This window comes from Neolamprologus multifasciatus, chromosome 16 (genome assembly GCF_963576455.1).
Source record: "Neolamprologus multifasciatus chromosome 16, fNeoMul1.2, whole genome shotgun sequence".
In the NCBI taxonomy this organism is placed as follows: Eukaryota; Metazoa; Chordata; class Actinopteri; order Cichliformes; family Cichlidae; genus Neolamprologus; species Neolamprologus multifasciatus.
In genome coordinates, this window is record NC_140454.1 from 10,317,967 (window position 1) to 10,370,087 (window position 52,121).

At 39.8% G+C, this 52,121-nt stretch overlaps 8 protein-coding genes across 8 annotated transcripts; 5 read left to right on the forward strand and 3 right to left on the reverse strand.

Annotated features, from left to right (window-relative positions):
- Positions 1–14,698: 14,698 nt before the first annotated feature.
- On the reverse strand, positions 14,699–16,257 carry LOC146500288 (gamma-crystallin M2-like). Its single transcript, XM_085134561.1, has 3 exons — positions 16,120–16,257; positions 15,791–16,033; positions 14,699–15,042 (listed from the first exon to the last, which is right to left on the reverse strand). Exons 1-3 carry the CDS (start codon positions 16,135–16,137, stop codon positions 14,770–14,772), a joined length of 534 nt encoding a protein of 177 aa, XP_084990687.1. The 5' UTR covers positions 16,138–16,257; the 3' UTR covers positions 14,699–14,769.
- A 1,309-nt stretch (positions 16,258–17,566) lies between these two features.
- LOC146500289 (gamma-crystallin S-1-like) lies at positions 17,567–18,392 on the reverse strand. Its single transcript, XM_085135311.1, has 3 exons — positions 18,312–18,392; positions 17,953–18,195; positions 17,567–17,878 (listed from the first exon to the last, which is right to left on the reverse strand). Exons 1-3 carry the CDS (start codon positions 18,318–18,320, stop codon positions 17,606–17,608), a joined length of 525 nt encoding a protein of 174 aa, XP_084991437.1. The 5' UTR covers positions 18,321–18,392; the 3' UTR covers positions 17,567–17,605.
- Positions 18,393–20,354: 1,962 nt separating this feature from the next.
- LOC146500290 (gamma-crystallin M2-like) lies at positions 20,355–21,718 on the reverse strand. The gene is made up of 3 exons (XM_085135308.1): positions 21,698–21,718; positions 21,332–21,574; positions 20,355–20,950 (listed from the first exon to the last, which is right to left on the reverse strand). The coding sequence occupies exons 1-3, from the start codon at positions 21,704–21,706 to the stop codon at positions 20,675–20,677; spliced, it is 528 nt and encodes a 175-aa protein (XP_084991434.1). The 5' UTR covers positions 21,707–21,718; the 3' UTR covers positions 20,355–20,674.
- Positions 21,719–23,648: 1,930 nt separating this feature from the next.
- On the forward strand, positions 23,649–24,603 carry LOC146500291 (gamma-crystallin M3-like). Its single transcript, XM_085135309.1, has 3 exons — positions 23,649–23,702; positions 23,849–24,088; positions 24,280–24,603. Exons 1-3 carry the CDS (start codon positions 23,694–23,696, stop codon positions 24,553–24,555), a joined length of 525 nt encoding a protein of 174 aa, XP_084991435.1. The 5' UTR covers positions 23,649–23,693; the 3' UTR covers positions 24,556–24,603.
- Positions 24,604–27,438: 2,835 nt separating this feature from the next.
- On the forward strand, positions 27,439–28,367 carry LOC146500292 (gamma-crystallin M3-like). Its single transcript, XM_085135302.1, has 3 exons — positions 27,439–27,471; positions 27,557–27,805; positions 28,039–28,367. The coding sequence occupies exons 1-3, from the start codon at positions 27,463–27,465 to the stop codon at positions 28,318–28,320; spliced, it is 540 nt and encodes a 179-aa protein (XP_084991428.1). The 5' UTR covers positions 27,439–27,462; the 3' UTR covers positions 28,321–28,367.
- Positions 28,368–31,166: 2,799 nt separating this feature from the next.
- LOC146500293 (gamma-crystallin M3-like) lies at positions 31,167–31,979 on the forward strand. The gene is made up of 3 exons (XM_085135307.1): positions 31,167–31,245; positions 31,332–31,574; positions 31,664–31,979. The coding sequence occupies exons 1-3, from the start codon at positions 31,237–31,239 to the stop codon at positions 31,937–31,939; spliced, it is 528 nt and encodes a 175-aa protein (XP_084991433.1). The 5' UTR covers positions 31,167–31,236; the 3' UTR covers positions 31,940–31,979.
- A 2,922-nt stretch (positions 31,980–34,901) lies between these two features.
- On the forward strand, positions 34,902–35,747 carry LOC146500294 (gamma-crystallin M3-like). The gene is made up of 3 exons (XM_085135306.1): positions 34,902–34,989; positions 35,094–35,336; positions 35,432–35,747. Exons 1-3 carry the CDS (start codon positions 34,981–34,983, stop codon positions 35,705–35,707), a joined length of 528 nt encoding a protein of 175 aa, XP_084991432.1. The 5' UTR covers positions 34,902–34,980; the 3' UTR covers positions 35,708–35,747.
- Positions 35,748–39,685: 3,938 nt separating this feature from the next.
- On the forward strand, positions 39,686–40,543 carry LOC146500295 (gamma-crystallin M3-like). The gene is made up of 3 exons (XM_085135310.1): positions 39,686–39,776; positions 39,898–40,140; positions 40,229–40,543. The coding sequence occupies exons 1-3, from the start codon at positions 39,768–39,770 to the stop codon at positions 40,499–40,501; spliced, it is 525 nt and encodes a 174-aa protein (XP_084991436.1). The 5' UTR covers positions 39,686–39,767; the 3' UTR covers positions 40,502–40,543.
- Positions 40,544–52,121: the final 11,578 nt, after the last annotated feature.

Sequence of the window (52,121 nt, forward strand, 5' to 3'; positions counted from 1 at the left end):
ATTTGACATAGCCCAACAGGGTCCCAACTTTTTGTAAGTGCAGTCATAAATCTGTCCCCATGAGTTTAAGGACACAGGATGTCATGTGCTGTAAACCTTGTGAACCAAATTTGTAAGTTGCTATATTGGGCTATATAAATAAAACTGACAAATGTGGAATGCTTGAGTAAATTTCCTCAGCTACATTACACCAGTAAAAGAAATCATTGATCATTAACGCGACATGTTTTTAAGTCTGCTTTCCAGAGCAAGGAAGGTCAGTTATATTTAATTTAAATAGGCTGACTGTGTAGCTACAAATCTAAAAGCAGAGACACCTTAATGGCAAATAGGAAACTATAAAAAACACTATAATGTTCTATTAGTAAAAGACACATTTGCTGAGCCCACAGTCATCAAGAGAGACCGGAGCATGAAAAAGGAACCTTGAATTTCTCTGGGAAATCTTACGTTTCTATCAAAGACACAGTGCTAGTTTTCACTTTTGACTGCACACCCAGGGTCTGTCATTTATCAGCCTCTTGTAGTGCTTCATCAGCTCAAAATGCTCTCACTAGGATCTCAATTACTGTGACACAACTGTGCTCTATAAACAAACCATTGTGTGCTGCTTAGGAGCAAAATACATTTTATATTGCCACAAATAGATTCAGTAACTACCATGCAATCTGAATCTGATGATGTTTAAGAGAAGCGCAGAGCACTGCAGTTATGTAAAAACATGAGGCAAGCAGGGGTCTGAGATGAAAGGTTGAGGAAAGGAAAACATAGCGCTAGATCTGGGATGAACTAGTGTTCTAGTGTCCCATGAACTAGTGTCCCATATCTGGGATGAACTAGTGTTCATCCCAGATATGTCAGTTTTCCACTCGGAGTGAGCTATCAATAGACCTCACTTTGGAAACTCTGATTCCATTATAAGCTTGTTTTGCTGGTTTGTCTCCATGACAATTGGCCTTCAAAGAGAAAGCTGAAGAACACTAATTTCCAAAAAATATACACAGTAAGCCTCATTTCCTGAAGACTGTCCCTCATCTCAGTCTCAGGATCTTCCTTTTGTAAAGAACCATCACCAGGATTTCAGAAACACTGAACCTCCCCACTGATATCAAAAACCAAGCATTTTTACTCTAATTAGATTTCATATACTAAAGTAAGAATATAGTTTTACTTATTATATGAAGTTTACCACCAATTGTTCTGTTATTTATTGTCTAAATTAATCAGCTGCCACCTGTGTCTTAAAATAAAGTTATGACCTTAAACCAGAACAATGAAGCTGTGGCTCAATAGTGACCCAAGGCTCACTTTATTAACTGATTCATTTTACTGTGAAATCAAACACGTTTTTTATGTCTCCATATTATTCAAATGAGCTTGCAAAGAAAAGCGTCTGGACTTCTTTAAGTTGCTTGAAGACGTTTCACCTCTCATCCGAGAAGCTTCTTCTGAAGAACTGAAGAAGCTTCAGTAACTCTGTTGTTACTGCAGTTCACTCTGATGTACTGCTACTTTTGGATGCATGTACACTTCATATGGACACAGTGGACCAGTGTGTCTATTACACGTTTTGCCACCATGTTCGATTATTTGGAGGTCTGTCATAGAGGTCTTAGAGGTTCTGTAAATTAGCAGTAGTTGTACTTTCGGGGCTCTTCATTACTTCAGTAATTTTTTTATGTACAAAGCATCTGGAAAGTATTCACAACACTTGTGTTGTGAATACATGGTGTGTAACACTGTGTACTTAAGTATTCTCAGCTATTTTCAGATCTCTCCAGAGATGTTCAGTCAGGTTCAAGTATGGGTTCTGGCTGGGCCATTCAGGAACATTCACAGAGTGGTCCCAAAGCCACTCCTGTGTTCTCTTGCCTGTGTGTTTAGGGCAGAGGTTGTAAACCTGCAGCTCAATACCCGCATACATATAGTATATGCATTAATTCATGCTCCCCTAGTTACATCTATCATCTGCCCATCTGTCCCCCATTAACCCCTGCTGCTCTTTTTGGTTTGGTAGGAGGAGCTAAAATGGTTCTTTTGATAGTGAAGGCTGCCTGGCTTGGGTTCATTGTCCTGTTGGAAGATAAACCTTCACCCCAGTCAGAGGTCCAGAGCATTCTGGAGCAGGTTATCATGAAGGATGTCTCTGTACATTTTGGCATTCATATTTTTCTTGATGCTGAGTAGTCTCCAAGTTTCTATTGTTGAAAGGTCCCTACAGCATGAGCTGCCACCACCGTGCTTCACTGTAGGGATGGTATTGGCCAGGTGATGAGCAGTGCCTGAGTTTCCTCCAGACTTGACGTTTGGTATTCAGGCCAGAGACCTCAAACTGGCCACTCTACCATACAGGCCTCATTGGTTGAGTTCTGAAGAAATAGTTGTGCTCCTGGAAGGACAGAGCTCTGTCAGAGTGACCATCGGATTCTTGGTCATTTCCCTGACTAAGGCCCCCTTCTTCCATTTATGATGATAGAGGACAGTGTTCATTAGGAACTTCAATGTTATGTTTTTTGTTTGTTTTTTTTAACTTTGTCATTATGTGTTAATTATGTGTTAATTTAATCTATTTTGGCATATGACTGTAACATGTGAAGTCCTGTGAATGAATACTTTCCAGATGTACTATATTCAACATCTACTGATCAAGTACAGCCGCCAACCGCCGGGCCAGAGTTGAGGCCCGGGTGTGAAATTTATGGTTTTCAGGGTTTTTATAGGATTTTATTGTTATTTTTTTTAAATCATTTTTATCATTAACTCTGTTTCCCTGGGTATTTTCCCGTGTGTTATGAATAAATTTTCTCTTTTTTTTTTGGTATCGGTACTGTTTTTATTTTGTTGTATTTATCCGCGACACCTCAAAGGCCAGTCCGTGAAAATATTGTCGGACATAAACCGGTCCGTGCATAATGTTGATGTCCTTAACAGTATCTAGAATCTTAGAGTTGCAGAACTACTGCTCTATGTTACACAATGTTCCCACTGAGGTACCTCATTGTTACAGTGGCATTTTCAGTTATTTCATGTGTTTGTTTCATTTATATCATTGTAAATGGTGAGAGCAGGAGTATGTGAGGGCTGTCAGGCTTGTACAATATAAAAATTGAAGGGGTGAGTCTGTTGTGGCAGCCCAGGGAGGAAACAGTGGCCGGCTTCATGAGTTCAGAGCACAGCTGGTTAACATTCCCAACTAGCGTTACTACACTGCAGACTGAGGCTCCAAATGTGTGCTACAGCTTGGCACATTTAGCATGGCTGCTTTGCTAATAAATAATGCAAGCAAAATAATACTGGATAAATGTAAAAGGAGTGATAAATAAATGCTATCACAGTAAATCTATTAGTGATTATAGTGATTTATTAGGGATTCGAAATCGATGCTAGTTTGTCGTAGCCCTTTCTCTGCGTGTGTGAAGCAAAAACACTGTGTTATACTGCCATCCGCTCATCTCTTCATTAGAATGCAGCACCAGTCTGCAGCTGCACACAGCAGAGAGAGAAGAATGATGAAACAAGAGCTAAAAATAGCTGCCTCCCAGGATCCCCCTCTTATGGCACTGTAAACACTCAGAAAGCCAGCGACAGGCAGTGGCTGACAGCATGTGTGTGTGCGTGCATGTGTGTGTACATGCATGTGTGTGTACGTGTATACATGGATAAGGATCCTGTGTGTGTTGGACATACTGCAGTCCTCGCCCTCCCCTCCCCCGTCATAAACCAGTGTTTCGTTTGGCAAGCATTCATCATTGAGCCGCTGTACAATTAGAACCATCTGTGGGATTTTTACTTAAACAAGCTGAGGGAGCGTTAGTGCCTTACAGCTCTACAGAAGAAACAGTCACCTTGATAAAGCTTAGAGACACGTTCCCATTAAGAAAGGGCAAATTCCAATTGGGCAAAACCTGACACATTATCCAAGCAAAGTTGTGGCCTTAGTTTGTAGTACACATGTCAACTGCTGGTTTCTCTGAACTATTATAGCAGTGAATGAACAACCCAGCTTATTATAAAATGCTTATTGTTATTATGGAATGAAATTAAGGATTAAAAACCATTTAATTCACTGTTTTTTTAACCAGTAACATTGTTTAATCGTTCCCTAAATTAGTCAAAACAAGAAGTCAAAAGCTCACCACCTATGTGGATAAGAAACCAAGTCACAGCTTTGGAACCTTGCTAGAAATCTTATTCCTCATCCCAGGAATAATATGGAGTGAAAGCAGTTGAAAAATCAAATTGCATGAACCTGTTTTGAAACTAAAAATTGGCATGTAAAAAGATAATGAGGACCACTGCATTAACTGGAATCTGGGTCACTTTTCTTAAATCTCAAGACTCTGAAGATTCAGGGAACATCTTATGATTGATCTTTGAAGCGATCTGAGTATGAGTAGTTAACTGACTTTAACTATGGTTTCTAGAAATGAAAGCAGTGGTTTCTCTCCAGGACAGTCACACACTGCATCTGTTCATGGCAACAGACAGCATTTACTCTTTGTGAGGCAGTCAGCCTTATCACAGGAACTGTTATTACACTACAGGTTGTCCACTTTTTACACACTATATGCAAACAGTGTCAGATTCTGCACACACGCCACAGTAAGGTTAGCTTCCTGCTGATCTCCAAGTCAATTAGGCACCATCATAAAAATAAGATGCAAACCTCCTGCTTACTTCACACGTTTCACAAATTTACCAATGAATATGTTTTACTCTGTAAAACAATTGGTGTTACGCAGTAAATACATCTCTATATACTTCTGTTTCCCGCAGATTGAATTGAGAAGATTACATGAACAGTTCAGCCAATCTCACAGGCTCATTCAACAGCAAATCCGCATGTCTAAAGAGGACAACGTGTGCACCACAGGCTGGAAACAACACAGGAACAGCCCTGGAGATTTAAACAGTAGGTCTGAGCCAGATGAGGCTGTGACAACCTGATCCAAAAATAAAGAGTGCAGCTCCACCACATTCGACCCAAGAACCTGAAAAAATTCAGTTTTTTTCTGTTCCACAATTTAGAAGCCCTAAATCAAAACCTGACTTTGTGCTGTAACTCCTATGTAGATACCATATGATAACAAATATCAGATATTTAGTAAAACTAAGTACAATTTATTTAAAAAGTAAATTTAAACATGATTATCACCAGTGTTGGTCAAGTTACTTGAAAAAAGTAATCAGTAATTAATTACTGATTACTTCCCCAAAAAAGTAATCCCGTTACTTTACTGATTACTTATTTTCAAAAGTAATTAATTACTTAGTTACTTAGTTACTTAGTTACTTTTTAAAAACATGATTTACAACCTGAATAGATGATAAAGCGATAGATCTTTCAGCCCAATTCTCCTTTTTCTACATAATCCATCATACAAAATGTAATCAAATGGAAAAGTCTCTTTTTAAAACTTGTTTTGTTAGTTTTAATCTTTTAATTTTATGCATGAAGCAAAATTTTAATTATATGCACCATTCTCTGACTGGAAGAAATTAGTTTAACATTTAAACCTATTTTCTGCACATTCCAGCACATAAAATAAATATATATATATATATATATATATATATATATATATATATATAGATTGTGTTTACACTCACTCTTTCAGATGCAAGTAAAACACAGCAGAAAATAAATAAAGTCAAAGACTAGCGGTCCTTTTGCTCTATTTTCACCTGTATAGCAGGAGTAGGGTAGGCGGAGGTTTATCCTGGTGCAGGTGTGCCGCAGCGGTCAGTGGAAGGATACCGCAGTTTCTCTGTGAGTTTCTCATTACGTCGTAGCTACTCGGTGCTTTTCGCTGTAAAAAGAAGTTTTCTTCCCACGCACAGCGGACACTAATGTTTTTGTCACTTTTTACGGAATCAAACTCAAAATAAGGTCAGTACTTCCACGCTTTAAACGCTGCACGCTCATACTCTCTCCCGCACTCGATATATGATCCATTGTTGATCTGCACACAGCTGTTGTCACAAACGTCGCACTCGCTTACGTCACTGTCATGAGACATTCTAGCAAGAAAATCACGGTTTTAGTAACGCAGTAACGCAGCGTTCCTACGGGAAAGTAACGGTAATCTAATTACCGTTTTTGCAATAGTAATCCCTTACTTTACTCGTTACTTGAAAAAAGTAATCGGATTACAGTAACGCGTTACAAGTAACGCGTTACTGCCCATCTCTGATTATCACTGACCAAAATGCTGTACTCACAGTGGACACACAGCAACAAATGAGAAAAGAGTGGGCTGGAAAGGCCGTAGAATGAAAATTTCTTTAAGGCCTACACGTCACAGCAGAGGTGGAGGGCCGCAATTTTTTATGTCAAGTAGTAACTGATTAACCAAACTTGGAGCACTGACTGGAAAGGCTCTGTCACTGTGTTTGACGTATAAACTTGGGATATGTAATAAACCTTTGCCTGTGTATCGGTGACACCTGTGAGCTCACTGTAAACAAATTAGACTGGTATTATAAGATGGGGCCTGAAAAACAATCAGTAAAATATTCAACTGAATTCTAAAATTAATGTAGTAACACCAGGATGATGAGTGATCTCCTCATATTTTTTTAGTGGCATTCAGTAATTTTGAGTTACAAACATGTAAAATGTTAAAAAAAAAAAAAATAGATAAATAAATAAAAAGTTTCCAAAAAAAAGTCACGGACGTCTTTTTCATATCATGCAAAGAAGAATTTGTCGGTGGTTCTAGCCATTTCTTTCTTTGTCAAAGCAAAGCTCCGAGTGAAAGCTGTTTCAGCGCTATGAACAGCCTTAGAGCCCAACTCAAGTAGTCGGTCTATAGAACCATGCTATATATATCTATGTGTGTGTGTGTGTGTATTTGAGGAAAGTTTAACACAAGGTATATCACATATTACACACGTTTGAAACATCGTTTGAAATTCCACAAACAAATGTAGTCATCTGTTTAACCCAGTCCTTGAAGAGAAAGATTATCTCTTACTGCAGCTCCTGTCATAGACAATCCACCATGGGCAAAGTTTGACAGGCCTTACAGGGAACATAACACACTGGTCTCCAGCTCAGTTTATCTTATGTCCAATTCAGGCTGAAACTTATGCTGGACAAGAATTATGCTGCCTCCTCACTTGGTGTTTGCTAGTCAAACAACAAAAGTTATTGCATTCTTCTACACAACGAAGAGGGCTCACATCATCAATTTCCCTAAGTCTAACTAGCTAATGAGAGACTAATAACTCTTTAATAACACATTAGACATGCGCCACCTAAGTAGCCAGTTTAATTTATTGATTACAGCAAACCACCGACACAAGTATCAACATTGGACAGCCATGACAGAGCCCATTATGTGATTTTGTTAGGACTACACTGCTGTCTCTTTAACATCTGTAAGTCCAAATCCTCATTTTGGCCGTTTTAAAGCAAAAAGTATTTGCTGGTGTGGGGAAGCACACAAGAATCATTGCAGCTCCCAAACCACCCTTAAAACCTTTGATGATGGCTTTAAGTTCATAAGGTCTGAATCTGTATATGGGACTAAATGGGTGGTTACACTACATTAGCAGCAGCCTGTCATTGAAGATAAATATGAAATCAGAAACAGAGTCCAAAGATATTTTCAAATCTCTCCTGCGCAGTCATCTGTTCTGCATCCGTGTGTTTTCCTGAAAGGATTGCCCCGTCGTGCACAAAGATGCATTATTTGGTGTGTGTCTGTGCAATAATACAGCCTTCATGTTCTCAGATTCAGGATAGATCAGAGATCATAGAGAAACTGAGGGAGATGGGTTTCCATGGCAATACTGTTTCTTTTTTCCTTGTCCGCTGTTTGACGTCACATCAGGCTCCCTGGTAAACCTTTAACACAAGGGTGTGTGTGCGCAGATGAGAGCAGAAGAGGTACTAATAGAAAAGTAGGTTACACAAGGCTGCAAAGATTCATATTCATACTCTGTGAATGTAGTAGAAGCACGAGTGACTGACCTGCTTAATAGCACTACACGTCTTAGATCCACGTTCTCTCTCACGTTTTAAATGTAGCTAGCACAACAAAATAATTCTCCTTCTTATTTTATAACACCCTCAAGTCCCTCAAGCTAAAGACCAACATCTTTTTTTCTTTTTATTCATTCTCAGTTTGTACGAGAAGATTGGCTTGGGCGGTGTCTGCTTTTTTAAACTGCTGTTGCTGCAGCTTTAATGCTACACATCAATCACCTCGTGAAGGCTTTTTGGTTTTTTAAACTCAGCCTTAGCCTGGTCCAACACTGGTCCCGGTCCAACACTCTGTGTGCAATTCCGCCATCTTGTGGTAACTCGTGACTCCTGTGGCTTGATTAAGCAGCAAAAAACAGCCACTGAACATGAGATACAACCAATAAAACTTCCTGTAATTCTTAAAGAGTTAATGCAGTTCATTTTTTCAAACAACTTTAAATTAAAGGTCAAAGTTTGCACTTCAGCTACATGATGATTTTTTTAATTCATAATCCACTATGGTGGTAAAGTTATATAAGTACTTATATAATAAGGAAGTAAATAAACACAAGTAATCGTTTAACATATTTAAAAATATTTTTGCATTAAATGTGTTAATTTTTCATATATTCATTAGATTATGGTGTTTATGCTTTTTTCATTTTTTTCTTGTATTGTCTAATCTACATACTGTAAATTCTTCCAATTGTTTTACACCTGGTTCTATTCTCGTGTATAAATGTGCTGTCACTGTCTATCATCAGCCTGAGCAGATAAGTGACTTATTTAAAGACAACTTTCAAATATTCCAGCAACAGTAAGTGGCTAAAAGGTCAAGCAGTAATGTAATAAAACAACATGCGAAATACATAAAAACTGCATCTCCTGCAAAGCACCATTCATCTACTACTGATCAAGATAAGGTAGAATAAGAAATTATGAAGAATAACATTTTAGGAAGCAGCTCAAATTGGGATCATTTTGCCTGAGCCTGCATAGAGCCTAAATCCAAATTAAGGTCCCAGCAGGTCTGCATGAGTGCCAGGTGCATGCTGACAAGGTGTTAACAAAAGTCCATGTGTTTGCTTCAGTGGCTGCTGTGGGATGGAAACTGTGAAGTTATTGGCTGGCCGAGGGTGTCGTGGGCTCTCAGCCACATCGCAGAGACACGACCTCTCAGTAGTGGGCATCTCAGAGGACATGAGGGTGACAGGAGACCGAAAGCAAATATATCTCATCTGTCTACAGCACAAGCCAGAAGCCATTTTAGCATCGCCTTTAAATTACCCTCTCCTATACAGTACATGCCACTTTTTACAGCAAGTTGGCTTATTATGTTTTCATTTCTTATACAGGGTTTTCAAAGTGTGCATATCAAATAAGTTATTTGCAATATTAAACATAGCTTTTGCATTTTCAGGCTTTTTCTGGTGTTGTTGTTATGTTACTCAGTGTTTCATATGACATAAACTTCCAAAGCTATGGTTCCACTGCAGAAACACGCTTAATTGACAGATAAATATGAAGCTTCATTAGAAATGACAACTGCACAACTTCAAGGGACACGAGGAATCATACATTGAGTAATAGAGAACCCCCTGTCCCAACCATTGTATAATAATTTAGCTCTTTTTACCCAATTTTCATAGAGTTTCATGGGACGCATTAGGAACCAAATTAGCAAAGAGTTTAAAGTCAAGTCAACTTTATGTATATAGCACATTTAAAAGACATCAAGTGTCGGCCAAAGTGCTGAACAGAGGGATAATATAATCAAATTAAAAAAAATGTAAATAGGTAAGATAAAAAACATTGTAAGACATCCACATATATATAGACACACAGATGCAGACTCTTAGCCTTTAAAAAATAGGTTGGTCTTCAATTTTGATTTGAAGATTTCCAAAGAGGAAGAGGGAATACTGTTCCAGAGTCTCGGAGCGGCAGTGGAGAAAGCCCTGTCACCTGGATATTATGTCTCATTTATAACAGTGGTGTCTGCACAAAATAAGTCCTGAATAAGGTGTATGGGGACGGAGGACTGTTATCTCACATGTTACTCATCCACCTCACATTCCCCACACAGTGAGCACTGTTTTGTCTAAACTGGTGCTAAACTGTGAACTGATTGCCTTATAGTCATTTGTGAATGTTAAGTGTAATCAGTGTAATTTGACAAATTTCTCTGACCACAAACATTAGTGCTGCATTATTAATTGCATGTCATTTTTGTGCCCAGGCATTTTGCATGAAACAGTGATGGTTCTTATAACCACTGTATCACAGCCTTCTAACAGCAGCTTGTCAACTTTTTAAACAGACTATTAGGAGTACTGCTGGGAAAAAACATAGTAAGCAGTGATACCGCCAGAGTAGCTGTGCTCATTTTTAAAATGAACTTTTTCATTGCTATTCTTATCCCTGTTTAATACAGCTGGATTTCTCTCCATCTACCCTGTGTTTTCTCTCCCTCCTTGACTTTTTTCATTGTTGCCATACAAGGTAACTCTTGCAGCCAGAAACTGCATTCTTTTCCCAAGATTAGCATGATTCCTCTCAGCTCCTGAGACAAATCACAGCCGTCGACTTGTAAACACCAGAGCTGGAGGAAACAGGCAGCTCGGGGGTCCTTCAGCCAAAATCTTTTAGGACTAAAGCTGTTGTAAGTGCTGTACTCTCCAGAGTATGCACATGATCCAGATGAGTGTACCCCATTAGTTACAACAGCTTATTCCTGCAAAATCTACAGAAAATCTCCACCAGAGTCTTCATGGTCTTACCCTCAGCTGGACTGTGAAGGACTGGGATGGATTGATACCATTGAGATCTCTATTTTTATTACAACTGTGAACACATTAAATGCATTGATTTTCCAATACAGTTATCCTTGCCTTCTGTGTTGTTGATTGTGTCGTTGATGTTTTGTGTTTATGAAATCGCCACTTTTATATTTTACAGCCAATTACACGCGTCAAGAAGGGAACATATATTCAGTTCTTGATGACGTTGTTATCTGCATATCCTTTTTTTCTCTGCATTTTATAAATAAATGCACACAGTTATCATTTATAATAACTGTGTGCATTTATTTATAAAATGCAGAGAAAAAAAGGATATGCAGATAACAACGTCATCAAGAACTGAATATATGTTCCCTTCTTGACGCGTGTAATTGGCTGTAAAATATGAAAGTGGCGATTTCATAAACACAAAACATAAACGACACAATCAACAACACAGAAGGCAAGGATAACTGTATTGGAAAATCGATGCATTTAATGTGTTCACAGTTGTAATAAAAATTCTGCAGTTTTCTGGGTCTGTCTAGATCTAGATGTCTTATTTCTAAAAGCATTAATTTATTTATTTCTTCACAGTTTTTTATTTTAATGTATTAATTTATTCACTGTTCTTATGTATTTATTTATTATTTTTTGTTTTATTCTTGTGCTATTGCTGCATTTTCAAGCATTTTAATGCAATTGTATGACTGATAAAAGTTTACTGGGTGGTTATTCATACACATTGTTTTGGATGTAAATAGCAGGTCTGTCTTATCCACCCATATAATTTATGGTTATACATAATAACAAAAGCTTTCTGAATCATAAAAATCAGTACTGAAATCATTCCCTGCTCCATTACAGAGAATGATTTCTGTGCAAATCCCTTCTCTGACACACTATAGCTATTCTCTCTTTATAGAGCTGTGTAGAGGACGCTCTACTGGAGCTGAAATAGAAACGGAGCCTTCACTAATAATTAAACATAAACGCTATCTGAAAGTTTGTTGTAATGATGCAAATGGGGAAACAGACAGACCCAGACTGCTGCTCCCCACACGATCCATAAGAGGGTGCACTTTCTCTCTCTCTGTCCCTCTATCTCTCTATCGCTCTCTCTCTCTCGCTGTCCTATCCAGTCAGGACATGAAGGGTCACCATAAACAAAGAGGCTTTAGAGGTGAATAACCCCAGCTAGGAGAACATGCTGGCTGGGCTCCCTTTGTGTTGCTGCGGTCACAGTGTTGTTCCAGCGAGCGTCAGCACTAACAGCAGCTGGTGTGCTTCAAGCTCTTACTGGCAAATCCTACTGAGTCATCAGCAGGCTGTTCCTCTTTGTCCACAGGTTTAGGTGAGCCCTGTGACCTCCTTGTTGGAGTCCTGTCTGCAGCACCACTGCAGCACCACCTGCACTGACATTAGGACACAGCAGGGTGGGATACAGGCACCCTTTAAAACAGCTGTTGTTCTAACTCGAGCAAGATGTGACCATGTGCTTACTTTGCCATCCTTAACATTATTACCTTCCTTATGTACTGTTTTCTTCTGTCCATGCTGTGATGCCTGTAAGCTGCTCTTTTACTAACATTTAGCCAAACTTAGCCGAGTTAACCCTTTAACATTTAAACAAACTACATACATGGCAACATTTATTTCATTTATTTCATTTGATTCGATGAAAATAGGAAGCATGAAATAATGACTGAACACATATTTGCACCGAGATATTAAAGAGGTAATAAAGGACTATTGTTCCTGTCAAGTTAAACTCTTCGAATAGTTTACACCAGGGATGTCGGACTCCAGGCCTCGAGGGCCAGTGTCCTGCAGGTTTTAGATCTCACTCTGGGTCAACACACCTGAATAAAATGATTAGCTCATTACCAGGCCTCTGGAGAACTTCAAGACATGTTGAGGAGGTGATTTATCCATTTAAATCAGCTGTGTTGGATCAAGGACACATCTAAAACCTGCAGGACACCAGCCCTCGAGGCCTGGAGTTTGACGCATGTGGTTTACACCATTAGAATGCAACGCAAATGCTTAAAAATGTCTAATAGTTAATATAATATTAGTGATGTGCGGATTGATACTGAAATATTGATTCCTCCGATACCAGTTATTTCAATTCAATTCAATTCAATTCAATTCAATTCAATTCAATTTTATTTATATAGCGCCAAATCACAACAAATGTCGCCTCAAGGCGCTTCATAGATACAGAGAAAAGCCCAACAATCATATGACCCCCTATGAGCAAGCACTTTGGCGACAGTGGGAAGGAAAAACTCCCTTTTAACAGGAAGAAACCTCCGGCAGAACCAGGCTCAGATTATTTATGCTCTAGAATTGATTCTCATATTAAAGTATCAATATTTTAGTAATTTAGGGTAAATTTGTAGTTTATAGAGTGGAAAGAAACTACATCATTCGGATTGTCTACCTTGGAAGGAACTACTTCCTCTTCCGCCTTTAATAGTCACGTGTGAAATACGGCTGTATAAATGTGTCGCAGCCCCTGGCGCGCACACTCACAACAATGGCTGAGCGTAAACGGATGTGTGGACGTATTTTACCTCCACAAACAGCCAAGATGCAGTTTGCGATACATGTGGCAAGAAAGTGAGGTGTTGTGGCAACACCACTAACCTTGTCAAACACCTCAGAGCAAATCATATCACAGGATATGACGAGCGTATGTTGAGGTGAGCTGAAGAGGAGAGGGACGGGTGCTGCTAGGGCGAGTCAGACGTCTCTCACGGAGTCCTTTAGTGCTGCAGCCAGGCAACATGCTCAAATGGCACACAACTTCAGCTTTCTATATGATAATTCTGCATCATTAAGTGATAAGAACAAGTAATCTGACGTTCTGTAATCATTATGAAGCTATAATTTGAGATGCAATAAAAGATACAGTAAAAAAATAATAATTTTGTACAAAGTATCGGTATCGGATCAGTATCGCTGATACCACCCTGAATTTTACTTGGTTTCAGATCGGAAACGAAATCAGTGGTATCGCACGTCACTATGTAATATATCTCAACTCCTAGGTTACTTTTTAAAATTCCCAGCTGCAGGAAATATCCCCACATTCAGTCAACAGCATCTCCATAAATCCACAGATTCCTTAATGATGACTGATTGAGAAATAAAATAAGTCTCTGTTCCAATCAACACGTTAAAAAATGTGAGGAAAAAATGCAAATAAACACTTTCTAACACTGAGTCACGACACTGATGTTATTGAATCTTTGTTAATACTTCTCTGCATCTCTTCATTAGCTGTTCTGTTATGTTTATGAGAATATTAGAGCAGCCGTATTGGTTACTATAAGCATTTCCTCTTCTTTTAGCTGCACTGTTCAGCGGTCGCCACATCTGCCTCCATCTCGCCCAGTGCTTAACATCCTTTTCTGTCACACCAACCCTCTCCACGTCTTCCTTCATGACATTCATGAATCCTCTCTGACATCTTCCTCTTTTCCTCCTGCCTGGCAACTCAATATTTTATATCTTTTGTCCAATATGCCTACTATCCTTCTGTACATGTTCCCATCTGTTCAGCCTGAGCTGGTCACTCCCAGAGAAAGCCTCAGCATATTCAACTCGGACAGCCTAACGCCTCCAGTGCCACCATCTCCAAACTATACATTACAGAAAGTCTCATTTTCATCTTGTTGCTGTCCTTCTTTCACAACGACACCCATCCCCACCCACTCCATCCTGCTTATACCTATTCTCAGTGAGTTTACTGTAAACAATATTCATAAAATTGTTCAAATTCATTTGGTAATGATGTCATTAATCTGTATTGCTTGAGGAAAAGCTTAGATCAGGTCGTGGATGCAGTAAAGAGGGCGTTACGAGTAAAAGAAGAATCATCTTGAAAAATCATTTTTTCTTTCACTTTCCAGCACTCATAAGCATGAAGGGATACACATACTGAGCACAATTCTTTTTTATTAAATGTGCAAAGAACATGAGATAGACTGAAAACATGCGATAGACTGTCTACATGTCATGGACACGGCGGAAAGACCCCACATTGGGACTCATGGCAGCCCACTCATTGAAGCGGCGGTACTCTCCTCTTCCCAGGAAATACTGGCGTCCACGATAGTTGGAAAGCTCGTAGAAGACCCAGGCGCCATCCTGCACTTGGGCAGAGTGAACCTCGCGGTGGTGCCAGCGGTCGGGCAGGTTGTTCTCATCTTCAGTGCAGTCCAACATCTGACCGCTGAAGTTAGGACGCTCATAAACACGGACCCTGAATGCACCAGAGGTCTGTAATGCAAACATCAGTTCAGTCTGAGTGGTAATACCATTTGTGTTTTACCTCACAGATGTGACATGTCTCTGATTTTGCATATCATGAAGTTGTGATTATACTCTACTGATTTGTTTTCTTAGTTTTCAAAGTAACATTGCTATTGGTTGCACATCAGGGAAACTGATGGGTGAAACAAAGTAGAGGATTGATCCCTGCTGTCTTAGGGCGAGAAGCAGGGTACACCCTGGACAGGTCACCAGTCTGTCGCAGGGCTAACACATAGACACAGACAACCATTCGCACTCACATTCACACCTATGGACAATTTAGAGTTTCCACTTAACCTATCCCCACTAACTGCATGTCTTTGGACTGTGGGAGAAAGCCGGAGTACCGCCAAGAACATCCAAAATCCACACAGAAAGACCCCAGCCTGATGGTGGAATTTAACTCAGGACCTTCTTGCTGTGAGGCAACAGTGCTAACTGGCATCTACAGCCATGTGAATGCAGTATGCATTAAAAAAAACTCTATTTGAAAAAGACACTAGCAAATATCCGACATTGATCTTGGAATATAAATCATTTATCATTTCTAAGCTCTTCAGTCTAATATTTCATAAAACTGATTAAAACCTGAACCTAAGTGAAGACTAACTGGGGTTTTCATTGTCAATAAATGTAACATCTGGAATAGACAGTTAAACTATCACACTAATGACATGAGGTGAAAAGTTACTAAAGACTGATTAATTCCACTCACGTTCCGTATGATCCGACATGACCTGATGCTGTCATTGTAGCCCATCCAGCTCTGATAATGTGGATACTCCCCCCTGGTCAGTATGTACTGGTAGCCCATGTAGTTAGGCCTCTCGTAGAGTACCCAGGACCCACTCTCCACGCGGATAGAGTTGCAGTGACTGAAATGGGCGTTCAGCTCTGGACAGTCACTGCTGCACTCATAAGAGCGACCTTGGAAGTTTCTGTCTTCATAAAACACGATCTGTGAATGGATATGCATATTCACACTTCATGCTCAAGGTGCTGCTGCAGTTGAATCTTTAAATCAGATAATGTTTGTCCTCCTACCTTTCCCACACGGTCCATGTTTGGCCCTCACACCAATTTTTGAGCACCGTTTGTTTATCCCACCTTTTACATAGACATTATTGCTATGCAGCCTTGGTCCAGATTTATATATGCCGTGTATGTGGGCACACTGAAATGCACTGCCAGGGGCATCATTGTTATTTTAATTGCCTCAGCATCTATATCAGCACAATGGCTGATGCTGCATTTGTTTTAGCTTTATACAGTGTTTACAGTGGCTGACCTTTTGATCTGTCAAAGCCCGTTTCCAGAAACGATTTATTGATCCAATTAAAGTGTCTGCTGCTGCAGCTGCTGCAGCTGCACCTGATGCTGTAAAGTTGGCTTGTGGCCACATAGCAACATGATACTGGCTTTAACTAGGCTTGAGTGGAGGGGACAGGTGATGCTCCATCAGCAACCCCACCTTGGTACAAAGTCAGCTGACAGCTATTGCATGAGCTCTGCCTGACATGGTGGATTATTCTAGAGTTATATCATCTGCTGGGTTTGTTTACAGCATAATTTATGACTCCAAGAGTGCAGAAGTGCAGGGCTGTTTTTCTTCAGTGATTCAATTCCAATTTGTAGTGGATAATTTGGAATTACTCATAAAGTCTGATTATTAGCTGTGCTAATTTTTGACTTTTTCATTAGACATTTTATATTTCTCTTCCTTCCAAATGTGAGGTTTTGTTTGTGCTTTTTGTTTTTGTAGTACAGTTAATATCTTGACATCTTGATATGCACATTTAAATCATAACCTCTTAATTTCATTCAGGCCATTTTTAGCTGCTTAAAACGATGTCAGTGCCAAACTGTATACGATTTCATTGGAAATGTAACATCTTTTGGGTTTTTACCTATTTAGCATGTGGCTAAAACAAAAGTCAACCCTCACCCTAAACGTGTTCTAAGCAGGTTATATAAAAATGCATCAACTTAAACCAAAGCCTGCACCTAATCTTATGCTTAGATGGGTCACCAATGATAATAAAAGCAAGGTAAAGGTTTTACCTTTTGATCATTTCTTTCACTGTTGTTTGGGAGGGGGGGGGGGCAGTAATCTGAATAGAGGAAGAGAAAGATTTCATGTATGTCTCTGCATTGGCTGGCAGATCTGATTGTTATTGCTACAAATAAATGAGAAAAGATTCTGTGAATCTTTGATATTCTAAAAAAAAACAAAAAACCTAAATATCACAATATTTATATCAGTGAGGGAAGCCTGCATATTAGAAGTTGTGGCTACAGCCACCAAAATCAGCCATGTAGCCAAAACAAGTGAAGATTTATAGTGTTATGATGTACAGCTACATGTAGAATTAGGAACAATACAACATTTGAGATAATATATATTTTCATTTCCTCTAACTTGTGGTGAAAGATTGATATCATGCGATCTCCCCTTAATGTATTCACAAGAAGAGACAAGTGCAATGACACATTCAAATTAAAACAATATATTTGATTAACAGGTCACATTTTAAGCCTGTATGATTCTTCTGATGGAGCCTACAACTGCTTTCAGAGCTCCCCACTCTGAGCAGTGGTGGTACTCCCCTTTCTCCAGCAGGTACTGACGGCCGCTGAAGTTGGGGTGTTCAAAGAACACCCAGGTCCCCTCTAGAACCTTGCAGGACTGGATTTCTTGCCGGAGCCATTTGTCCTGGACTGACTTTATGCTTTCTGTCAGCTCCAGAGATTGGCCAATAAAGTTAAGTCGTTCATACAGCATCAGCTTGTAGGGCCCTTTGGGCTGAAAGTAAAGAAATGTGGTCAGTTTGACGTGTGACGTGTTTTTCTACTGATCACTTCTAGGCAGAGACTTACATTTCTGATGATCCTGCAGGATCTTACACAGTCATTGAATCCCATCCAGGAGCCGTAATTATTGTATTCTCCTGGACCAATGACATATTGGTAGCCGGTGAAGTTGTTGCGCTCGTACAGAACCCACCAGCCACCTTCTACTTTCACTGAATTGCATCGGCGGATGTAACCATGCAGGTTTGCTGAGTCCCCTTTGCAGTCATAGGACTTTCCTTTGAAGTCCCGATCTTCAAAAAACACAATCTAGAAAGAGCAGAATTATACAGAATTTTACTTGTATTGAATTCAATCTGAATCTGTGTTAACTAAAATATCTACAGCACTAAATTAGATCGTCTATGAATGCTGTAAATTCTCACCTTCTCCATCTGTCGAGCCTAAAATACTACACTAAGTTACCAACGTAGTACTCTTTATACATGGCAGAGACAATACCACCAAATGCATGGTTAGCAGTGCCTGTAACCATTATTACAAATATTCGTCTAGAGTCTGCCTATTGTTCTTACTCACTGAATTGCTTTTCCGAACACAATGATTGTTTAGCAGTGCCAAGAATCTAAACCTGCTTGGTCTAAACAGATTTGAAGCACAGCTATAAATGTGTGTGTGCAGTTTTATGTAAAGCTTTTGTTAAGCTGTTGATTATGAAAGTTTGAGTTCAAATAAAATCTATGATCCTTTTTTTAACCTTTTTTGTTTTGTATTATTATCTACATGCAATCATGGAAACAAGTAGTGTATGTGTATCCTTGAATGATGAAACATTAACTGAACTGGTGTACAGAGGTCCCTCATTTATCGTTCTAAAAATAACCCACGAGAAGTGAAATCGGCGAAGTAGCGAACTTTATTTTTTACAATTATTATAGATGTTTTAAGGCTGTAAAACCCCTCACTACACACTTTATACACGTGTTTCAGAGAGGCATGAACATTGTCACACTTTTCTCTCTTGTTTAAACACTCTCAAAGTTCAAACCTTGTAGAAAAATAAGTCCAGTATTATATAACGAAACCAATGGCTCCCGCAGGTGACGATGTTTCGTTGACATTGTTGTGTTTGTTAGGGATAAAACTTACAAACATACAGTACAGCACATTCAAATATACAGATTTATGTATATTTGACAAGCTGAACGCATTCTGTACTGTACAGGAGATATGGCACAAGATTGATTGACAATACTCTACAGCCAATCAGGATGCAGAACACAATGCGCTGTAAAAATAAATAAATAAATAAAGCAAAATTGGACACAGAAAATTCACGAAACAGCAAGGCCGCGAAAGGTGAACCCCGTTATAGCGAGGGACCACTGGACTCACAAATCACATCTTTTAGGGAAAATTCCCAATATCAAAAAAAAAAAGAAAAACCATATAAAATTAGAGTATTTTGAGTCAAGTTCCCAATCAGGGAATTTGCTAAAACCAATACTAACAAATTTGAGAACATTACAGCAATGTTTTAGTAAGTTCATAACCTTACAAGATCATTATAACCTGTTAACATCCACCAATGACCAGCCAGCAGCTTAGGGTGTGTCTTTGAAATAGAAATAGCTTCAAATCAACTCTCTTAGATGGAGTTCTTCCCTTTATACTACGGGTGTACTATCCATTATTCTATTCCAAATATGTAAGAAGACAAAATGTAACCTAACCCAGAACAGGTCACTTGCAATGTGATGGTTAAGTTATGTGATGGAAGTTAAGAAATTCAATTATGATGCATTTTATCAATGTAAAAACAATCATTTTAAGTTTAGCCCTATTCATAGTATAGGTTCTATATTGGTACAGTGATTATTGATTTTTGATTTTACAGTTGAAAATGGCCATCTGAAAATGCATTTTTCTGTTATTTTCGTCATAAACCTAAATACTGCAGGATGCCTAAAAATGAAGCTTATGTTATACTCAGTTAATATGTTTAGTAAAGTTCAGTAACCACAGAGTGATATAATGTGTCCCAAAGAGTGTAATAAACGCAGTGTATCAGTGCTTATGCAAAAAAGTGTACATACACTTTTCTAAAATGATCATATGAAAATAAACACTATATCATCGTTTTATATCTTATTTTACATATTTGTACTGAGCCATAGAGTGGAAACGTAAAAACTGCAACTTTGCAAGAGGGTCTTTATCTTTGTGCAGCCATTATTTCACTCAGCAACATGCATTATTTGAAAATGTTTAACTTTTATGGGTTTGTAAAAAGAACTTTCATCTTCCTGTTGTTAAATTTACTTGTTTTTTCTCATCTGATTATGCATATATATAACTTGACCTCTGGGTTGACTTAAGCAACTTCAAAAAAGGTTTAAAGAAGATGAAGGAGAGACTAAAAGCAGCTGACATAACAGGTAATGCAATAAGAAGCAACAGAGGCTGAATTGTTATGAGTAAGAAGTGTATTTATTCATTTAAGTATAGCACTTGGAGTGCTGGAAAGAAGTACACGGTATAGGAGGGAAAAATAGTGTTGGAGGGAGGAACTTCCGTATCTTCTTCAAGAGTTCTAGAACTTATTTAAAGGTTACAAGACTTCCATGGTATCAAGACTCTGTTGGTTGTCTTATCAGCAGGACAACAACAACCAAGCAATGTTCTAGAATACAGAGTCCTCCAGCTTGATCCGTCTGTCAGATTAAGAACATTGTTGGCTTGGATAATTTTTTCACAAGCTGCAGAACCCTACTTTGGTGCTGCTGCTCTAGAGTTCTGTGACCATTCGGAAGGATCCTGCAGCAGGGGAGTTGGCGCCCCAGTCTGTATAGTTGGGGTACTCTCCACGTTCCAGAAAATACTGGTGTCCATGGTAGTCTGGTTGCTCATACAGGACCCATGCACCATCCATCACTACGCAGGAGCGCAATTCCCGAAACTTGAAGGTCTCATAAACTGATGGGCAGTCTTCGACACACTCAGCTGCCTGGCCTCCAAAATCCTGCTTGTCGTAGAATCTGATCTTCCAGGATTTTCCATAGACCTGTAGCAAGTCAAATCTCACAAAATCAAGTTGGTGTTTTGCATTAAATAATAATACTTTGAACTCAAAACTACACATGGGTTTCTTGGCTGTTTTCCCACTTTCCTTAAATAATTGATGTGCATTGGCACGGGCATAAAGCACCCAGCTGCCAAATCATGAGCCTTTTATCTCTCCTTTTTGTCTGTTGGTCTTTGACTGATTACTGCTTGGTTGGTGCACTCTGTGGTATTTTGCTGTAGCCAAGCACTCCTCTACAACTTGTTAGAATAGGCCTATTGAACCTTGGAGAAACTGGGTCACATTATGATATTGTCAGAGCTGTTACATTAAAAAGGCAAATCAATTCTAAAGAATGAATGTTAGTGTCTACCGCCTTACGTTTTTAATTGAACGACATGACTTGATGCTATCGTTGAATCCCATCCAATGCTGGTGATCGGGGTATTCACCCGGGCTCAGGATGTACTGGGAGCCTGTGTAGTTGGGATGCTCATACAGCACCCAGCACCCACTATCCACCTTAATGGAATTGCAGCGACTAAAATTTGAGGTCAGGTCAGGACTGTCAGTACTGCACTCATGACTACAGCCTTGGAAGTTCTTGTCTTCAAAGAACGCAATCTGGATAGATGAATATACAAAAATTACTCAGTATTTTACAACATTAGAATACTTTGACTTTTTATGCAAATAAGACAGACGATAGTTTGCACTCTATTCACTCAAACAGCATTTGTTCCTTACCTTCACCATTGTTACTGATATTGCTTGCCTGCCATCCAGCTGCAGCTGTGTTGTGGCTTATATTGAAAAGTAGAATGTGCAGACGAGGGAAAGCTATTGTCATCTAAATTACCTTGATTTGCATATCAGCAAAATGGTTTGGTCAAGTTTGATTTCCCTTTGTCTACATGTGATAGCGTCATATCAAAGAAGTGCCAAATGTGACATGTAAAAGTACTACTACTTGATGATAAATGTGTTGTTTTTTTTCCACTGAATTCTTAGTCTCGGTCAGCACTCTTTTTGTACACCTGGAAATCATTTGGTTATTTATCCACATTTACAGTTTGTTTTTTGCAGGATGAGTTAACTAATGCATTTTATCATGAGGGCAAGAAGAAGCAAGGCAGTTATTTAGTGTTGGATGACTGTTGGCTGTATTTAACACTGAAAATAGGATCTCTTGCTGCTTTTGTCACTAATTTATGTCCATATTTGTCTTGTTCTTGTCAGTGATTCATGTATTTTGCACGTTAATCTAAAGATGTTTTCACCTGTAAATTACAACATTACAACAATTACAACAAGTGCGCTCCCACAGACTGCCAAATTAAAGTTTAAATATCTTCTATAATATGACTTGTATAAACAGTGGTACTATTGGACATAATATCCACTAAATTTTCTGTTATTTTCTTTGATGAGCGATCAAAAAGGTTGGTAATTACGGGTCACTGTTGGCTTAGGATGCTCCATGATGGGCATGGTTTCTGATTATAGTACATATTAAATAGAGTTAAACTTAATTTGGTTTTCATTTTAGTTACATTTAATTCAGTAGTCTGATGATCTTGTGTATGTTTAAATACATACAAAAGTTACATAAAAATGCTAAACAGTCATTAAACTAGTTAAAAATGATTAAATACACACTAAACACTCTACGTTAAAGCCATCATTAGTGCCAGCGATACGCTTAATTGTAAATTCTTTTGGTTTTCTTGCATCTCTTATATAATGCATTGCATACATTGTACACTGAAAAAAGTTTTACTCAAAGCAAATGCAGAAATTCGCTGACTTCTTTAATTTCCATTCTTGCTCTTTTTCCCAAATCTCTTTAACCTTGTGAGGTATAGACCATAATTGATCAGTTGTGATCTATTGCCTAACCCTCACCCTGTGCTGTCTGTATGTCATATTAATCTGTTCTTATTTAACTGTTCATCAAAGTATTGGCATTTTCAGTTTGTTTTCCTTTTCTCCAAAACATAGACAAAGGATGACTCACAGATTCTCATGGAGACACAGCTGGGAAAAAGCCAGAGAAAAACAAAATATTAGATCTTTGGTTGGTATTCTCAAAATCAAATGCATCTGCAGTGGGGGAAATATTGATTTCCCCCACTGCAGATAGATAGATAGATTGACTTGATAGACTTGATTTTGCCACCAAATAGTTGTCCCTTGCTGACCATTAGAAAGAATGCAGCTTGTAGGCACTTCATCACAGGACCTGCAAAACTAATGGGGGAGGGGTGTGTGTGTTTTGTTTTGTTTTGTTTTTGTTTTTTTCTTTAAAGAGACGTGTTGCTTTTCATGGCATTATGATTGCAAATACAATTTTTTGCAGATGCAGTAAAGTAAACCTATGGTCGTTTGAAAATGATGATAGTGAATTCTTACTGGTCTGAATTGATACATCCAAACAAAGTACAACAATTAAGCCAAACACACAGGTTAAATGTGACCAAATGAAGATTTGTGTGAAGACATGTAGAAACTGTAGCTCTGTTCTCCTCCCTCCTCTCCGGCCTTGTGTCTTCCATCCACTTCCCCTCCCTTTGTTCTGGATCGTGATGGCACAAATGAAATTAACAGCGATCGCAGAGCTGCTTATTCATCAGCTTCCAGATAATTTGAATGACAAAACCCTGTTACAGCGCGTATCAAGTATAAAAGCTGTCTGGCAGCCACAGGTTGTTGGACAGTTTCCCACAAATACAGAACATCAAACATGGGCAAGGTATGCAGAGAGCAGATCAGAAAACAAGCACTTTTCAAATTTAAGACAAACTCTGCAGATGAACAATGGAGAGAAATAAAAGAGAAGGTCAGCTCTGACATCTTTTTTAAATCAATTTTGTAAAGTTTTTTCTTTCTTTTCCACAGATCATCTTCTACGAGGACAGGAACTTCCAGGGTCGCTCCTATGAGTGCATGAGCGACTGCTCTGACATGTCCTCCTACCTGAGCCGCTGCAACTCCTGCAGGGTGGAGAACGGCTGCTTCATGGTCTACGATCGCCCCAACTACATGGGGAACCAGTATTTTCTGAGGAGGGGCGAGTACTCGGATTACATGTCTTTTGGCATGAGTGACTCTATCCGATCCTGCCGATTAATTCCTCAGGTACTCGGGAATTACAACAAGGAACACATGTCTAGTTCATATAATATCATAGTTTATATGATATTAGAAACTATGATATTGTTGAGCTGATGAAACTGCTTTTCACACACTAAGTCTGCAAATCTGATATCAGCAACATTTCACTGTAGCCTTTAACGGCCCAACGTTTCCTCTCCTCCTTTAACTAACAGCACCGAGGCTCTTACAGGATGAGGATCTATGAGAGGGAGAACTTCCAGGGCCCGAATCACGAGCTGATGGACGACTGTGACAACATCATGGACCGCTATAGCCTGTCTGACTGCCAGTCCTGCAATGTGATAGATGGCCACTGGCTGATGTACGAGCAGCCCCACTACAGAGGCAGGATGGTCTACCTGAGACCTGGAGAGTACAGGAGCATGAGAGATATCGGATATAGTGGCATGAGGCTCAGCTCTGCTAGACGTATAATGGATTCCTGTTGATGCAAAGGAAAATAATGCGCTGAATAATAAAGTGAAAGATTAAACTAATGCCATGTGATATTGAGTAGATTTGTGATGTACGTGTGTGCGGGTGGGTGTGTACGTGTTTGTGTGTGACTGTGTATTCATATCTCTGTGGGGACCAAAACTGTAAGTTTACTATACTCGTGGGAACCAACAATTCTTATGGGGACAGAATCCCAGTCCCCACAAGTTTAAAGGTTATGCATTATGTCAGTTAGATGTTCCCACAAAGTTATGAATACATGGTAGTGTGTGTGTGTGTGTGCGTGTGTGTGTGTGTGTGTGTGGGGGGGGGGGGGGGGGTTGGGTGTCAACTACACTGTAATGTATGAACTCATGCTAAAAAGCACACTACTGAGCTATAATAGCATACATAATAGAGGGATATTCAATTCCTCTCATTTCTAATGCAATTCTAGTTTATTTATAATAATCACAAAAATAGTTGCCCCAATCTTCGTTAGAGAAGATCCTACAACGCATGCAATAATAATACAAGAGCACATGTGCAACTTAAGACAGTATTATATCTGCTATGAAAATATCACGTTGCAGAAATATGTACAAAATGCAGTTAAATTACACATTGTCACAACAGTGTATATAAAAGGTGAACAAAACTTCCAGGTCTGAAAAGTGGAGCCAGTGTGTTTGAGTGCCTTAAACCAGATTTCTTTCTCCAACAGGAGGTGCCACCTCTTGTTGCAAAAACAATTGCAAAAATCTAAAATAAAATTACCGTTTATTTCTCTTGATCTCAGGCCAAACTAAACAGTTCATGATCTCAAGTTTCTTTATATCTAGTTTCAAGTCATGCTTCTCCTTTTGTAAAATATGGTCAATATGAGAGTCAAAATGATAAAAAAGCAGGATATGCATTTCCTTGATTGTCATGTCATGTTTCAAAAGCAATGGTGAAGACACTCTGGATTTTATATGCTACACAGGTTACAACACACAGTTTAGACTGAATGATTTGTATTCACAATAAATTTTATTAGTAATATCACACATAAAATTAAACATGCTGTTTTAATCACAATATTTCTGGCTATACTAGCTTCCTCCCGTGGCCCAAAGATATGCGTAGAGAGTCTAGAAATAAATAGAAATGGAAACGATGATTGTATGAATGCATGTTTGCATGCCAGTAAAATAAGCAAAACATGACTTAGGACTTGATGGAGAAACTCTTGTACACGTCTCAATAGGGATTTTGGCCTACTCCTTTTTTACAGAAGCTTTCTAAATGCTTTAGGATTCTTGGCTGCTACATGGTAACAAATAACCTACAGTTCCCTCCACAGATTTTCTATAGGACTGAGGGCTAGATGGCAGCTAGGCCACTTCGTGACCTTAACGTGCTTCTTCTCTAGCCACTCCTTTGTTGCCCTGGAAGACCCATCCATGACCCATATTCATTGTTTTGGCTGATTGAAGGGGGTTCTCTATTTTACAGTATGTGGCCCCGTCTGTTAGCCCAACAATACAATGAAGTTGTCCTGCACCCTTAACAGAAAACCAATCACAAAGCATAATGTTTGACTGTGAGAAGGTTATACTCAGCATTTCTATTTCTCCACGTCAAGTTGATGCCAAAGGGTTTGATTTTAGTTTTCAAGTGACCACAGCATCCTCTCCTAAGCCTGCAATGAAGCATTAAGATGTTCACTGCCAGTACATGTGCCTTCTTGAGCAGGAGACTTTTCAGATGTTGCAAGATTTCAGTCCACAGTGCTGTGTGTCACCAATGCCTTCACATCATTAACAAGATAGATTGTTTGAAAGCTTCAGTTCATGAATATCTACCAATGTACAAAACTTTCATAAGCAAATTAGCAACTTACCATAAAGATACTTTTTGCTTGTGTAACTCTGTTTGCTCTTCTGTATAGCATACTGCATGTGCTGCAGACAGTCCTTTATATATATATATATATATATATATATATATATATATATAGATAGATAGATAGATAGATAGATAGATAGATAGATAGATAGATAGATAGATAGATAGATAGATAGATAGATACATACATTGCTGAGGATGATGTACATCAGAGGTCCCCAACCTTTTTTTTGCTATGGACCGGTTTATGTCTAACAATATTTTCACAGACAGGCCTTTAAGGTGTCACAGATAAATACAACAAAATAAAAGCAGTACTGGTACCAAAAAAAATAAGATTTATTCATAACACACGGGAAAAGACCCAGGGATAAAAATGATTTAAAAAATAATGTTAAAAACTGATTAAAAACCCTGAAAACCATAAATTTCACACCCAAGCCTCAACTCTCGCAGCCCGGTACCAAACGACTCACGGACTTGGCCCAGGGTTTGGGGACCGCTGATGTACATGATGCAGTGGTAGACCGTGATCACCAGTCAGTATTGGTAACTAGTAAATGTGTTTGCAAAGATGTAAATGCTGTGATGTAAAAACTACAGTCTTTTCTTCACAAATGTAACTGTGTTTAAATCTAAAGTTGAAGCATTTGTACATTTGATCAGTTGCTCAGCTCTGATATGCATTCACATAATAGACTGAACACGAGGATGTAACAGGGTGCTTTTCAACACACAGCAATCACTGACAGTACAAAGAGTCCCAGCTGATACATCTGCTCACTGTCACCCACCTGTACCCCATATGAGAGCCACAGAGGTTGGCACTGCACCAGATGCATACAGTCTGGAATAATAACCATTTACAGAGCGATTTAACAAACATTATAGCCCTGTATGGTATCCTGCTGAGTAAGATATTCAAAACAATGGCTCCATAGATCATTTAGCCATCATGATGGGTATAAAAGTGACAGAGAGCTTGGCTGGGCCAAGTACGAGTGGAATCAGGGACAGAATTGACGACCAAAATGGGCAGAGTAAGAGAGAAATTTACAAACTGTTGCTGTAATTGAGACCAATAAACACTTGATTAAATCATACATTAAACTGTTTTATTTTCAGATCATCTTCTATGAGGACAGGAATTTTCAGGGTCGCTCCTATGAGACCAGCAGTGACTGTGCTGAGCTCACCTCCTACCTGAGCCGCTGCAACTCCTGTAGGGTGGAGAGCGGCTGCTTCATGGTGTACGAACGTTCCAACTACATGGGTCACCAGATGCTGGTGAGAAGGGGAGAGTACCCTGACAACCAGCGGCTGATGGGAATGAGCATGAGCGACTGCATCCGTTCCTGCCGCATGATTCCCATGGTATGTAAGACCTGAAAATATATAGAAATATATAGAAACTATGGGGTACCCCACATGTTTCAAAATAAAAGCATCTATCAGGCACTGAGAAGATTTTTTGCTTGCATGTGCTGTGCACAAACTTGTAAGCTTGTTAATCATTTTGTGCTTTACTTTTTTCTATTTTCTGCAGTTATGTGTTAAACAAAACAACTCTAATATTGCTGATGAAGTAATGATCTGTCCTTTCACAGCACAGAGGGCCTTTCAGGATGAAGATCTATGAGAGGGATAACTTCGGTGGTCAGATGCACGAGCTGATGGACGACTGCGAGAACATCATGGACCGCTACCGCATGTCTGACTGCCAGTCTGCCAACGTGATGGATGGCCACTGGCTGATGTACGAGCAGCCTCATTATAGAGGCAGGATGATGTACCTGAGACCTGGAGAGTACAGGAGCTTCAGGGAGATGGGGATGGGTCCCACGGACATGAGGATTGGATCCATCAGACGTATCATGGAATCCTGTTAGGCAAGACAGACAAAATAAATAAACTGTTAATAAACAGTTCATATCTGTTTCAGTTCATCATTTGGGTTGACTTCCCTGGCAAACTCACAAACCTGAGAGAAAAGTGCATGAATTATCAGCAACTGGCTGCTCTTACTGTTGATAGTTTATCCACGGTGTCACTTAATTCTTCTACTTATGAAATGTGTTGTGTCATATGAAGCACATGCCACTGAAAAATAAATTACTTAAATGTAAATAAAACCGACATTACAGAACAACAGTTGTCTTTTATTTATGTTAATGCATGGTGCACTCCTGGTTAGCATAGGGCTGCTTTTCAGTCAGTTTTAATTTCCTGTTCTGCTCTGTGAAAACAGAAAGAGAAAGTGTGTACATAAGAACATCTTTCGGTTTTATTGAAATACATTTTGTGTGGCAGAAATAAGAGCGATGCAAAGATCAGATGTATACAGGTAACATAAATGGAGTTAGGATTAGGTTAGCACACACTACACACAGCACGCCCAGTAACTTATACTCAATCCCAGCCTATTGGTCTTGATATGTCATTATGTCTTCAGACTTTCTACTTGTTACAATTCTCATAATGTTGTGGGCCATCAATAATGAAAGTGAAGGGTAACGATAGCTCTACTTGCCCTGCGTGTCCTAAAGACGGAGATTTTACAGCTGTGGTGAGGACACTGCATACAAACTAAAAGAAAGCTTCTGGATCTTGTTTGTTCTGGATCCTGAAGGAAGGAAGATTTAGAGCCACAAGAGAACATTTTACTTTAATGTAAGCTAGCAAGGTCCTGACAATGTTGGAACACAGCTGTTTGACAAGAATTTAAAAGGGCTACTCAGTAATGGTCTTTGGCATCAGAGCTGGCTGAAAGTCTGGACGACTTAATCAGAGATGTGCTTTCTGAACACTGGAGAAAGCAATACAAGTAAAAAAGGGATGCTCATCTGGCACATCTCTAGGTACTCCAGGGGTACATAACTGTGTTAAAAAAGTGAATTTGTCCACTAACAGTTCCAATATTGCCATGTCATCGCAGGAGGTAGAATTATGTTACTGGCAATGGTAACAACTGTGAAAAAAATCATCAAGAAAAACACTGTGAAAGATCCCAAATAAGATTCTCAATTAGATATTTACTTTGGATTTTTGTAGAGCATGGGTCCCAAACTTCAATGAGCTGTGGCACTGTCATCTCATGCGAGGGCCGCTTTAGTGTTAAGGTTGTACAATAAAACAAACAAACAAATATTTATGAAAATGTAAAATGTTTTTTCTCACTCTTAATTAATTGAAGCCTTTCATGAACTACCAAATAATTATAATTATATTACTATAACTGTTCGTATTTAACAAAATGACAGTGCAGACATAAGTGAAAACTTTTCTTTACAAATAACTAACAAAGTCAATCCCTCAACATGTTTGTGCGCTCTGCTCGTATTGCCTTCATATTAAATCACTTTGTGCTTTTTAAAGAACTTATTTTAACATTGGACTCAACAACAAACAAATCCTCCCCAACAAAAAAATTAACTTCAAGGGCCAAATTGCATTATATTTCTTCACATAGGGGTGATGTAGGCCGCAAGTGGCCTCCGGGCCGCGAGTTTGAGACCCCTGTTGTAGAGCACGGAATATTTAATTTTTGTGTTAACAGTTTGGATATTTGAAGCAGGCAAAGTCTTTATAAGCTGAAGGTTTGGCCTTTACATTCTCGAGGTAATGCTGACTGAATATGGCAATGTTTTTCTGGTGGAGATGTAACAAAAACATTATAGTGGGATTGTTTAATCCCACTATAATGGGATTAAACAATCCCATTATAGTCCATAATATCCATATTGCACAGGCTCTCCACCATATCTCCCTGACAACTTATTTTTTTCTGTTTTCTGATCCGCATACAATCCATAACAAGTAGAAAGTCTGAAGACATAAGTGAAGTTATCTTTTTATGGAGCACAACCATTGCGGATATAAATAATTTGATGAGGCTTTTCCTATTAAAACTGGTCAAATTGCCGACTGCGATAAATGTCTATACCTGATCTCATGTTGTCTGTTCATTTGAACCAAATAAACAGCAACTCTGCAGTGAAACTTATTAAATGGTATCCTGACAGACTTAGTGCTGGATGCTGTTTGCTAACTTCATCATTTTAACTTGTTCACATATTAGTATTCCCACAACTTGCACTCCTCACAAGCAGCCAAAAAATGCTCAGTTTATTTAAATTGTTAGTTCAGAGGAAATTGATTACATGAAATGTTTCAGTTATTCATGTTTTTAAATCTTATCATGTTGCTCACTTGTAGCTGAACAAATTTCTAAAAACAAAAGAGAAGAAAAAACTAAAACTTTCTACCTTTACATATTGCACAAGGCTCTCCACCATATCTCCCTGACAACTTATTTTTTTCTGTTTTCTGATCCGCATCTAATGCTTACTTAACTGGACAATAAATCAGTTTTTGTGTGTTTTCATACCACAAAAAAGGAAACGATCTCTACAGTTTTCATATTTATATTTATAGTGTTTTATATTTTTACATAAACATATAATGACTTCAAAAACATCTGTTGGTAAATGAAATATCCTTTACACTGAAGACAGAAATGGTTGTCATACTACAGTTGGAAGCTTCTATTTATTTTCTTTATGTGTAGCAACAATACCACATGTATACACTACATGCATTTCCACTAGTGTGGCGTCACAAAATAACCCTTTAGTTCCCTGACTGCTCAGTAGGCTTCTATGCCGTGTTGCTGGGTCAGGGGTTTGCACAATAGACGCCACACGTCCTATGTTCCCACGGTGCAGGTATAAAAGTAACAGCTACCACTGACAGGAATACACAGAAGCCACAGCTCAGTCCTGAGGAACCACCAGAAGACCGTGACCATGGGCAGAGTATGTAAAGCATGGGAAAGATTTTTATTCATTAAAAAAAAGAAATCTGTGGATTCCTATTCTAATGAGTTTTGTTGTTCTTTCAGATCATTTTCTACGAGGACAGGAACTTCCAGGGTCGCTCCTATGAGTGCATGAGCGACTGCTCTGACATGTCCTCCTACCTGAGCAGGTGTCACTCCTGTAGGGTGGAGAACGGCTGCTTCATGGTCTACGATCGCCCCAACTACATGGGAAACCAGTATTTCATGAGGAGGGGCGAGTACGCTGACTACATGAGCATGATGGGCATGAGGGACTGCATCAGGTCTTGCCGTATGATTCCTATGGTAGGAAAGCCGTGGTGTGGATATCATTTTCTCCAGATAGGCTTGAATTATATATTCAAATTCTTTGTTGTGAACTGTTTCCCCTACAGCACAGAGGCCAGTTCAGGATGAGGATCTATGAGAGGGAGAACTTCGGTGGTCAGATGTACGAGCTGATGGACGACTGCGACAGCATCATGGACCGCTACCGCATGTCCGACTGCATGTCCTGCAACGTGATGGATGGCCACTGGCTGATGTACGAGCAAGCCCACTACAGAGGCAGGATGATGTACATGAGGCCTGGAGAGTACAGGAGCTTCAGGGAGATGGGAATGAGCGGGATGAGGTTCATGAGCATGAGGCGTATCATGGACATGTGCTAATTTTACATTTTGACTTCAATAAATGACATAAATTTCTAAATTCTTGTGTCTTGACATTTAATTTCATTACTGTGAACCTTTTTAAGATCATTCATACTGAATTCAAATGCATTGAGTATCAGTGGAAACCACCGAGTAAAAAACATGTTTTCATTCTTCTTTTGAATGGCATCTCCAAAAGACTGAATTACCACCTGTTTCTATTTGATCTGTAGAAGTCAGCTGTGGTAGACAGCGATATATGGATATGCATCCAGCCTGCCGGTATTTTTATTAATGCCTTTCAACAGTGTCGTTTCCAAGAGCAAATTCTGATTTGGTTCTGTGAAACAAACTGATGTGATATTCTTTATAAGTGTCTGGTTGGCATTCTTGGGTAACTTAGAGAAGTAACATTTCAGCATCACAGCCATTAAGAAGTAATCCATTACATTACAGCATCACATCCTAAGAAACAAATTTGTAAGCAAATTTTTGCTTTGCCAACATATAACACCACATACATAATGGTTTATTATGCATTTAGGTACTGCATAAAAATAGAAAATAAAGTATATAATTTGTAATTATTTGTTTTGATTTATGTATTTGCAGTAGTTGATGCAAATATCATGAACGTACTGAATTTAACAAAACTAGAGAAAATAACCATGATAATATGAAGATATTTGCTTCATTTTGGGCTCAGGGTCAACAAATTATCAGTATTTATTAGTAGTAGTCATTGTTTATGTATGTAGTTCCATTCTGCCAGCTGAAAAGCACAATGTCAGCAGTAGTGATGTTCTGATTTGCAAAAGGAGAAATTAATCTGAAAGGCAATGACAGTACAAAGATATAAGGAACATAATTGCGTAGTGTTTTTCTTCAACTATCTGAGTATTCAGGTGAATATATTTCACCAAATCTTTACCCTGATTGGTTTTGACAGACTGCTCGAGAGCCAATTAGAATGCCTGAATAAGTAACATGACCACAACAGAGATGATGTTTGAGAACTGAAGTGGCTCATATGGAGAAACTGGAAGAGTAGGTTTCAAGTAAATTTTCACCAGCTGACCATATTTGATGGTTGTGGAATTCCAGGTGGAGTTTATCTTTTTTTTTCTTACTGTCCCTGCATGTGTTTCTTCTAGATACTCCAGTTTCCTCTTACAGTCCATATGCATTAGGTCAGCGGTCCCCAACCTTTTTTGCGCCACGGACCGGTTTATGCCCGACAATATTTTTACGGACCGGCCTTTAAGGTGTCGCGGATAAATACAACAAAATAAAACTAGTACAGGTACCGAAAAAAAGAAGATTTATTCATAACACACGTGAAAAGACCCAGGAAAACCAAGTTAACGATAAAAACGATAACAAAATAACGCTGAAAACCGATAAAACCCCTGAAAACTATACATTTCACCCCTGAGCCTCAACTCTCGCGGCCCGGTACCAAACGACTCACGGACCGGTACCGGTCCGAGGCCCGGGGGTTGGGGACCGCTGCATTAGGTTAATGGTGATTCTCAGTTGGCCATGGATGCAGATGTAAGAACATGTGGCTGTCTGTCTCAGTATAGTAAGAACATGTAAACCCCAGCCATCTAAGGATTCAAACCCAGGACCTTCTTACTGTGAGTCAGTGATGCTAACCACAGAACCACTGTGCTGCCTCTAAATCCAGTTCCCCTACAATCCCAAATGATTTCAGATCATTTGAACTTAAATCAGTTTTGATAAAAAAATATTTGAAAACTGGTGAGGTAGGCGATCTTGAGAAAAACAGCACGTGGTTGACCCGGTCTCTCTACAGGCTACTGGGAAGAGTAGAAGATGCCACAGTAACTTTGTTCAACTCAGTTTTAAAAAACTTGGAGAGAAAAGGTTCTCAGCCACAATATTAAAACCACTAATGAGGCGAGGTGATTAATGAGTATTAATCATTCAGTTACAATGCTTTGCCTTTCCATTCCTGTGGATCTTACTTGACACTGAGCACCTGCCTGAACTTAGCTCTGAAGTGACTCCTGACACACAACAGAGATTCCAAGGCTTTGTTTTGACATCCAAACTCCCCAGATGACAGTCCAATCAAAGAACTCCTTAATGCACAGGAATAAACCTTTCCTCCACAACTGCCTTTTAGAAATGAATACAGTTATTTCCTTTTCTAAAGTGGTGTTTTTTCAAGGTGTTTGATCTTTTTTATGAAAATAGTTTATAATCCGAAAATATTATCAAAATTATTCAAAAGAAAGACAATGAAAGTAAAAAAAAAAAAAAGACTAAATACCTAATAATCTCACGGCCCAATCCCTATTTTTAAAACATCATAGCAATGGAAAATGTCAAAAGATGAAGACTAAAGAACATATACATTCATCTGCACAATATGAATCTGCTGAAATCATTTATTCTGTTCATGAAATAACAAACAAACAACAAACAACTCTCTTTTTTTGTAAATACCACCACTTGAAAACATATTAAATATACAAATACCTGCCATAGCATTGAAAATCACAAATTCAAACTCAGTTATAACAAATCACCAAGTATACTATTTCTTTTTCCCTCTTTAGCTCACACTCAGGAGTGTGGCAGAAGTTCGTATTATTAGCCTTGAGGGGCTCACTTTTACATACCTGATGAAAACAAATCCACAAACTACTATCTACTTATCTGGCTTGATAACTGCTATCTGGTTTGTTCGTATAAACTCACTATTGTACTATACAGCTTGCAGAAAATCTATACTTTTCAAAAGTCACTCACATCTATATAAATAACGTTCTAAGCTATTTTTATTATTAAAAAAAAAACCTCTGCTCTTGTGAAAGGAAAATTCTGTTAAGAGGTTATGACCTTGTTGGTATATGGGTAAGCAACTAAAAACTGTATAGGCTTCTATAACAGCTTGCTGTGTCAGGGCTTTGAACAATGGAGAGGCAAACTGTCTTTGTCTCTGGCCAGGTATAAATATAACTTGTTCAGACAGCCAGTGCATCAGTTCAAAAACAGTTCTCTAAGAGACCTGAATCACCGCAGTCAACATGGGCAAAGTAGGAAACTAAATTGTTAAATCAACATTAATTAGCCTATACTTAAGTTATCTTGGAGAGCACGATTGTAAAAATGTCCTTTAAACCCATTGTACTTTTTTCAGATCATCTTCTACGAGGACAGGAACTTCCAGGGTCGCTCCTATGAGTGCATGAGCGACTGTCCCGACATGTCCTCCTACCTGAGCAGGTGTCACTCCTGCAGGGTGGAGAGCGGCTGCTTCATGGTCTATGACCGCCCCAACTTCATGGGAAACCAGTATTTCATGAGGAGGGGCGAGTACGCTGACTACATGAGCATGATGGGCATGAGTGGTGGTATCAGGTCTTGCCGTATGATCCCCATGGTAGGTGTAAAGTGGTGGTACTTCCATATAAGACCTTTTTGGAATTAACATAAGTTTCATGTTTAATTGTATTTTGTCTTGTGTCTATAAAACAGTACAGAGGCCAGTTCAGGATGAGGATCTATGAGAGGGAGAACTTCGGTGGTCAGATGTACGAGCTGATGGACGACTGCGACAGCATCATGGACCGCTACCGCATGTCCGACTGCCAGTCCTGCCACGTAATGGATGGCCACTGGCTGATGTACGAGCAAGCCCACTACAGAGGCAGGATGATGTACCTGAGGCCCGGAGAGTACAGGAGCTTCAGGGAGATGGGAATGAGTGGAATGAGGTTCATGAGCATGAGGCGTATCATGGACATGTGCTAATTTTACATTTTGACTTCAATAAATGATATAAATTTCTAAATTCTTGTGTCTTGACATTTAATTTCATTACTAACTCAGAGAAGTAACATTTTAGTATCACAGCCATTAAGAAGTTATCCATTACATTACAGCATCACATCCTAAGAAACAAATTCATAAGAATACTTTTGCTTTACCAACATATAACACCACATACACAATGGTTTATTATGCATTTGGGTACTGCATAAAAATAGAAAATAAAGTACATCAAGTAAATAAGAATATCTTTTGGTTTTATTGAAATACATTTTGTGTGGCAGAAATAAGAGCGATGCAAAAATCAGATGTATACAGGTAACATAAATGGAGCTAGGATTAGGTTAGCACACACTACACACAGCAGATCTCAGTCGTGGTCTTTCGCATCAGAGCTGGCTGAAAATCTGGACAACTTAATCAGAGACGTGCTTTCTGAACAATGGAGAAAGCAATACAAGTAAAAAAGGGATGCTCTTTTGGTATATCTCTAGATACTCCAGGGGTACATAACTATGTTCAAAAAGTATGAAAAAGTGATTTTGTCCACTAACAGTTCCAATATTGTCATGTCATCGCAGGAGGTAGAATTTATGTTATTGTGAAAAAAATCATCAAGACAAACACTGTGCAAGATGTCCCAAATAAGATTCTCAATTAGTTATCTACTTTCAAGGTTGTAGAGCATGGAATATTTTATTTTTGTGTTGACAGTTTGGATTTTTGAATTAGGCAAAGTCTTTAGAAGCTGAAGGGTGCTCATTTTTGTTTTACCAACATTGAACACCCCTTAGCATTTACATCCTGTTGGTTATATGGTCCAGGGAGGGTGTAGCTTTCACTTTACATATGACTGCATTACTTCACCTTACTGCATAGGAAGTTGGCATTGGTGGCATCTCCTATATCACATTACCACCTTGTTTATTTCCCCTTGAGGACACGCTTCAGCCAAAAATCAGAACAGTGTCATGGAGCTGTGGAGCTTCTTAGTAGCTGGCAGAAACTGATTGTCACCACAAAGTGTTGATTCAAAATGTCCTCTAGCACCAATCACAGGTATGGTCATAGCGTCAGTTGCTACTGATAAATGAAAAACAGCAGTTTCAAGTGGGGGATGCTGTGGGGTAAAAAGTTTTTCATGACGGGCGGTGAGGGGGTGCAACATATTCAGTTTTAGAATTCATATTTAATGTTAATTATAGCTACACATACTTCACAGTGTGTCTCTATCCAGCCTTCCTCCCTCACCCCAAACGTCGCGACAGATGGCCGTCCCTCTCTGAGCCTGGTTCTGCTGGAGTTTTCCTCTTGTTTAAATGGTGTTTTTCCTTTCCACTTTGACCAAAGTGCTAGCTCACCGAGGGTTATATGATTGTTGAGGTTTTCTCGGTTTTCTTTGAATTATTATATGGTCTTATGTTACAGCATAGAGCACATTGAGGCAACTGTTGCTGTGATTTGGCGCTATATAAATAGAAATGCATTGAATTTAAAATGTACTTTTACAATGTAATGGCCTTTCTTGTTGCCATCTCACTTGCTGACAAGTACTTTAAAACATTCATTTGTAACCACTGCCAGTAGGAATTGGGCAGGTACCCTGTCAAACTAAACTGTTAAACGAATCAAAACTTGAGTTTCTGAAATAACCCCCAATGTGAAAAATACTATTGACATGTTTACATGACAACTTTAAAATTGGAAATCATTATTTTTTATGTATTTCTTCTTATACAGAACTATAGACAGCACAATCTTATGGGTTTACTATATCCATGTGTGATTTTAGACTTCAAATAAATGCACTGGCTGCTCTCATTTACTATATAATGTACTGCATTTACTCCATGCTACGTCCACACGTACACAGGTATTTTTGAAAACAGAGATTTTCCATTTCCATTTTTGTTTTTGTTTTTTTGTTGTTGTTTTTTATTCTGTCCACACGTGCAGTTTTGAAAAATATCTCCGTCCACATGTAAACGCAAAAAACGCAGTCAAACGTTGTCAAGAACATGGCAAATCCTAGCTGTGTTGGAAATGTTGGCCAAACAGAAGTCTAGAAGCCTGGGAGGGAAAGAGTAAACAGGGTTTTATGCAAACCTGCAGTACTTCTGGAAAGTTTTTGTGTTTTTCGGGAAAGGTAGCTAATTTTGTGTTAGTTTTCAAGTGCCTTCATTTCAACCAAAACAGTATTTTGGCTGGTGTAGACTCACAATTTAGGAATGAACAAAATGCATACAGCATGCATAAATTTTAATTTAAAAAAAATTAAATTTATTCCAAAACCAACATTGGAGTCAGGATGTAGGTTGTGAGAGCGTCTGTGTTGAATGGAGAATGCCTCTGATGCCTCTGTCTTTCTAAATGGTGGGACAGTAACTGCATGTGTGTATATGTAAGCGTGTAAAAACTGCAGATAGACAGATTAACAGCAACAGTATTTTGTCTACATCTGCCATTGTAGAAATGTATCTCACGTCAAAAACGGCACACACCTTCGACGTTGCATGAGTAAATCTCTGTTTCCTCGTCCACACGTAAACGCAAAAACTTTTCGAAAATCTCCACCCTGGCAGGAGTTTTTAAAAAATCTCAGTTTTCAGTGATCGAAAATGCAGTTTATGGGTGGACGAAAGATGCAAACGCACAGAAAAATCTGCGTTTTCAAAAGTACCCGAGTACGTGTGGACGTAGCCTCAGTCTCAACTACAGTGCAGTGAAAACGTTGCACCCTCCTGATTTCTACTTTTTTTGTTTTACATATTTGTCATATTGAAATGTTTCAGATGATGAAACTAATTTTAATATTACACAAAGATAATCCAAGTAAATGTAAAAGCTGTAAGAAGGTCCTGAGTGGCTTTGTAACTCTTTCCACACTGACAGGTGTGACTGACTTTGTCTGATTCTTTAGATTGTGGCATGTGTTCCTTTGTGAGATCTATTAGCCTACTTCAGTTTGAGACACAGGTTCTATTTAAGTGATTTCTTAACTCAAAAGATGTGGCTGTAATCAGACCTGCGGGTGCATTTTTAGTGATATTATATGTATTTATTTGTTTTTGAGATAAATTATCATGTCATGTAACACTAACAAATTCACTATTATTAGATACATAATGACAAGTGAGCCAAGTCTGGCCCTTTGGCAAATATACGTGATTGATTTTTAGTTTTCTGTTAACACAGAAACTTTTTCACAAATCAGTTGAAGATTCCGATAAAAATCGAAATATTTAATTGCAATACACAGGACCTTATAATGTATAGATGCTACTTTGAAATATAATGTAATTGATTTGTTATTTACACCTGCCTTATTCAAACCATAAACTCCTAAGGCAGTTTGCTTTGAAGTTTTGGTTTATAGTTTTGATTTTGATTTCTCTCTGTGTTTTTTAATAGCTATAAGTAGTAGAGACACAATTTGTAACAATCTATTAACCACCATCTATTATGAAACACTAAAAGGGTAAAGCGTAGACTGAAATAAATAGCTTTTTCTTTCTCAAATCCATAGAAAAACATGTTCTCAGCTTAAACGTTAAAGAAATCCTTTAGGTTAAGGCAGATAAAGGGCTTTCGTTAATGACATCAATTAATAATGTTTAGTCCTGAAAATGTATGAGTATCCTTTCATGAGACTATCATGGTCTCACGAAAGGATACTCATTTCTATAAATTAGCCACTTACAAATGACAGGGCCATACAGTGTGGTTTGAAAGGCTAAAAAAGGGACTATTGTCTGTTTCACTGTATTGTAACTCCAAAAAATGCTCATTGTATTGAGTTCCCTATGGAAAAATCCATTCTAAAGTCTTCTAGGGGATCCAGTCACATGGACATGTAACAAATGTCCTGCACTCTATAGGCCTCTATACCATGTTGATGAGTCAGGGCTTTACACAATGGGAGCCAGAGATTCTTTGGGTTCAGCCAGGTATAAAAGTAACAGTTAAAACAGGACCATCATCAGTGTACCACTCACACAGTTTTACGAAGTAGTACCACACTGTGAAGCAACTAACTGGGACCATGGGCAGGGTATGCGTATTCACCTCATTAACTGCTGTCATCATTGGCTAAATTTTGTATTATTTTGAGCGTGGTTGTTGACGGGTGTCTGCTGAATCTAACTCCAAACCAATGTATCCCTTTTTTTCAGATCATCTTCTACGAGGACAGGAACTTCCAGGGTCGCTCTTATGAGTGCATGAGCGACTGCTCTGACATGTCCAACTACCTGAGCAGGTGTCACTCCTGCAGGGTGGAGAGCGGCTGCTTCATGGTCTATGACCGCCCCAACTTCATGGGAAACCAGTATTTCATGAGGAGGGGCGAGTACGCTGACTACATGAGCATGATGGGCATGAGGGACTGCATCAGGTCTTGCCGTATGATCCCCATGGTAGGAAAGCTGTGCTGTGGATATCATTTTCCTCCAGATATTCTAGAAGGGTTTTCTGATTCTTTGTTGTGAACTGTTTCCCCTACAGCACAGAGGCCAGTTCAGGATGAGGATCTATGAGAGGGAGAACTTTGGTGGTCAGATGTACGAGCTGATGGACGACTGCGACAACATCATGGACCGCTACCGCATGTCCGACTGCATGTCCTGCAACGTGATGGATGGCCACTGGCTGATGTACGAGCAGCCCCACTACAGAGGCAGGATGATGTACCTGAGGCCTGGAGAGTACAGGAGCTTCAGGGACATGGGAATGGGAGGCATGAGGTTCATGAGCATGAGGCGCATCATGGACATGTAAAAAAAAAAAAAGTATAGAATGAACAAATAAATAAAACTTTTGACTAAATGTTTGTGTGTTACATTGATTATTATTAATTTTACCATTTTTGTATCATGTCACTAAAACCATCCGATGATTTTAGTACAGAATAACTACATCTTTGGCATCAGCACTGACACAACTGGATGGACAACCAGGTATAACAGATGGGCTCAACTTAATTTGGTGTTACATAAAAGAAATCACAACCACGTTTCTAAAAAACTTGGCGTCCTGTGCAAAATGCAGATAAAAACAGAAAACAGTTATTTATATATATACCAGAAGGCCATAATATATTCACAGTACAGGGTGGGCCATTTATATGGATACACCGTAATAACATGGGAATGGTTGGTGATATTAAAGTCCTGTTTGTGGCACATTAGTATATGTGAGGGGGCAAACTCCTCAAGATGGGTGGTGACCATGGTGGCCATTTAGAAGTCGGCCATCTTGGATACAACATTTGTTTTTTCAATAGGAAGAGGGCCATGTGACACATCAAACTTATTGGTAATGTCACAAGAAAAACAATGGTGTGCTTGGTTTTAACATGAGTTATTTACAAGTTTCTCTTTGTTCACAGCCATTGACGTGTCAAAGAGGATAACACGTGAGGAGCAGATCAAAATTGTGTTGATATCTGGTGAACGCAGTAACCGGGTCATTGCAGCAGATTTCAATGCAAGACGAGACCACCCATCTCCCATGCTACAGTTAGCAAACTGCTTGCTAAGTTTCGTGAAACTGGTTCAGTGTTGCATTTGCCAAAATGTGGACGCAAGAAAACTGTCACTAATGAAGAAACATCAGTGGCTGTCCTAGCTTCATTCAGCAAGAGCCCACAGCGTAGCAGTCACCGCATGTCACTTGGCATTAGTCAAACATCCCTTCGGCGGATATTAGGTACTCACAAATGGCACCCTTACAAACTCCAGCTGCTGCAGCATCTCAACAAGGATGACCCAGATCGACGCACAGAATTTGCAGAATGGGCAAAACAAAAATTGGAACAGGACCCTCAGTTCACGCAGAAGATTTTGTTCAGTGACGAGGCAAACTTTTATGTGAATGGTGAAGTTAACAAACAAAACCACCGCTATTGGTCTGACACTAACCCACATTGGATGAATCCCTCCAAGACTGTTGGAACAACAAAAGTGATGGTTTGGTGTTGTATATGGAGTACAACGATAGTGGGTCCATTCATCATCAATGGAAACCTCAAGGCCACTGGATATTTGAAATTGCTACATGATGATGTGTTTCTCTCTTTATGCACTGAAGCTGGCACGTTCCCTGAGTTTTTCCAGCAAGATGGTGCACCACCACATTATGGGTGTCAGGTCCGAGCATTCCTAGATGAACAGTTTCCTGGAAAGTGGATTGGTCGTCGTGGGCCAGTTGAATGGCCCCCAAGGTCTCCCTTAGACTGTTATCTTTGGGGTCATCTGAAGGCAATTGTCTATGGTGTGAAGATATGAGGAACCTGAAACTACGGATACTGGATGGCTGTGCTGGCATTTCTCCTGCGGTGTTGCTATCAGCGTGTGAAGAGCGGGAGAAGAGGGTTGCATTGACAATCCAACACAATGAGCAGCACATTGAACACATTTTATAAGTGGTCAGAAACTTGTAAATAACTCATGAAAGAATAAAGTTATGTTGAAACCAAGCACACCATTGTTTTTCTTGTGACATTACCAATAAGTTTGATGTGTCACATGGCCCTCTTCCTATTGAAAAAACAAATGTTGTATCCAAGATGGCCGACTTCTAAATGGCCACCATGGTCACCACCCATCTTGAGGAGTTTGCCCCCTCACATATACTAATGTACCACAAACAGGACTTTAATATCACCAACCATTCCCATTTTATTACGGTGTATCCATATAAATGGCCCACCCTGTAGAATACAATAAATTGAGAAAATTAATAATTTTCAGAAAACCTTTGGCTCTTTTTAAATTCAATTCAAATAAGTGATACTAAAATACAAATAACTGGAGGAACATTTTTGCAACCAATAATGTTAATTGGCAACAGGTCGTAACACGACCATGGGCATAAATGGAGCAACTTATAGAGACAGAGTTTCTCAAAAGTAAAAATGTCTGCTAAAACTGCATCTACACATTGTAGAATACGTTCAGAATGAATGTTAAAAGCAAAACTTTCAATATTTCATCATCTATGGTACATAATATTATCAAAGAATTCCAAAAATATGGATAAATCGATTTCTGCAAGGGACAAGACAGTAGCTGCAAAGGACCCCATTCATTCTTTATAACACTAATTTTCACTCTTCACTGAGCTTCACTCTTGATAGGATTTCTACTATGTTAGACTTCTGCCTTACTGCTGTTATTTCAGAAATGGGGGTTTCTACAGGTAAAAGCATGTAGGTGACTCCTGTGTCACTCATAGTAGCCAACTTTCACAAGGAGAAAGTAGAATGTAAAACTCTTCAAACTGGCACCTAGTCACTGGTTCTGATATGTGGTTTAAAACCAAAACCAGGAGAGTGGAGTAGCAGGTTCAGGGGGCAGTGTTAGTGGAGGTTGAAGGGCAGCTGTAACTCCATTTTCCATCATGTTTCTCCTATATTAGTAGCTGCCAGGACCTGGAGGACAGAGGAGGGAACAGAGAGCAGACAGAGCGCATGGGCCAGCAGCTGAGCTTGAGAGAGGGAACTGAAAAGCATCCCAGTGTCACTGTTGTTCAAAAAACACTGTGTAAATAAAATGTTCACTGACCTGCAGCGCTGCTTGTATGAGGTCTTTACTTCACGAGCGATGCTGAAACCCTGGAGGTGTTACGATGACGGACCAGCAACCAACGCAGACCATAGAGGCGCTGGTCAAATTGTCCCCAGAAGAGTGTACCCTGCAGCTGTTCCCACTGCTGCCCAGGGATGCCCAGGCAGTGGTGTTTTTAACCCAGTCCAGTGTATTATCTCTGTGTGGACTGATAGAAACAGGGGTCACAGATTTCCTGGTCCTCCTAAAATCCACAATCAATGCTTTGGTCTTTGTCACATTGAGCTGCAGATGATTCTGCTCACACCAGGTGACAAAGGAGTCCACCACAGACTTTGATGAGTCTCCTCACCCTTAGTGATGCATCCAAACACCACAGCATCACCAGAAAACTGTGGCTGAAGTCTGTGGTGTAGAGGGTGAACAGGAAAGAGGAGAGGACAGTCCCATGTGAAGCTCCTGTGTTGCTGATCCCCTTGTAAGGCACACAATGTTGAAGGCACACATATTGAAGTCGTTCTGCCAGGTAATCAACAATTAAGGACACAAGAGAAGAATCCACCTACATCGCTGTCACTTATCACCCAGGACAGTCGGACTGATGGAGTTGAATGCACTGGACAAGTTGAGAAACATGACCATCACAGTGCTGACGGGGTAGTCCAGATGGGTTTGGATATGATTGAGAAGGTAGATTATGGCGTCCTCAGCTCTGAGGCTGTGGTAAGCAAATTGAAGGGGTTCCAGATGTGGTCTGAGGTTGGAGTTGGTCAAGGATGAGTCTTTCTAGGGTCCTAAGGACATGGGAAGTCTGTGCCACAGGTCTGCGATACTGGGGGCCACCAGGACATGGTGTTTTGATACAGGAATGAGGCCTGACATCTTCCACAGCACGGGGACCCTCTGAAGACGAAGACTCATCATGAGTCATGAGAAGTTTATGAAAGACTCCACAAAGGTAGGGGGCACATGCCTTGAGGACACAGGGACTCAACCTGAGTGGAGTCTTCTCATTTGTCTCAAATCTAAGCTGGTTGGTGGAGTGATAGGTGGGGGAGGGGTGTCAAGAATTTCACAGGAGGCTGTGGTGCAATGTGGAGAGAGACGGAGAGTTTGGTGTAGCTGGGTAAATCTACATGGGTAAATTCCCTGGGCAAATAATATGGCCTGATTCCAACAGCACACAGTTCAATGTCCGTCTCGCCGTCTCCCTCCTCCTCTTAATATTAATAATACTAATACTACTACTACTACTACTAATAATAATAATAATAATAATAATAATAATAATAATAACAATAATAATAATAATAATACATTTGAATTAAAAGCTCCTTTCAAGACACCCAAGGACACTTAACAATAGAATAAAACACATACAACAATGATAAAAATGAAGAACAATAAAAGCAAAAAAAGACAAGATAAAATAAACAAACAACAGGTTTACAGTGAATATGCAGAACAGATGGGTTTTGAGTTGAGATTTAAACTGGGGGAGAGAACCAGTGTTTCTTATATCTGGGGGTAGAGAGTTCAGAGCTGAGGCTGAGGCAGAAAGAAGACACAACAAGTTGGACAAAAGAAAAGGTCAAAGTCAGCAGGCAGAAGAGGTCGTGCTTAACAGGTTATGAAGGGCCTTGAAGGTGAGCAGAAGAAGCTTGTATATTATCAGGGTGTCATGATGCGGCTGTGTGGAGGCAGGAAAGGACCCAATCACAGACTACACAGAGATGAGAAAGTGAACTCAAAAGGCAGCTTTATTGCTGACACAAGGGGGAAACGGTACAAAACTAAACTGGGAAAATATAAACTACACACAGAGAGACACACAAGGAAATACACAGCCATGGATGAGGGAGATCGCGACAACGAACCTCAGGGAGATGCTGACATAAATACACAGAAGGATAACGAGAAAATGAGAACACAGAGGGAACGCAGCTGATACAAATTAACAAGACGCCACAGGGGAACTACACCGAATGCAGAAACATGAGACTTCCACAATGAAACAGGAAACAGGAATGGAAGAGCAGCAAACCAGAGGGAGCAAGGGAACACAAGGGAGAGAGAGTGCATACGTGACGGGGAAACATAGATAAACATGACGGAGTGAAACACAAGGAGGGGAAAACGGGGCCCAAGAACATACCTAAGTACAAAACACAAACACACAGAGGGAGACACAGGGGGCAAAGACACAAGGAGAAATCCAGTAAACAAAACTAAACAGCCTGCATACACTTTTGACTAACAAGATGGACTCAAACCATAATACAAAATGACAAAACACAAGAAAACTCAAAACGCTGGGTCAAATGACCCAGGATTGTGACACAGAGAGCCGGTGACGTTCCTGGAGAACAGGGGTGATGTGAAGGTAGGAGGTGGTTCTGGTAATAATGCGGGCAGCAGAGTTTTGAACCAGTTGAAGCTTATGGAGGGATTTTAGGGGGAGACCGTGCAAGAGAGAAGTACAATAGTCAATGTGGGAGGTAACGAGACTATAAACAAGAATGGATGCAAACTGGGTGGAAAGAGAAGAACATAATCTGTTAATGTTGCGTAGATATAAATAGGCAGAAAGGGTGAGACTATTGATGTGAGATTTATAGGATAGTGAACTGTCTAGGATGACACCAAGGCTCTTAACCTGAGGTGAAGGGAAAACTGTGGAGTTATCAATAGTGAGTGAGAAATGATTCGTCTGACCTTCACCTCTGCATCCAAGGTGTGTTTTCCTCCAGATTTCAGCCGGTATGTCCGTGGGTCTGGCTCACAAGCCACCAGGATCTGAGCAATTAGCTGATCTCTGAAGTAAATACTGCGTGTGGTGTGTTGCTGCTGCGCCGCTGTCCCATTCCTGAAATAAAGTAACAGTTCAGTTGCAAAAAGAACAATAAAAACTCTCACAATCCACGTTTGAGAGAAAACTATATAAGCAAACTAACACTCTAAATAATAATAAAAGATGAGGAAAAACAAAAAAGTAAGAAAAGGTTAAAGTATGGAGAAAAAGCAGGAACAATTGAAACAGGCGGCTGATGCATTAGTTCACCTGATGCAAGATGTTAGCGGGGGTTGAGGCGCCTGGGAAGGGATCTCAAAATGTCATTGTAGGTGGCAGACAGTTGGTGTTTTAAGCCGCCTCTCTGTTGAAAGATGGCTGTTCACAGTGAACATACGGGCCCTCTTTCACTCGCTTTCAAACCGTCTGTCTTCTTTGTCCAGAATGTGAACATTAGCAGCCCCTTATCCATTAGATGTGGATGTATAGCTGAGTCTTGTCATGTTGTGGTGGACCGTCCATTTATGGAGCTGTTGTTTTTGTCCAATAAAGAGATCTGAGCACTCATCGCTGCACAGATGGTTGGATGGCTCTCCTGCCTCAGACAGGCAGGGGGGGTGTATGGTGGGGTGTGGTTGGTGGCTCAGCACTGCGGCGGAGGGATGGAGAAGTGGGTTCAGAGGGCAGTGGAAGGGAAGTCTCTTCGTCACACCTCATGGTATTTGTCTAGTCTTGTCTCCCCTGTTTAGTAGCCTGCTGGGACCTGGTGGAGAGGGGAGCTGAGCTGGGTCCAGAGACGGCCCCGATGAAAGGAGCGCTGTGAAAATGAAAGAGAAAAGCAAATCTTGCTCTTCATCAGCTCCTGTGCATGCTGATTCTTGTCCTGCTACATGGGAATTGGGAATCTTTAACCATGTGAAACACTGCTCAAGCCTTTTAATTCAGCTATGTTTTTTTCTTTTGTTTTATCAGAGATGAGCAGTAACGCGTTACTGTAATCTGATTACGTTTTTCAAGTAACGAGTAAAGTAAGGGATTACTATTGCAAAAAAAGGTAATTAGATTACTGTTACTTTCACGCTGCGTTACTGCAATTTTTTTGCGACAGTGTCTCATGACAATGACTAAGCAAGTGCAATGTTCGTGGCAACAGCTGTGCAGATCGAGAATGGATAATATAACGAGTGCGGGAGAGAGTATGAGCGTGCAGCGCTTAAAGCGTGGAAGTACTGACCTTACTTTGAGTTTGATTCCATAAAAAGTGACAAAAACATTAGCGTCTGCTGTTCACTGCATTGGAAGAAAACTTCTTTTTACAGCGAAAAAACACCTAAACTTCCGAGCAAGCACCGACAGTACGCTGCCACGGGAATGTGAAACTGCCGTATCCTTCCACTGACCGCTACGACACACCTGCACCAGGGCAAACCTCCACCTGCCCCACTCCTGCTGTACAGGTGAAAATAGAGCAACAGGACTGCTGAGTCTTAGATTTTATTTATTTTCTACTGTGTTTCACTTGCATCTATTTGAGAGAGTGAGTGTAAACACAAAAAACTATTTTATTTTATACACTGGAATGTGCAGAAAATAGGTTTAAAGGTTCAACAAATTTCTTCCAGTCAGAGAATGTTGCATATAATTTAATGTTTGCTTCATGTGTAAAGTTAAAAGATTAAAACTAATCAAACTAGTTTCAAAAAGAGACTTTTTTATTTGATTACATTTATATGATGGATTATGCAGAAAAAAATAGAATTGGGCTGAAAGATCCATCGCTTTATTCAGGTTGTAAATCATGTTTTTAAAAAGTAACTAAGTAACTAATTACTTTTGAAAATAAGTAATCAGTAAAATAACAGGATTACTTTTGGGGGAAGTAATCAGTAATTAGTTACTGATTACTTTTTTCAAGTAACTCGACCAAGACTGTGTTTTATTTATTTATATTAAATGTGTAGGCTTGTATTTCTGAGCTCAGGAACAACTGTTGTTTTCAGAGATACGCGGTCTTCACAGGAGGGTCACTACAAACATACGGCTTATAGAACAAGCAGACAATTTTTGTCTACCTGGGATCCGCCAGGGCCACCTCCTCCTCCAGTTCCTCACACCTGGAGCTGATTGCAGGCAATCAAGCCAGATTAATTTAAGCCTCAAGCTGACGTTCATTCACCGCCTGTTTGTCATCAATCCATGTTTGTAGCCGGCTCTCATGTTTCAAGCTCTTTTTGTGATTTACCTTGTTAACCATACTTTCTTGTGGTACAGTTCCTGGATTCACCTTGTCTCAAACCTCTGGCTCAAGTTCTGCTCTCAGACTCAGGATACCAAGCCACCATTTTGGAAATCACTCTGTGCCTCACCTGCCTGCCCTCCTGCCACCACACTCTATCAGGAACCTCCAGATCTCAGGTCAGCCTTTTCACAATGCTCAGCTCACCCCAGATTCACGTCACCCTCCTCATCGCTCTTTTTCTCCTCCTGTAAGTAAGAATAGTTACATACTTACCAATTTCAGAGCTCCACTTGGCTACTTCCCTAACTCTGTCCTCTCTCTCCCTCAGTGTGACTGCTTACTGCCCTATTCCAGTCTACATCTCAGGCCCATTTCCCCTCTCTAGATGCACGTCCCCGTAGCCACGTTACCCAGGCCACGCAACATCAAATTCTGCGATTCACTATTTTTGTCCTTGCCAAGCTTTCAAGTCCAAGGCTAACCAATAAATATATTGTAAAACCACCTGCTGTCTCTGTTCTGGGTTTCTGCACCCAAGTCCAGTTTTGGTACTGACCACTTGGCCCTGTGACATTTTACCTGTTACGTTCTAGATCATAAAAATGTAACCGACTAGACAGACTCCTTAAAAGCCATCCTTCCAAAATTTCATCTACACATCAAATTTGCAATCAGAGGAAAAACACACTGGATAAGACACTCAAATAGATAACTGCCTCATTTAGGTTTGTATTTGTTTACCATTGTTTTTAAGGTAGTGAATGGCCCAAAAATACAAAGTTCATCAACCTAAAAACGAAATGTTTCCAGTGTAAAAATACCACAATAATAAATATTAAAGGGGGAAACATAAGCTATATGTACAGACAACAAGGGCAACTCAGAGAGCGGAAACACCTGGGTGATAAGAAACAGTTAAAATGAATCAAAGACAATGAGATGGGGTAAGTAAAACTAAAAGCATAAGAGATAAGGACTCAACAAATTAAAACAGGAAGTAGCTAACGGAACACTGATACACTTGGAACACAGAGGAACACTCAACAACAGCTAATCAGATCAATAAATTAAAGGCTCAAGATAATATGCAAGAACATAAAAATCAAGTGAAACAATAAACAATTTAGGATTTAAATAACACACCTAATGATAAAGAAGGAAGTCCAAAAAGCAGTTTTAAAAACTGTCCCATGGCACTTACCACTGTCATTATAAAGTCCCACCTCATCCATAGGAGTATATCTATAGAGTAGAGAGGTTTACAGAAGATGGACTCATGCATCTCATCTTGAGCAGCAGGTGATCTATGAGAGAATCACTGATTATGTGAAAAACAACCTGCATAAGAAGCTGCTGTAGTCTTTTTAATGCTGCTTCCTCCAGAGTGTGTTATCATCGCTACATGGTTTAGTGGCAGAAGAGAAAGCCCTTCAGAGGATTATGAATTCGAATAAGTTGACATTAGTGCAAAACAGTAAATATTCATCTCATTCTGTCTTGAAATCATCACAAATTCTGTTTCAACATCATCAAGAATCCTGGTAATCCTCTGGTTCTTGGCTATTATATGTTAAAACTGCTCTGATATCAACTGGTCAAAATGAAAGGTCACTGATGGAGTACTTGCTGTCAGTTAATGTCTTTACAACCTACTTTTCCTCCAGGAGATGGTGCCGTTCAGTTCTGTGTGCCTGAGCCCCATAGATTTAACTTTTGCAGCTAAGAAATTTCATAATTTGACTGGGGTATTTCATAAAGATTTAACCTAATCCTTGTGTCTACATCGCTCCTATGATAGTGCAATTGATATTGTTCTCCCTTCAAACCACTTGTATGTTTCTTGTCTTGATCCTTCCAGATCTGGACCAGGGCATCACTGAACTCCACAGTCTATCTACAGTCTGAAGTGCAACCTAGTGGTGTCAGATGGACCGAAACGCAATATCCCAGAGTTATTCTAGAAGAGTACGGGGGCCAGTCAGTGGTATCAATTCCTTAATCCTCCAGCAACTGTCTGTATACTGAAGGCCAGGCATTGTCGTGCACCAGGAGGAACCCAGGACCCACTGCAGCAAGTAAACGTAAGATCAGAAAATGGGTCCAAGGATTTCATCACAATACCTAACGCCAGTCAGGGCGCTGTTGCCTGGCCTGTAGAGGTCTGCGTATCCCTCCAAAGATATGCTTCCCATGAGTATCACTGACCTGCTAGTAAACATGCTGACATGTTGTAGATAGTATAACATTCTCCACAGCTTCCCCAGACCTTTTCACGTCAGTCACATGCGCTCTGAGTGAACCTGCTCTCGTCTGTGAAAAACACAGGTCACCTGCCAATTCTGGTATTCTATGACAAATGCTAATCAGTCTCCACGGTGCTGGGCAGGCAGCACAGGACCCACTAATGGATGTTGGGTCCTCAGGCAACCGTAATTTGTTTCTGATTGTTTTGTCAGAGACCACTGGCCTGCTGGAGGCCATTTTGCAGGGCTGCAACAGGGCTCATCCTCTTTCCACAAAGGAGTGGATACCAGTTCTGCTGACAGATTAAGGGCCTTCAACAACCTTGTTCTAGAGTAAATACCTGCCTCCTGGGATGTCCTACATACTGTTGAGACTGTGCTGGTAGAAACAGCAAACCTTCTGGCAAGGCACATGCCATCCTTTGTCACCTGTGCAACTTCGGTAGGGTCCAGGTATCTCATCATGCTACCAGTAGTGACACTGACTCTAGCCTTATACAAGACTAGGGGGGATAAAATCCAATTAACCTGATTAACAATTCACTAAGCTCTGCCCCAGACACATTTGTGACTGTAGCAGGGTTGCAGGCCCATTCAGAAGACTCACCTCAGGGAAAGTTCTTCTCATTTGGGACACAGCTGCTGAACAGGCATTTACCACCCTTAAGGGAGATTCACTTCTGTCCCTGTCCTTGTCTAGCCAGTGTCATGGTCCTTGGGTTTTACATGTAGAGGTTTTCCTTTGTGGACTTTTGAATTTCTGCCTATAAACATTCTGCTAATGTTGTATTTGCTTCTTAGATTATTGTTTAGACTTATTATTACGCCCCTAGCCTCATTACCTTGTGTATATATTCTCTTAGTCTCCCCTTTCCCTTTGTCATGTCATCCCTCTTGGTTGTGTACTCCCATGTTCCATGTTTCCTCCTAGATTCCTAGTTTTTGAATTCCTGGATCCAGCTCTACCATTGTTTTATATTTTTATGTCTTTTAAAGACTTAAATTTCAACGTTGTTTTTGAGTTTGTAATTTGTCTCCCGAGTCCTGCATTTGGGTCCTCATCCTGCTTGCCAAGCATCTGCTTCATGACAGCCCCTGTGCCTGCTTGTCTCCCTGTCTCTCCCCTGCAGAATGCAAGTGTGATATTATAAATCACTGGCTGTCAAGTTGCCCTTGTAAGTGAGGAGAACCTGGCTGGAGGTGTGCCAAACACAACAAGAATTTTGCCTATGCCAAGTTACCTACATGGCTCAACTCTGATTAGGTGCAATGGTCCATATTTTCTGTAAAGTTGATTTTCAAGATTAAACATTGCACAGACTCTAGAAATGCCTTGTCCCAACACTTATTCTATAACCCAAGCACATGAAAGCACACGTTTTCTCCCAGCTTCCTGAATAGTTGGTATATTCACCAAGGAAATTGAGGCAGTGATCCATTGTTGGATGGATCTGACCTTTGAGGTGGACCCACTAACTACCTTTTTGTACCAAGTACAGTGGGCACACACCAGCATATTCATCTCTCAACTAGGTATCCGAATAATCTTTCACTAGAG

Coding starts and splice junctions, on each gene's coding strand:
- LOC146500295 (XM_085135310.1), top strand. Junction 40,141..40,228: donor CTTGCCGTATGATCCCCATG/GTAGGAAAGCTG, acceptor TTTCCCCTACAG/CACAGAGGCCAGTTCAGGAT.
- LOC146500291 (XM_085135309.1), top strand. Junction 24,089..24,279: donor CCTGCCGATTAATTCCTCAG/GTACTCGGGAAT, acceptor TTTAACTAACAG/CACCGAGGCTCTTACAGGAT.
- LOC146500292 (XM_085135302.1), top strand. Junction 27,806..28,038: donor CCTGCCGCATGATTCCCATG/GTATGTAAGACC, acceptor GTCCTTTCACAG/CACAGAGGGCCTTTCAGGAT.
- LOC146500294 (XM_085135306.1), top strand. Junction 35,337..35,431: donor CTTGCCGTATGATCCCCATG/GTAGGTGTAAAG, acceptor TCTATAAAACAG/TACAGAGGCCAGTTCAGGAT.
- LOC146500293 (XM_085135307.1), top strand. Junction 31,575..31,663: donor CTTGCCGTATGATTCCTATG/GTAGGAAAGCCG, acceptor TTTCCCCTACAG/CACAGAGGCCAGTTCAGGAT.
- LOC146500288 (XM_085134561.1), bottom strand. Junction 15,043..15,790: donor CATGTCGGATCATACGGAAC/GTGAGTGGAATT, acceptor TTTGCATTACAG/ACCTCTGGTGCATTCAGGGT.
- LOC146500289 (XM_085135311.1), bottom strand. Junction 17,879..17,952: donor CCTGCAGGATCATCAGAAAT/GTAAGTCTCTGC, acceptor CTTTACTTTCAG/CCCAAAGGGCCCTACAAGCT.
- LOC146500290 (XM_085135308.1), bottom strand. Junction 20,951..21,331: donor CATGTCGTTCAATTAAAAAC/GTAAGGCGGTAG, acceptor GACTTGCTACAG/GTCTATGGAAAATCCTGGAA.